The sequence below is a fragment of the Tachypleus tridentatus genome, chromosome 6 (genome assembly GCF_004210375.1).
Source record: "Tachypleus tridentatus isolate NWPU-2018 chromosome 6, ASM421037v1, whole genome shotgun sequence".
NCBI lineage: Eukaryota > Metazoa > Arthropoda > Merostomata > Xiphosura > Limulidae > Tachypleus > Tachypleus tridentatus.
Genome location: NC_134830.1, coordinates 130,406,498 through 130,478,586, shown reverse-complemented (window position 1 = coordinate 130,478,586; position 72,089 = coordinate 130,406,498). Strand labels below are relative to the sequence as shown.

General features: G+C 33.8%; 2 protein-coding genes and 2 long non-coding RNA genes across 4 annotated transcripts in view; 1 reads left to right on the top strand and 3 right to left on the bottom strand.

Annotated features, from left to right (window-relative positions):
* LOC143253662 (uncharacterized) overlaps positions 1-53 on the bottom strand; it is a 5,687-nt gene extending 5,634 nt beyond the window's left edge. Inside the window, exon 1 of the long non-coding RNA XR_013029760.1 lies at positions 1-53. This exon is cut by the window's left edge and continues 266 nt beyond it. This is a non-coding gene — a long non-coding RNA (uncharacterized LOC143253662).
* A 4,509-nt stretch (positions 54-4,562) lies between these two features.
* Positions 4,563-8,201, top strand: LOC143251455 (uncharacterized). Its single transcript, XR_013028569.1, has 3 exons — positions 4,563-4,702; positions 6,104-6,212; positions 7,980-8,201. It is a non-coding gene; the product is annotated as an uncharacterized LOC143251455 (long non-coding RNA).
* Positions 8,202-24,239: 16,038 nt separating this feature from the next.
* Positions 24,240-26,894, bottom strand: LOC143251730 (52 kDa repressor of the inhibitor of the protein kinase-like). The gene is made up of 3 exons (XM_076502972.1): positions 26,443-26,894; positions 25,471-26,212; positions 24,240-25,275 (listed from the first exon to the last, which is right to left on the bottom strand). The coding sequence occupies exons 1-3, from the start codon at positions 26,892-26,894 to the stop codon at positions 24,823-24,825; spliced, it is 1,647 nt and encodes a 548-aa protein (XP_076359087.1). The 3' UTR covers positions 24,240-24,822.
* A 7,205-nt stretch (positions 26,895-34,099) lies between these two features.
* LOC143253661 (AKT-interacting protein-like) lies at positions 34,100-65,294 on the bottom strand. Its single transcript, XM_076507865.1, has 8 exons — positions 65,225-65,294; positions 53,447-53,511; positions 49,783-49,883; positions 46,635-46,640; positions 45,743-45,825; positions 40,432-40,530; positions 36,543-36,708; positions 34,100-34,885 (listed from the first exon to the last, which is right to left on the bottom strand). Exons 1-8 carry the CDS (start codon positions 65,236-65,238, stop codon positions 34,793-34,795), a joined length of 627 nt encoding a protein of 208 aa, XP_076363980.1. The 5' UTR covers positions 65,239-65,294; the 3' UTR covers positions 34,100-34,792.
* Positions 65,295-72,089: the final 6,795 nt, after the last annotated feature.

The window sequence follows — 72,089 nt, the reverse complement described above, 5'->3', positions numbered from 1 at the left end:
GTTATGAGGACGTCACTCTACGAACCAAGAACACATTTCAAAGACGAAGAGAAGTATCTATGATCATATTTATTAAATTAAACATTTATAGAAATATAAAAGAACGTTTCAAAAACTGAAATGTCACAGTAACAAAAAATACATTAACGAAAGCTTACATTACTTATATTACTAGTTTGTTAAATGATTTATGTTTAAGTTTTGGATGTTATTCTTCTCGGTTTATTGGTAGTTTAACTGAGAAATGGACATGTTAAGATGCTGGGTACAAGAGTACCTTAACAGCAAATAAAGAGATAGACAAGCGTAAAGTCGGAACACGCAGTTGGTTTGGGTTCGAATCTCCGTCACACCAAACATGCTGGCCCTTTCAGAGATGTTGGAGATATGAATGTGGCATGCAATACCACTATTCGTTAGCAAGTTGGCACTGAGAGGTGATGACTAACTACCCTCCCTCCACTCTTATATTGTTGAAGAAGGGACGGCTATCGCAAGTAGCCCTTGTATAACTTTACTAAAAACTGAAAACAAAACAAACATATCACAATATACTTATCCAATGTAACAGTACTTTTTTATATAATTGTTTCATTATGCTGATGGTATGAGTAGCCTAGCCCTCAAAGAATGAGATGCTAAAGTCTTGGATAATTTTTTTTATATTCTGTATTGATGTTGAGGTCCACACACATGTAATAACTACAGAGTAAATGCTAGAAATGTAACAATATAACGTATGACCGGACAAACAGAATTAAGAAACGAAAATAATTACACGTTTTTTTAAAAACAGATTTGGATTTTTTGTAATAAGTATTCAAAAACTTGAATAACTCTGATTATTAATTAATTTTTCACAATTTTTTTTATTTTGTAGTGTAGATTTTTGTTTTGGAATTTCGCACAAAGATACTCGAGGGCTATCTGTGCTAGCCGTCCCTAATTTAGCAGTGTAAGACTAGAGGGAAGGTAGCTAGTCATCACCACCCACCGCCAACTCTTGGGCTACTCTTTTACCAACGAATAGTGGGATTGATCGTACATTATAACGTCCCCACAGCTGGGAGGGCGAGCATGTTTGGCGCGACTCGGGCGCGAACCCGCGACCCTCAGATTACGAAGCGCACGCCTTAACGCGCTAGGCCATGCCAGGACCGGTATAGATTTTTGAATTAAGTACAATTCTATACAGTGGGCTATCTGCGCTTTGACCTCGGCGAGAATACAGTTGAGAACAGCTCTTTTGGTAATGAAATCCAGCTATTACATTGTCTAAAGAGTACGTCTAAAACGTATTAACAATAAGTAGTATTAGTAAAATTAAAACACTGGTGTGATTAACAGCAATAAGAACTTTTTTCAGGTTAACGAAGTACATCAACTGTTATATACCAATAATAATGAGAGGCAAAATATTTCCCAAAACGCCATTTGTATGTCCAGCCTGATACTATATGTAGTTCATGTGATTTTTATCAAAGCAACAAAGTAAGCTGTTTTAGACTGATTGAGACAACAATACTTTTTTCAGGTCCGGCATGGCCAGACAGTTAAGACGTTCGACTCGTAATCGTAGGGTCACGGGATCAAATCCCCGTTCCTCCAAACATGCTCGCCCTTGGGGGGTGTTATAATGAGACGTTCAATCCCACTATTCTTTAGTAAAAGTATAGCTCAACAGTTGGCGGCGGGTGGTGATGACTAGCTGCCTCCCCTCTACTCTTACACTGCTAAATTAGGGACGGCTATTATAGATACCTCTCGTATAGCTTTGCATTAAATTAATAAAATCAACAAACAATACCTTTGCGGCTATTGTTAATCAAGCTTTTCACTTAACAATGTTATATCGGTTCATGACGTCACTCAAACAAGAATATTTTATGCGCATAGTAACAGCGATATTTCACTTAGAAACGGAAAAGAAAGTTAAATATAAGGCGTACAGTGAAAACAAGAATAAATATCTATGGCTATTTTAAGTGAATTAATGTACATTTACATTAGTTTACTGTTTGCTTCATGTTCTTCAGTAGACCACAAAATTATACATGGTTCTACTGTTACAATAATCTGTTCGAAAGATATTCATAATAAAGAAGGAAAATTAATAAATTGGTACACACCTCTGAATGAAATAGTGACAAGAAGGGAGAGAATACAAAGGAAAGATGGCGGCGAATTATTGTTGACTGATGTGCAATTTGAAGACGCGGGAGTTTACACATGTGAAAATGGTGAAAGCGATTACAAGCATAATGTCATAGGTAAACTAAAAGTTTTTTTTATGATTTTAGGTCTTATTTTCATTTATTAAATCATATTAATTTAACAGAAATAACATTTAAATCGAAGTCACCCTTCTCGATTTTGAATGTACTTCAGCCGTTACCTTTGAATTTGATATTTCACCACCATGCGTATTGATTGAAAATGAATTCCCTCCATATTTACTGTTCGGAAAGCATTTGAATTATAGTTTAACTGACAATATTGATTATTAATGTAACCACATGTTTGCGATATTTTTGTTTAAGCTCATTTGAATGCGTTGGTTAGAGTTATGCAAAATGTGATTATTCTGTTTTAGCAGCTAACAATGTTAAAAGTAAAGGTGATGCACTTTGTCAAATCAATCTCACGAATACAAAGTTTTCTTTAAACTTTCTAAACCTAGAATTGTAAGGTATCAGGGTGGTGATGACTAGCTGCCTTACCTCTTGTCTTACACTGCAAAATTAGGGACGGCTAGCGCATACAGCCCTCAAATAGCTTTGCGCAAAAGTCAAAAACAAATAACAGTACATAAGCCTAAGTCAGAAAAACAGGGAGAAAAGCACCCACATAAACGAGCACAATCATCAACCTTGCGTTATTGAATATAAATACGACTCTGGTCACAACATCCCCTTTCATTCATTTTACATTATATTTACATGAAGTAAAATCCCTATAAACAAGTAAGCTGGTTCTTTACTGCATCTGTTCGTAAATGATGTTTCAACTCATTTATTATTGACACGCTTAAACTTTTATATATCAAATGCAGTTCTCAAACCCCCACTCGTACATTATAAATAATAATTTGTGTTTTTCTCTATTTTCTTTTCGTACAAATCCTTCAAAACTTTCTTAAAAGTTAAATTTGCTTTGGCTCAGACTGGAGAATATTGTGTACATTTAACTACCACAAACACCAGAAGAATTAAATAATAATAAACTTAACATTTCGTTTCTAACATTTTTTCCTGAGCTATTTGGTAACGTAAATATCACTTAATAGAATATTCAATAACAAGTGAAAGATACATTTATGTTAAAGCGATTCATTGATGACTTGTTTATGGTAAATCCTGTTATTTTTGCTGGTATTATTAAGACAAGACTGAATTGGTAAGAATAACCATAATTCGTTATAATCCAAAGAAAGACTTCGAATCCCCATCACACAAACATGTTCGCCCATTCAGTCGTTGGGGCGTTGTAAAAGTGACAGATAACCCCAGTATTGTGTGCTAGGTCCCTAATTTTGCAGTGTAAGACTAGAGGGTTATCTAACGAATAGTGGGATTGACCGTAACATTATACAACCCCACGGCTGGGAGGGCGAGCATGTTTAGCGCGACGCAGGCGCGAACCCGCGACCCTCGGATTACGAGTCGCACGCCTTACGCGCTTGGCCATGCCAGGCACAAATTCTTATTAAAGTACATTATTGTAGTAGGTAAGAGTCTATCTGGTAACGGATCCTGGTACACCTGTTTGTTTGTTTTTGAATTTCGCGCAAAGCTACACGATGGCTAGCCGTCCCTAATTTAGCAGTGTAAGAATAGAGAGAAGGCAGCTAGTCATTACCACCGACTTTCAACTCTTGTTTGCAAGACACCTTCAAATCATATACTGACACATTTTACCAGCGTAATATTCCCAAAATAACCTGTATTTTCATAACTGACATTAGAATAAATAGTGATACCAGTTTTACATTAAACTTTGCCAAGTACAAATTTTGAAAGGAAAATTCCAAAGTAAATGAAACGTACCTCAAGGGATAACATAATTGTTAAGATACAAATTATGTGTGCTTTCATAAAATTCCAAGTTTCTGTGATTAGTTTAATGAGTTGATTCAGTTATTAATTATATAAAGAAATAAAAGTTTGCTGTTAAGAAACCGTTTTGAAGAACGAGTTTATTTTTCTCACGAATCTCGCGCTGTGTAAAACTTTCTATTCCTATCGGTGACAGTAAATGAGCTAAAAAGATTTAACTTTCTGTTGTTTTCTCCAGTTTATGTTCCAGCAGAAAACCTCACTTGCACTCGAGGATACCGAAGAGATGCTGACAGGTGTTGTAAGTATATATTACACACAATAACGTTAATAGTTTCCATAAAACACAAAAAGATGAAAAACTTTTAATATCATGTAGTTTTGATACAATAAATTTGTTTTTTGATAATAAACTCATTGAAAGGACTATAAAAAATTAACACTGAGTAAATAAATGCTTAACTATGTACTTTTAACGGTTTTAGATCCATGTCCTCCTGGTCACTATGACAATGGATTACAAACTTACTGCCTACCGTGCCCAGGAGGGACTTATATGACATCTTATGCTGCTGACGCCTGTATGCCTTGTCCTGGAGATAAAATTACTGATGACGAAGGAGCTGATAATAAAGATCTTTGTAGAAGTAATGGTTTTCTTTTATTGTTTCTCTAAAAGTTAAAAATGTTTATTTTTGTTAAAACACATTGTTATAATAAGACACTTCATAACTTCCATGGTTTTTAGTGTATTAAACAGCTTTGCTTTTTTCGGAAAAGCTTTTCCAGGAGGTGGCAACAATTGTTGTAACGACATGGTGTGTTAATATTTCTTTGTCAAAATCTTATATTTACATAAAAACATATATATGACAGAGTGGTATTGTTTTGGTAAAATAGTTAACAATTACATATATATATATATTGCTACACGAGGGCTATCTGCGCTAGCCATACATAATTTAGTAGTGTAAGATTAGAGGTAAGACACCTACCGCCAACTCTTGGGCTACTCTTTTACCAACGAATAGTAGGACTGACCGTCACATTATAACACCTATAAGGCTGAAAGGGCGAGCATGTTTGGAGTGACAGAGATTCGAATCCGCGATCCTCGGATTACGAGTCAAACGCCTTAACCTACCTGGTCATGCCGGGCCTTTAAACAGAGATTTTCCAAAGTTTGGTTTTAAGAGAAAGACTGCTAACACTATGAAGAAAACGTTTACTCAGAAATTATATGTTTACATAATTGTATTAAGTTATACGACTCAATGTTACTTGGCGCCACTATTTTCATATTAAGATACCATTGAAATTTCAAATATATTTTAAAATGTCTACTTGGTGATTCTAGTACATAATGAGGAGTTAATCAGTAAGTTGTTTAACATTATCTTATAATGAGAGTTATAATAATTTTATATAAATCTTTCTTTACTGGTAGGACGCTCGACTCCTAATCTATAGGTCACGGGATCGAACCCCGTCACACCAAACATGATCGCTCTTTCAGTGATAGCGTTATAAAGTGACTATCAATCCTTCTATTTCTTTGTAAAAAAGTGTCCCAAATGTTGGCCTTTGGTGGTCACAACTAGTTGCCTTCTCTCTGGTCTTACACTGCTAAATTAGGGATGGCATTACGACCCTCACATTACGAGTCGAATGCATTAACCTTCCTTGCCATTCCGGGCGCTGTTTAATATAAAAATACATTATAAATGCAAGAAATATCGTATTTGTATCTCTCAACGACTGATACGTGTAATAACGTTTTAAAACGTTATTCTCTGCTTGTCAATAAAAGTGTTAATACCCATACCAGCCATTCTGAGATATATTTTTATTTCCAGTGGATTTCTCATCGTGAAGATTATCGTATTTATTGAATTAAAATTTTAAATATGTTAAATTAAGATTATTGTTGGGTTTAAAGAATTATACACATTACTATTATTGTTAACTTACATTTGAAACTTTTTTCTCTGTTTTATGAAATCGGTAAAGTAAGTAAACTAATTTTAAATACGACTCTCTGTCTTAAGATCCAACTGAAGTGGTTCCGAAAGCTACGCTCCCCTCAGTTTTAAAATCTACAGTTACAAGATACGCTTGGTGGACAGCACTCATTTTGATATGTCTTATTGCTTTGTGGTAAGTTACATGTTATCTTCAATTTCTTTATAATTAAAGTATGTGGAACACAGGAAGTAATTATTTGAAGATATTGGTTTCTGTACTCACACTGCTGTTAGAAACATCTGTTTTCACGTGAGGTACTATATTCATGTATCTGTCTTCTCACGAGACACTATGTTGATAGATCTAATTTCAAGCAAGGTGTTTTAATTTGAGATCTCCACCTTTATATGACGTATTATTTTGGTTCATGTGAAGTACTACGTTCCATGGGTCGAAACATTACAACTGAATACACTTGTCTAAAGATTCCATACAATTATTTGTTGGTTAAGCATGAAACACATTTATAGTTATATCTGTAACCCATTATCCATAGCTTATTTAATAATAATATGTATTTTAATGGTCTTGAAACACGTGATTCTTACTTATTTACTTTTTGTAATGATCGTGCAGCGTTCTTTGTTGTTTCTACAACTGGAAAGAAAAACTCGGAAAGAACGGAATGTTTTAAAAAACCGTGTCGAACACAAACAGCTTGGTGATGAAAAGATATCCACTTATGAATTGGATATATTGGAGGCTATGCCACTGATCACTGAAAGTGGGAAGAAGGTCCCAACAAAGAATGTTAAGAAGACAAAACTAATATATTAAGAAAGCAAAAAGTGGCCAAACGAACAACCCTGGAGACGATATATGAAAACGACCTGGAAGAAAGGAATACTTTGGTTCGAAATTCAATTAAGTTCTTATTCATCTTACGTTATAATTAATATTTGATACAAGTGAATTTACATTTTTACAGTTAAAAACATTCCATTTTAATATAATGAACGCTACGTCAAACTACGTGTACAATATTAAACAGATGTTGCATGTTTAAAATCAATGTTGTTAATACCTTGGGTTATCCACAACTACTGAAAAAGATGCGTTCAGATAATCTTTAATGTTCAGAATCGTTTGAATACATGCGATTTGTTTTCCAAAATAAACCTACACGTGTTCGATACCATTGAGGTCTGATAAGTCTGATTACCTTTACTAATGTTCATAGCATTAATAACATCTGGAAAACATATAGATCAGAATGTCCTTTTGTAATTTTTCATTCACACACATACTACTACTACTGATAATGAATTATTGAATATTTTAAAGCACCATTAGGTGCGTGATTTACTCCAAAGTTGCAAAAAAAAAAAAGACAGTTTGAAAACTATTTCTTACTGTAACATAAAGTAAATAACCAGTCATTTGTAGTTCAGATAACATAACTTTTCATGCTTAAATTATATAACAATAAATTGAGTAGAACACTTGACATTTAATTATAACCGTACTTTCATCTTGTCTAGTTATATAACAATAAAATGAGTGGAACACTTGACATTTAATTATAATCGCACTTTTATCTTGTCTAGTTATATAATAATAAATTGAGTAGAACACCTAACATTTAATTATAACTGTACTTTCATCGTGTCTAGGTAATAATATAAACAATCTAGTTATCCTTTGTGAACGTGTAAAATATAAATGGAAAACAGTATTTAAGCTATTGTCTGCTGTATATCATTCTTTATTAACTACATGAAACAATGGTTGAGATAATTTTCCTAGTTTCCATAAAACATTTATGAGATAACTGAAACCAATTTCATAATTTATAGTTTTCATAGAAACATTTATTTGTTTTTATGCATGTTATAGTAAAATTATTACTCAAATTTTGAGTGTTGCGCTACTAAACATAACTATATTCTACATCTTCAGAGAGGAACACCAGGATCGAAACAAACAAAAGCTATTGAAGAATATATACAGCGACCTCTGTCTGATGGACATGTGAAAAATTATGATGAACTTATTATCGTTAAACCAAACAGTAAACAAGGACATCACAAGGAAAACGTTGTTATTCTTATTGAAAATTCTGACAACCAAGATACGTTTATCATTGGAAAAGCTCGGAAACCAACCCGATGTTTCTTCAAAACAGCGAAATAGGATTAATAAACGAATTTATAAAACCGCCATTGTAATGTTCTCTCTAGAGTAAAGAGAAATCAAGATGGATTTTATCTCCACAGTATACAGTTACACGAATGGGATTGATACTCACAAAATTGCACAAAATATTTAAATTCACTATCATTGATATTATTTGTTTATCAGAAACTTACACAGTAATTTAACTATTTACGTTTATGTACAAGAAAATTGAATATAAACTTTGAAAACTTAACGTTTTAACATATCGGAACATTCATAACTATTATTGAAATTTAAGAGACTGTGGCTTTAGTTCAACAATTCAGAAGCGTTGTTTTCATGTTTTTATGATTTTTTTTCATGCGGTATTTACTTATTACGACATATAATGTTAAAACTTGAATAAAATATTAAACCAAAAGTAATGAAATGTTTGTTTACTTATTTTTCGCCCATTCAAATGTAACAGCTATTATACATTAAATGTTTATTTCAGTAATAATTGTGTTTGTTTATATTGTTTGTAATATAGCTGTAAGTATATTAACTGTCACAATATACGTCCAGCAATTCACAGTTGTTACACATGGTTGTTTGTTTTTAATTAATTCGTCCTGACAGAAAATGAAGGACAAAAACTTAATACAACTCATCACACGATAAAACGAATATTTTGTTAGTTTAAGAAAGAAATGTTAAAACTAAACCGTCCTTTTAAATCCGATGCAGAATATCCCCAATCAGGAAAACTTCAGATTTTTTCTCTCTCATGAACTACATTTTTCAGGAAAACAATTTTCAACTCACAGCAGTACTGATACATAGTGCAGAATAATTCTAATATTTTAACTACCAAAGATTGCCATCGTGCTATTAAACAGAGAAGGATAGATTTAGAAAATCAGATGCTTCATTATAAAGTGGTTATTTCTAATAATTTTTATATTTGATTAAATATTGATTTCGCTATTTTAAGGGAATTGTTAGGAATATTGGACAAATCTAATAACTGTAAAAGAGGGAGCTCTATTTTTTTCATCAACTGCCTGATCAGAAAATGTCAGTTGATAAATAATTTTTTGTTTGAATTTCGCGCTCTGCTTTACGAGGGCTATTTCCGTTAGCCGTCCTTAATATAGCAGTTAAAGACCCACCGAAGATTGTAGGGTAATATTTTAAGAATAAATAGTGGGATTTACCATGACTTTATAACATCCTCTACCGACGAAAGGGCGAGTATGTGTGACGTTGATTCGACCATGCAACCCTCAGATTATGGGACGAACATCATTACCACATGGCCAATTAATGAATTATGAAATTTTTGAAAAATATCGTCCAATTTGATAATACAAAATATATTATTGTATTTACAACAAAAAATCATGTAATCCACTTTCTTAGAAACGTTTATCATTTATACTTAAATAATTAGGTTGCTCCCTTACCTTCAGTCAAAACATAATCATATTCAAATAATGACGTATTCCACTTACCTTGAACAAAATTATCTTCCTATTATGCTTCAAAATTGAATTGTATTTTGTATTTATGAGTTATACCGCTAACAAAATTAAATTCCATAAAGCTTCTTTATTTTGTATTTCACATGATTATTTTGCTTTTAGGTTTTATTTTGCACGTCTAGTTATATCAAAGACTAGTAACAAAGAATAATATTAATAAGTTTCAGATATTTAAAGTACTAATTTATTTTAATACTCGAGTCATCATTCAAAAGTATCATCTGTACTATTCAGTACATGATATACATATATCTAGGTATTTATATAAATTATACAATATACTGTAGAAAAAAATCATTTTTCAGAGTGAAAAAGCTAATCAAACAACAAGAACCTAGATATGAAGTTTTTCGTTTTTATTTTTTTACCTTGGATACTTTTTATCATTCATCATTCAAACTTTTTATCATCACTTTCGTAAAGTGCATTTTTTTAGTTGACTAATACAAAATCGGAATTCGATTATTTAATTTATCGTTTCTTTCTTCACTAAGAGAGCACGTCCTAGTGTTAACGTACCTGGAGGGTTCATTATTCGCGTCTCGCTGTCAAAAAATTTCTAACGCACTTTAGGAAAATAGATCCGCTACAAGAGGGACAGTAAAATTCCAATACAGTTGACAATTAATACCTTTTTTAGCTGTCTTTTCTCTAGTTCAGAATAAACAACTGCTGAGCTCATAAATTCCTTGCTTAGCTTCACGCTAAAATTATGAAACAAACAAAAATACCTTCACTACGTTTTTATGATCCTTCAAACACGCACATAAGATTATTTATTATACTTTTCGTGATGACACCTTTGTATTTTATATTTCATCAACCACTTCATTGTAACCTTGGCTTTACAAAAAAGAAACATTCGAGGTTATTAAATGAAGTGTTATTTATAAGAGAGCTTCTCTTTTCAGTAAGCACGGTTTTCGTAAACTAAATTATGACGGTGCTATAATTAAGGAGTGTCTTTGAGGTCTTATGAACATGATAATCCATGTTAAAAACTGTGTCTAACAATCGATACTGCACATTTAGCTCTAATCTTACTGTAATTAATATACTCATAAACGTAAATAACAATAAAGTATCTATTTTCCTTAAATTCTTCAGCACCTTTATTTTGTAGAATGTGTAACCAAAGTCTATCGTTTTTCTATCTTCCTAACGACAAGAAAATCCACTTGTAGAGAAAAATATATACACTGCTGCCAAAAATCTTAAGGCCAATCAACATAAAGAAAAAATATGCATTTTGCGTTGTTAGACTCAACCACTTATTTGAGAAGAGCTTCGAAAGATGAAAATAAGAAAAGTGAGAAATTTTGTTTTTAATATTTAATAAGTAAAATGTAAACACTATGAAATTAGCCTAAATACTAGCTGGTCAAATGTTTAAGACCATACCAAAAGAAGTCCTAAAAGAGGTCTCAGTAGTGAGTTGCACGACCGTCATTGCGAATAACTTCAAACATTCGCTTTGGCATGATCGATATAAGCGTTTGGCTGACTGGAATGTTATTTCAAGTGATGAAGATGGCTTCACGAAGAATATGCACTGTTTGGAATTGACGTCCATTTCTACTGACTTCCCTTGCCATCCACCCCCATAACATATTCAATTGGGTTCAGTTCGGGCGAACACGCTGGATCATCCTAAAGTACCACGTTATTCGCCATGAAAAGTCCTTTGTTCTGAGGTCATTGTGGATTTCAACGTTGTCCTGCTGAAATATCCAGTCATTTCCACACAAGCGAGGGCCTTCAGTCAATAAGGATGCTCTCTCCAACATGCCAATGTAGCCAGCTGCTGTTTGACATTCCTGTATAACCTAAAGCTCCATTGTTCTATGGAAGAAGAAAGCACCCCAGATCATGATGGAACCTCCTCCACTGTGTCGTGTAGAAAATGTCTCCTGTGGGATATTCTTATCGTGCCAGTAATGTTTGAAGCCATTTAGACCATCCAATTTATTTTTTTTCTCATCAGAGAATAAAACGTTTGTCCACTTTTCTACGTCCCATGTTTGGTGCTTCTCAGCAAAGTTTAACCGAGCTGGAAGGAAGCGTGGCCTTTGAAGACATTTACGGTTTTTAAAGCCTTTCTCTCGTAAATGCCGTCTTATTGTTTTTAAGCTGCATTTTGCGTCCGTAAGAGCCTTAATCTGGTTCAACGATCGGCTGTTGTCTTGCCGGACAACCCGTCGAATCCTCCTACTCAACGTTGGCGAAAATTTCTTTAGCCGACCACTTGAAATTCTCGTTCCGTATCCCTCAAAGTCTTTTAAGAAATTTGCAACAGCAGTTTCACTACGCTCAATCTCACCAGCGATGGCACGTTGAAAGAGACCTTGCTTTTGCAGCTCGACAATTCTGCCACTTTCAAACTTTGTAAACTTTTCAGCCTTTGCCATGTTTTTTCCCCAAAGTAACACAAGAGATGTCAGTGGAGATATTGACAACGCTAATGCTTGAACACAAATGACTAAATTTCGTTACGTGTTTTCAGATTAACGCTTCGTTTCAGTATGGTCTTAAACTTTGACCAGCTAGTATTTAAGGAAATTTCATAGTGTTCACATTTTCCCATTAAATGGTAAAAAAGTTGTATTTTTATTTTCCCTTTCATATTTTCAACTTTCGAAGCTCTACTCAAATAATGGTTGGGTCTAACAACGTAAAATGTATATTTTTCTTTACGTTTATTGGCCTAAAGATTTTGGCCAACAGTGTATTTGAAAAATAACAAAAAAGTCACCTTCACACGTTTTCGAACACTGCAAATCAAATAAAAATAACATAACCATAAAAACACTCAATTACTAAATAAAGAAACTAACATAAACAAACTCAAAATTAAAGAAGCCTCACTTATACAACAACTCAAGCCCAAAATAAACATCAAATATTTAAGCACGTCCTCTACATTCCTACAATCAATTACACAACCCTCTTCAAACATGTGGTCAGCTATCAGTCACCTCTTTCTTTCTTTGTGAACATGACGATGACCGAAGAAGGTCGAAACGTTGTTCGCTTCACTTCATAAAATTTTTTTCCTAACACATACAAGCAGTTTTTAAATATATACGTTTTTCTATCAGATCTCTAGAACATGGCGTGTATAAAATTCAACTTGTTATGTATTATTCTTTATCCTTGACGAGTCTCCTCTTTGTTCCGTTACTTACTTTAATACGTATTATATTTACGATATTTTGCAACAAGATTGAAACGAACAATATTCTTTTTTAAGGCAAATATATTTTAATAAAAAATTACAATTTATGAAAACTGTTATCACTAAGAGTTATTACAAATGATGGATTGTATACAACAGTTTTATAAACTTACAGACGTTAACACTGCCCCTCCTCGCTAGCTAGTTTGATAGGTTGCACATCCTTACAAGCTGAATTTTTCCGCCGAATATATTTAATATTTTCGAAGTAATAATTAAGTAAAAGTTGATTAACTGAATTTGAACAGTTTGTAATGTTAAAATTCTATAAATGTTGCTAGTCAAAGTGTGTAGTTTTCTGATTAGTTAGAGCTAATCACAGATGTTACATAACACTCTGACTGTAGGTGACTAACAATATTCTTCATGTATTACTGTCTCTCGGTTTTTATATGAATCAAGCGCGTCGTTCGAAGTTTCAAGAATGTTCTAGCGCGTTTTCGTAAAAGAAATATTGTTGTGTACTACTCTAAAAAACCTTCTACAAGTTTCGAAAAAGGCTGGACTAGAAAAAAAACAAATACCAATCAAATTAAAGTAATTTTACTTTTAAAATTTCGTCGTTCTCAATATTTCATGATTGGTCATGTTAAAATAGTTTCAAAATACAGTCGAAGTTTCTAATTTTGCTACCATTACGACCAATATAAATAAGATCACAGATGTATTTCAAGAATGACTCCACTGACACAATTTCATGAACATATAATTTTATGTTGTTTTTTCTCTTCTATTTAATACAAAGTCGATTTTCAGCTATAAGTGAAATGTGGGTGTACAGTTAGAATTCCATTACCACTTGACATTCCTTCAAGCCTTCTTTTGTTAATCATTTCATCTGTGATTCTTAAAAAACTATAGTAACAATTATTTGGTGCTTTTTAAAAACAAAACTGATTTTATCATCCATTACACAGATATTTGTTTGTTTAACGTGTTTTATCTGTTTTTACAGCAGTTTCTTAACCTCATATTTGTGATTAAGATACGTAAAAAAGGATTGGTAAACTTTTCCATAATGATAATCGCTTCCTGCAGGTGGACTGTTTGTGTGACGTCTAAAATTAACAACATTTACGAGTTTAAAAACACCTGTTAGCAACAAATATTTTAGATCTTCCATACTAAAAACAGTTGTATCCATCTTAATAGAAAAAAGTGTTTTCCTGCCTCGTTATAACCACGATAATCTAAGTCACCTAGGAGGTAAAATACAGAGTAATGGACTAATAAAATGGACAATTTTGTCAAAGAGTTGTCATTGATGGTGTCTGTTTGCAATATAACACATTCATACAGCTGAACAGGGCAGATATCTATTGGCATCTTATGGGTTTACCTTTACCATTTTCGAAAGAGCTGATATCCTACAAAGCTATGTGAAGCAAGAGATGTAAGACCTGTGGGTGTCTTAAATAATATTACTGTTTCCGAAGGTGTTCAGATTCGTATGCTAAAGTCATGTATATATTTATATGGCTCTTATAATTGTGGTAAACTTTATATCCACAGATAAAGTATTTATACATCTTTCTAAAACAGATACGATCTGGCAGACACCTAGAGATTTCTGGAAGAAAACAGTAGCGTGGGTTTTGTAATGCGCTTTGTTTTCTACTGGATTTTTTTTTTTAATTTCGCTCAAACTACTCGATTGCTATCTGCGCTAAACGTCCCTAATTTAGCAGTGTAAGACAAAAAGGAAAGCAGCTAGTCATCACTGCTCACCGCCAATTCTTGGGCTACTCTTTTACCAACGAATAGTGAGATTGACCATCACATTAATGCTTCCACGGCTGAAAGGTTGAACATGTTTGGTGTGACCGGGATTCGAACCTTAGATTACGAGTCGAACGCCTTAACCCACCTGGCCATGCCGCACCTTTTCTATTGTAAAACGAATAACTACTTTAAAAATATCGTGAAGCTTTCACGTTCCATTGTGTTTTCAGTTTTTTTACAGGGTTTTCTTTCATTTTCTTTAATAGTGTGATTAAATTTTCTCTTACATATCCTCTAATTAAATGTAAATCAGTTTTATCTTTACTAACTTTAATTGACCTGTACTCTTTATTTTTATAATTTTAATCACCAAAGTATAAGTTTCTATAATTATATCTCTTCTTTATGTAGTGTACTTTCGAATTTTGTCTCTATCATCTCACTGACAAGGACTCGAATACACTTTTATCCTTTCACCAAGAAGTACTAACAACTGTACAGTTTATCAAAGTACATGTATTGTCTGTATTGAGGGTAAAAATACTGGATATACTCACTTCTTTATTGATGAATTTACTGTTTCTTACTTCTCATCCGACTTATGTGTCTGATGGTAAAAATAATGATAATTTAAATAACAATGATTTTCAAAATCAAGTGTAGTTGTTTCTAAAGACCGTTAATTGTGTAGCGTCGCATATCTTACTGTACACGTTATTAACAACACACAGACAATTTAATTTGTTTCGTAAAAGATTTATAAAATTATTGCAAATGTCTCAAGACAGTGAAATATTTCCGACGACTTTACTAGGAAATGACAAAACTTTATAATAAACTTATATTTTTTAAAAAGCGGGTTCTTTATGAAACCCCTCGGGGGTATTCCGTGATGTCTTAATTAACTGCTACATTTCAGTCTACGTTTTTTATGAAATATCTAATTTATGCAGAAGATGGTGATGAGGAACCAAAGGACGATGAAGACCTTTAAAGAAGAATATTTTGTTTTCCGTAATTAAAATAATATTCAAAATTACTACATGTACTTCTGTAAGGTCCCCGAAAGTGTTCTTCATAAGTAAATGTAACCTAAATTAAGGGTATGAAATATCTTTATTTCTTGAAATCCATATGTCACTCTGGGTTGAAGTGTAGAGAGTGTATAGTACTTCTCGTACGTTTTAATGACGTCACGACAGTACAAATTGCAACGTGAAAGCTTCTCTTATGTGACGTCATTTTAATGTCTAATGATTACCTGCCAGACAACTCTACTGTACCGTGGTGCGAGTAGTTAAAATACATGCTTCGGTTTCTTTTCGGGGAAATAGCATACTTCAAATGAAATCAAGTTTCCGATTGCGGTTGAGTCGTGGAGAACCTAAAGATTTCACAGGTGGGAATTTCAAATTGGGAAAACGAAAACGTGATCGAACAAACCAGTTCTGTAATGTTTTTTAAGAATTGTCTTAAAATGTTAATTCAGTTCTTTATTTGAAACCATATCATCAGTTAACAGTCTATAACTGAAAACTTCAATTTGTCTAGCATTCTAAAAGTATGTTAAACGGCAATATAATTTCGGACCCCAGACCACAGTCTGGGTAAGAAACAAATCAACAATATTAAGAAGTTCACCACTACTGTCTTATTGGTTAGCTTACCACCTGTTAACATGAAAGTTTTTGGCTCGTTTTCAGTTGCCGCAAAAATCGTGCTTCGGACTTTAGAGCCGTTAAAATGTTGATGGTCACATCGAAATATTCAATCAGAATAGCCCAAGATTAATCGGCGAGTGTTATTCAATTCTAATATATGTGTTAAAAATTAGGATCGGCTAGTGAAAATGGTGCTTTGTAGCTTTGCTCGAATGTTCTAAACAAACTATAGGAAGTGAGACAAAATGTATTAATTTTATACATATCATAAGTTATTTTACGAGTATGAATTAAGCTCAACCTATTTGCATATTACTGCAGACTGTTGTAACTGTATGGAAAACATATTCTGATTCAATACGATATCTGAAGTTCACATTTTAAAAGTTACCGTTTCGAGAATACCATTCAGTATCAGTACTGCTGGTGGGGGGAATAACGTAGTATATAGTTTGATTCGGATTTTAGCATAAAAGGCAACTGTATTTTTTATCTGCACACTTTGTTTTTCATATTTTAACTGTCTCAAAGAAGGCACATGCCAGTAGTTACATACTAAGGCTGAGCTTTGTTTGTGTGGAATTTTCCCCCGTTTAGGTTGTGGTGACCTTCGATTTTGCCTTGCTATGGTTTTTTAACGTTGTAGTTATTAGTGTGTGTTTTCTTTGTTAAGTGGATTATTTTCATTTTTCTACAATCGATATCGCGAGAAACAGATGAAGATTCGGTTTGTTTTGTGTTACACAGTTGCTATGACAACTATAGACGAAACGTTAAAAATTCTGATGTCTGTCATGCCCCATCTTCTTCTCGCATGCTGAATACTGCAGTATATTTAGGATCTGAGAACGTAGAGAATCAAAGTAGTTTTATTTTCTAAATAAGTTATTCACACGCGTGCAGAATTAAACATTGAATAGCTCTGTATATATTATGCTCTATGTAAGATAATTTTGAATCTGTCAAGGATTGTTGCGTGTAAGTACAGTGGGATTCCTTGATCCAGAGACCAAAACACTCTCAACTTAAATACCCTTGGTTAATTTTTGTGTAGGCTTAGAATAAGTGTAAGAAATACAGATGTACAAGTTTCATGTGAAGTTGATCTCCCAATAATATCTATAAATAAGGAAAACATAATACAGATATCATGACAAAACTGTTTGGATTGTCTTTAAATTAACCGAGAACTTGGAAGAAGATATAATTTGTATTTTGTAAAAGACAGTATTACAAATCATGTACATTCATTTGTCAGTAAGACGATGGTGACTGTTAACTTTAATTAATTAATTTAATTAAGAACAGTCAACAGATGTTCATGAAAACACATAACTATGATTAAAGTGTTAACTGATACAAGTAGAAATACGCAATTCATCTTAGAGCAAGAATATGAAGTTTATTAATCATACCTACTAATTTATTTTATATTTACTGTTTTATTGTGTCAAACCTGAGATATTTTAGAAATAATGAAACCAATTTAGATGAAAAATTTATTGACTGTAAAGAATTTTGTAGAGTTTGTGTTGTTGTTGTTTTTATATTGTCTGGAGAAGTTTTCTGATCTATATATTATGTTTGTAATTAATCGCAAAGCTACAAAATTCGGTATTTGTTCTCAGCCCACCATGGATATAGAACCCCGCTCACTAAAGTTGTAAATCCCGAATACATACCGTTGTGTCACAGAGGGGTCTACTATACATACCGCTGTGTCACAGAGGGGTCTACTCTACATACCGCTGTGTCACAGAGGGGTCTACTCTACATACCGCTGTGTCACAGAGGGGTCTACTCTACATACCGCTGTGTCACAGAGGGGTCTACTCTACATACCGCTGTGTCACAGAGGGGTCTACTCTACATACCGCTGTGTCACAGAGGGGTCTACTCTACATACCGCTGTGTCACAGAGGGGTCTACTCTACATACCGCTGTGTCACAGAGGGGTCTACTCTACATACCGCTGTGTCACAGAGGGGTCTACTCTACATACCGCTGTGTCACAGAGGGGTCTACTCTACATACCGCTGTGTCACAGAGGGGTCTACTCTACATACCGCTGTGTCACAGAGGGGTCTACTCTACATACCGCTGTGTCACAGAGGGGTCTACTCTACATACCGCTGTGTCACAGAGGGGTCTACTCTACATACCGCTGTGTCACAGAGGGGTCTACTCTACATACCGCTGTGTCACAGAGGGGTCTACTCTACATACCGCTGTGTCACAGAGGGGTCTACTCTACATACCGCTGTGTCACAGAGGGGTCTACTCTACATACCGCTGTGTCACAGAGGGGTCTACTCTACATACCGCTGTGTCACAGAGGGGTCTACTCTACATACCGCTGTGTCACAGAGGGGTCTACTCTACATACCGCTGTGTCACAGAGGGGTCTACTCTACATACCGCTGTGTCACAGAGGGGTCTACTCTACATACAGAGGGGTCTACTCACAGAGGGGTCTACTCTACATACCGCTGTGTCACAGAGGGGTCTACTCTACATACCACTGTGTCACAGAGGGGTCTACTCTACATACCGCTGTGTCACAGAGGGGTCTACTCTACATAGGGGTCTACTCTACATACCTGTGTCACAGAGGGGTCTACTCTACATACCGCTGTGTCACAGAGGGGTCTACTCTACATACCACTGTGTCACAGAGGGGTCTACTCTACATCTGTGTAGGGGTCTACTCTACATACCACTGTGTCACAGAGGGGTCTACTCTACATACCACTGTGAGGGGTCTACTCTACATACCGCTGTGTCACAGAGGGGTCTACTCGAGCTACCCAATTTGTACCACTTATTTATTTAATCTTCAACTTAAGTTAAATTTTAAAATATTCAAAACCACAAGTGCAGTGTCATGTTGTCAACTGCACATTAGTTCTTTAAGTCATGTGTTTTTTTGAATTTTAATTTTAAAACAATATTTTAAATTATTAAACATGTAAATTTATAAATTACTAAGTAATATATCCGTGGCAATAGATATTTATAACAACTCACATTTTCCCTTAGTCTGCAATATTAAAAGTAAATACTAAATTGAAATACTGTTTTGATCTTCTGCAATAGCGGTGACGAAAGCAGTTTTAATTGTGAAAACTACCTTCGAATAATAAAACCAGTTATATTCTTGTTATGTAGTCTAGTAAGGTGTATCCTTAGGAAAACCTAGCTGAAACCCTCTTACATACTATATAGCTATAGTTATTACATAACAAAATACTTATGTTATATAATTGAGATATACCTTATTAAACTAACTGTGTCTAGGTGATTAATTTAATTAATAAAGTGTGTTGTTAAAGCTAGTAAATAGAAGTTAAAGATACTAGCTGGTTTACTTCTGTATAGTTTATAAAGATTTGTATAGGTTGAATTAACTAGTTTGATTCTTGTTTTATAGTTTAAAAGGTGAATAATGATCTTTAAAGTAAGTAACTTTGGGACTAAATAAAATAACTTAATTTCCTTAAGTGGAATAAGTCAGATTTTATACTTTATTGTTAATGTCTAATATGAAAATGTATTATAAAAGCAAGAAATATCGTACTTACTTAATTAAAAATTTTAAGATATTAAATCAAGATATCGTTAGGCTTAAAGAATTACACATTTTTCTGTTATTAATAACTTATATTTTCAGTTTTTTTCACGTAATCGATACAGTACGTAAATCGGTTTTAAATACGACTCTCTCTTAAGATTCAACTGGTTTTTAAGCACCATTCCTCTGGGCTTCAACACCTGCAGCCGTGAGGTATCCTTGGTGGACGGTAGAGCTAGCTCTTATTTCGATGTTTTATTGCTCTGTGGAAAGATACATGTCATGTTCCCGTTCTTGATATTTAAAGTATGTGGAACACAAGAATTAATCATTTTATCATACAATTGTGGGAGGGTATCTGACTTCAATACCCGACTATCTTTTAATTGAATAGTAGGGTTAGGTGTTCAATTGTAGCGCTCTCACATTTCAAAATGTTAAGGTTTTCAGTTATAGCTAGCACTACTTACCGAAATTCTATATAATGATTAAACATGTTTTTCCTCATAGTTGCCATTATTTACTAAATTTTTGTGTGATGATTTTTCAAGTATTTCTCATAAGTAAATAAAATGATACAAAATACATTGTTTTAGATTTAATATATAATAAACTAAAAGAAAAAACACTTTTTTGTTTCTCATTTTGTTGAACGGCAGTGTTATTTATATTACTTACCTAAATGTTTCAGTAAAGTTTGGTTTGTGTGTCCAAACTGCTGTTAGAAATATCTTCCTTCAATTGAGATACTATATTCATGTATCTTCTTTCATACGAGATATTATGTTGATACATCTGATTTCAGGCTAAGTATTAATTTAAGACCTCCGACTTTATATGAGGTACTATGTTGATACATCCGCCTTCATGTGAGATACAATATTTGATGGTGTGAAATAATGAAATGTTATGACTGAATACACTTGACTAAGGAATAGAGGCAATTATTTATTGCTTAAGCATGAGAGTACTGTTAAAATTATATCACTAGGTAGACTCCGTTTAAATAAATAAAGGAAAAACAGACAGAACTTACCAATCTGTCGACGATAAGTGAAAACAACCGAGAAGTAAAGAAGACAAGAAAGGCGGGAAACATTAGCAAGATTGCTTCTGCTTATGGTGAAAATATATGTAAAAAAATGTGTTGCGATAATTGCGAGTGATGACAAACCTCAAGGGACATTAAACTCTGATTCATGGATAAGAGTTTGTGAACGTATAAACCTGTTCTTCTTTACAGTATGAAGTATTTTTCAGGATAATTATGTATCCATTAATATCAATATTGTGCTCTTAATATTAAACTTTCATTTGTTATAAGTTTATTTATGAGAACATATATATTACAAGTACTGTTTCATTACTTTATTATGTCATCGAATATTAAAATCAGACATCATTGACTGAAGACTTAGTGATTGGACTTTGAACCTTTCGAAAGGGACAACAATCCGTATAGGTGATTACAAAAATTATGTCAGAGGTAAACTCAAAGCTGTTTTTCAACCATATTTTCATTTATTAAACGATACTAATTTAACAAAATAACATCTAAATCGAAATCGCCCATCTTGATTTTAAATTTCTTTCAGACATAACCTTTTCGTTTGATATTTCACTCACCATGCGTATTGTTTAAAAAAATAATTGCCTGTGTATATGTAAGATTACACAATGTAACAAAATGTTTACCTTTCCTTGTTCCTGGGCACAAAATGTTATTTCCTAATTGCTTATGCCTAAGGTAAAAGGAAAAGGCCTATTCTTCTCTTTAAACTTTGCTTTAGTGGCATTGGGCTACCCGCTAGCACAGCGGTATGTCTTCGGATTTACAGCGCTAAAATTAGGGGTTTAATTCCACTCGGTGGGCTCAGCAGATAGCCCGATGTGGCTTTGCTATAAGAAAACACATAAACACACGTGACCTGGGAGCGTATAACAAAAACATAATGGGAGAATATATTTGGGGGCTAATACGTGAAAGGGATGTACATTACAGTAAATTTTTTTGCATAACTTTAGTATAAATACATGTAAATTTTGATTTATGTGTTGTTTTATTCAGACCTTATGTAAGTGAAAATGTGCAAATTTGCCCGTTTCAACATGTGTATTGACTACAAAATTATTTATATTACCCATGTATACGTAAGATTATGATGACAATAGTATCACTTTTAACTTAATTATTTCACAATAAAAAGTTTACATCAACGTTTTATGTTTTAGTAAACAACCAAGCCGGATGTTCATACAAATAAAAAAGAAAATTTATTCTGTCATTAATTATCGTTTGTTAAACATTTCAAATATAGTTTAACTACCACAAAAAATTCGATAACCAATATTTTATCAATCTTACTGTATGTTTGTGATATTTATTTGTATTCATTGGTTAGAACTATGGAATTCCTGATTTTTCCCTTACAGAACTTGGTAGTTAACGAAGTTAAAAGTAAATAAGATACTCTCTGACAAATCAGCCTTAGAAATCTAAAGATTTGGTTAAAAATTTGTAAATGTAAAGACATCTTACTGATACTCTACATTTTCAATTGGTTTAAAGTTTCTATACAGTAGTTTCAAACTGTTAATACCACTGCCGTTCGATTCTTTTTTTTTTTTTCTAGCTTAGCTCTCTCCCCGCTAGTACAGTGGTAAGTCTACGGATTTGCAACGCTAAAATCAGAGGTTCGAATCCCTCCAGGGAGCTCAGCAGAGAGCCCGACGTGGCTTTGATAAAAGAAAACACACAAACATAAACAACTTAGCTCTACATTTATTTTTACGTATACAAATTAGATATTTTCGTTCTTACCATAAACGGATGTTTCTTTAATAGTATAAAGTTTTGATGGGGAGTACAGAGGTTAGTGAAGCCTAATAATTATGTTTAACATCACATTTGCTCGCAAATATTTCTGCCTCATTTTTCTCAATTTGCTCATTACTGATTTGAAGTCACTGGTGTGCGAAAATCGCGGTTTAGAGTTTTCTTTAATGTTAGAACCCGTTAGTTGGTCTCATCTATAGCGATCAAAAATATTCTTTTCTTTACGCGTTGTAAAATATGTACAGGATGACTATAAAATGTTTAAGTTGGCGAAGCAATGATATTACACGATGATTTAATGTTTAAACTGGAATAAATGCGACTAAATAATTTCTTTGGTTAAAAGAAACTTTAATTAAAATTTAATTTATTAAAACTGTTGTTTTCTTTTAAATTCATTCTCTTATTGTTCAATATTTTCAAATGACTTGTAAATACGCTGTTTTTTCACATTCTTTATGAATAGGTTTAAATCCAAGTCGAATAAGTATGTGTTTAGTTTAAGTATAGTGCATATTTACAAAGAAAAATAGAAACAGAAACTCACAACTTAAAAACATGTAGTATAATCTATTGTACCATTTAATCATTCAAAAAAACGTTACGATTATAGTCTTATAATCGAACTGATAAGCAACCAGTTTTGTACTGACAACAGATAAAATCAGTTAACACTTAACATTAAATAACTATGTTCATGGAGTTATTGTTTTAATGAAATAGTCTCCCATGGGACAGCGGTAAGTCTTTGGATTTACAACGCTCAGATCAGGAGTTCGATTGTCCTCGGTGGACACAGTAAATAGCCCGATGTGGTTTTGCTGTAAGAAAAACTCTGTGTGCTTGATCATTCGAAAAGCTTTTTTATTCTCTACAGTTAATTAGAAAGTTAAGTTCTTGTTTTCTACTCTAAATAAGTTATCAAATTTATCAGACAAAAGTGAAAGAAGATTACCTCATACTTACAGTTTGTGGTCCCTACATATAGTTGTCAGATTTCCATGTATTACACGTGGATTGATATTAATACAGCTACAATAAGTACAGTTCTATGTAATTTGTCTAAACATTTTCAAGGTATCTCTAATTGTAGCTGTACTAATATCAGTCCACGTGTAATAAATGAAAATCTGATAACTATGTGTAGGGACCACAGACTGTAAGTGTGAGGTAATTTTTTCGCTTTTGTTTAATAGATTTGATAGCTTACTTAGAGTAGAAAGCAAGAACTTAACTTTCTATTTGCGGTCACATACAGCGCTTGTACTAACTTAGCTAACTACGATCTACTGTTTTCCACTGTAAACAGAGGCCGCGGAACGTTTTTGTGAGTGGGAGGGCTGACAGGCGGAGTCCAGGGGCAAAGCCCCTGGCGGGGGTTCAGGGAGCGGAGTCCCCTGAAGCTCCTCGATTTTAATCATATTGATAACCCATTCTGAGGCCCTGTTAGCAGTTCTTCTTCTAGTGGGGACTATAAAAAAATAATCGGTTTTCTCTTTCTGTGCCTTCCGGTATGACTTAAATTACTGTGTTTAACTTTGCTACTTTGAATTCTGCAACATCAACTATCATTAGCAGGTCCTTACAAGGAAATTTTCTAAATAGAGACTTAACAAATCTCATTGAGATATTCAGATGCTAGATGCTAACCTAAATTTAATGAAGTAAAATGTGTTTCGATGCGATGATGCAAGGTTTGTTATCAAGGAACTAGGGACGTTTCAGATTGTGTCTGAGTATGAATATGCATTTAGGTTGCTTACAAACGTAGGACTGAAAAAAAAATCGAAATAGAGCTAGCTTTAGTATCTCAGTAAAATTATATACATGGATGACACGTTACTTCGTCAATGCATAGCTATATTAATGATCTTTTAAAATGGAAATATAAATGAATAATGCCACAGTTGCTCTACTGGCCTATTCACCTTTATATATCAAATTTCATATGAAAACTGATATCATAATTTTACTGACCTCATTATCATATCGCAAAAGTATAAACTGATGTACCTCGATGGATAGAAATACAAATCACTTTTACCAAGGAAGAGTAAAATTACCGTATGTGATCTAATGATGGGAACAACTTCCTCCAGCAAAGTCGTGTTCCGTGAATACACCGAGCTTCACCTTCCTTCTGTCATTCTTTTGTACAAAGTCATTGGCAATAGAAACGAGGTCTAATGATGCTGTGCGTTCCTTGTGGATGTGGAGAACTGCCAAACTATTAAAATGAGATTGGTTCATTGTTGATCGTAGCCATGTCTTGAGTCTTCTGGCCGTCGAGAAGCTCCTTTCTCCTACAGCATTAGTTGATGGGTTAACAAGCAGGAGTTTGACTAGAATTATCACTTCCCAGATTAGGCATCTTTGAGGTTCTTTCAGCTGCTTCACGGCCAGATAAATGTCGTTGAAGCATTCAAAGTGACGATCTTCAGAGTCACCGCGTAACAGTCCATTGAGGAGAGGTAGTTGTGCCTTGAGAGAAAGGATGTCCAGATCATCACCGTATTTGTCCGCCAACTACTTCAGCTCATCAGGAGTATCCTCTTCTCGAAGAGATTTAAAGAGGAGATCTTCCATATGTCGATACGTCTGGAAGACTGGCTGATCAAAACGACGGTTGATTGCGTTAATGGCAAGGTCAAGAACCTCAAAGTACTGCCTTCTGTAGAATTCCTTGGGAGACGACGGGAACGATGGCTCACCGGTTCCTACCTCAAAACGCTTAGGCTCTCTCTTCTGTCTTGGCATTTGAGGTTCGGAAATGTTGAGCTTCATTGCCTTTCGGTGCACTTCTTCATATATCTTGTCAAAATTACTATCATTCCTCATTTTATCAAGAACACCTGCTACCAGTTTTGCATTTTGTTGCCCTTGTGCTGCAGACATGCAGGTCTTCGGCAATGTTTTTAACAAATTGTCCGTCAAAGAGTACACGGCGACACCAAGATGAAGAGCGAAGAAGTACTCAAATTTCTCCATTTGGGATCTGACACCTATTATTCGTGCCCTCATTTCAGAGTCTAGACGATCTTCCAGACAAACGTCCCACTCCAAGAGAAGCGCTTCGTAGTTGGCAATGATGCGGTCGAAGCTTTGGCCGCGAACTGTCCAGCGAATTGGGCAAATCACCTTCAGACCCGCTGTTTCTAGGTTGATGTTAGCTTTTATTTTTTCGAGCAGACTTTGACGCTTTGGTGAAAATTTTATAAGCTTGCAGATTTCGTATGTGATATCTAGGGTATCAGCTAACAACTTAGACCCTTTTGTTGCGTCACATACTGCCACATTTAAGGCATGCCCATGGCAATGTGTATAGTGTGCCTTAGGAGCATCTTTGAGGATTTGTTCAGCAACACCTCTTCGTGATACAGCTCTTCGTAGCACTGGCACCGACAGTTGGCCAGGGTCAAGTTCATCCGAATTATCGCGTCCTTGATGGTCAATACGATGGTATCTGCCTTTATGGTGGGGATTTCATAAAATCCGATGAAGTCCTCGTGGGGTTCCAGATTGTCGTCAATCCATCGAATACATATTGTAAGCTGTTCCTTGTTTGCAACGTCAGTGCATTCATCGGCAAGGATGGAGAAATAACGACGGTTTCTGATACAAGACGCCACATCTCGCAACACCTGCAATGCCATTACCTCTAATATTTCGTTCTGAACATCATGTGTAACATACCTGTTGGTTTCTTTCTTAAGCCACTCTATCATTTTAGAATTATCATTTACTCTGAGGTGATAAAGTTGTATGAAGTTCGATTCTTCATCGCTGTGTCCTTGCAAAGCCAGTCCCTGTCTAGCCAAGAACTGTAAGTTCTCGATGATCTTGGACATGTTGCTCCTAGATTCTTTCTTCTCTTCTCCCAGTGTCATGTCCAACATTTCGCCAATGTCAGAACATGTTTTGGGAAGAACTATTACATTTTCTACTGCCATTTTATGGCACTGCGACATTGGTGATCTCGAAGCTTTTCCCTTGCCTTCTTCCAGTTTGAAAAGCCATCTCTGAGGAAAGCCGATTCCTTGTACTTTGCATTGAATTTCTGCTCTTTTCCTGCCAGTAAGCAGGTGTGACAAAAAACCGTATCTGAAAACTCTATGTAGTGTAACCAAGGAAATTCTTCGTACCATGACGGTTGAAATGATCGTTTGAATTGCTTGCATTCCCTTTTGGGGTACTGGAAATTTCGTGGTTGATTGGTTTTGACGGGATTATCAATTCCGCCTGTAAACTGTCATCCATATTTGCTTTGCTACCTACAAAAGAATGGATGCCTTCTGAAGCTGTCGATAGACCAACAGTTTCTACTGACAACCCGCCTGCTGTATAGTTTGTTCACATTTCCCTTGTTAACAGGCAGTTTGGGACCACAGAACTTTTCCATCGATGACTGTATTTTTCTTTTTCTGGGAAGGGGCTTTGGTCTGACCTATTGAAATATGAAAAGAAATGACTGTAGGACGTTTCCCTATTGAAATCGCCCTATTTTTACATTTGGGTCATTTTTGGCAGAAAGGGTACCCATTATTAGGGATTTTTAAGAAGAGCAATTGACCCATTTTAAGGGTTTTTTATGGGGTACGTTCTACATTCACATCCATTGTGGAATCCTCCATGATGCGCAGGAAGTCATTACCCCATATAACGTACCCATCCAGGTCCAAATGAAGCTACCAAGTTAGCTGATAACATACCCATCCCGCGCCGGTCCGTACGAAGCGATCTAGTTAGCTGCGTGCACCCGACCGGCCAGCGAGGATCGGGGCCGTGCGAACACTCGTGATTTTAAATGTTGCACTTGAAATTTAAAAATCACGCGTGTGCGCAACGTGTACACATCGAACATGAGCGACAATAAGGGTGAGAATCGGTGCGAGAACTGTAAGAATATCATTTTGAGCGATAAACCTACCCAAATTTAGGTCAAAATGGATTGGGGGGATATTCAAGGATTTTCATGCACAAATCATACCCCATGTTTATGGTTTTCTTGGAAAAAAAAGTAACCTATTAGAGCGACATACACCCATTAGGCGAGTACCTCCCCGCCCGCGCAGTTAGAACGCACACATGAATGTGACCACGTGGCGGATACGGCAGCTGCACACTGCTAAATCCAAAATATCTCACGATCATGTGATGGGTGGATACAACCAATGAATCTATTACCAGTGGCAAAATTAACCATGTTTAACTGAGCAGACACAAAATGTTCAAGTTTTCCACATTTAAGGTCTAGGTTTCAGGTTATCAAAAATTTTACAGGACTGTGGACATAGGCTGATTATTAAACATGGAACTTGATTAAGGCCAGACGAAACACATGGAATTTCAGTAACATGTTTCAAATCAAATGACTTTGTGTTGTGTTTTCACTTCATCAAACTAAGCTGTGCGTAAAGCTGTATGCCTGTACATAGATTTGTGAATGCAGTTCATATTCTTGGAATTCACAATGTTCTCGTTTCTTTAATTATCAAAGCCTCGGGATTTTCTGGAAATCTTAACTGTAAAATTGTAATTACATTGGGGGAGGGGGGGTGGAACGGGATATTGACAATTTAGACCAGTCTCACGTACAGGTCATGTTTCCATTTATGTTTTGAGTATCAAATTCAGAGCTGCCACTCTAAACTTTTATTAATAATTTTTAATTAATAATTATAAATAATTACCCATACCCACATGGTTATTGATCTTTATTAAGTGGGATTACCTTGAACATCATTCTCATTGGATTTGCTCAAATTTAACAAAAGTTAACAATTTAGAAAACCCCACACCCCTGCGAGTGTCCAAACTTGATTAAAACCATCCCGCGTGTCAGAGTTGTGCACAATAGGCCAATTAAATGCTTATTTGTAAATATATATCCTACAACTTACAAGGCTACAATACATAACATAACTGCCCAAGAACAAACTGACAATTCTTAATCTAAGTTTATTTTGTACCTCACTCTCCTGATCCTCACTGGTAAAAGCATGATCCATATTGAGCTTAAATTCTGTATCAAGGCATCTGTGGGAAATTTTGGAGTCGTAATAAGACGCCTGGTAGGTTTTAGAATTAGTCTGAGCCAACTTCGTGTGTAGTTTATCATGCATACATGTACGTTATGTGTATGCATACTGTGTTACGTTTTGTTTCGGTTCTTAAAATGCATATATTCGTGTGTGTTGTGATAGTTAGCTCGCCACCACGCATGCAAGGTCCACGAATAAAAAAAAAAATATCGTCACATTCTATTTGAAGTCACGCAACAATACGCGCGCACAGCCCCATGCAACACATACATGATTGATATAGTGTGTGTCTACATCTCTGTAAGATAACGGTCATAATATGCAATCAAATACAGGGCACGGTATGTAGTACAGATCCGTACGCGCGCCGTAGGCCTCGCTCGTTTATTTTATTTACATTTATGAGATAACTGAAACCAATTTCATAATTTATAGTTTTCATAGAAACATTTATTTGTTTTTATGCAGTTATAGTAAAATTATTACTCAAATTTTGAGTGTTGCGCTACTAAACATAACAATATTCTACATCTTCAGAGAGGAACACCAGGATCGAAACAAACAAAAGCTATTGAAGAATATATACAGCGACCTCTGTCTGATAGACATGTGAAAAATTATGATGAACTTATTGTCATTAAACCAAACAGTAAACAAAGACATCACAAGGAAAACGTTGTCATTCTTATTGAAAATTCTGACAACCAAGATACGTTTATCATTGGAAAAGCTCGGAAACCAACCTGATTTTTCTTCAAAACAGCGAAATAGGATTAATAAACGAATTTATAAAACCGACTTTGTTAATATGTTCTCTATGGAGTTAAGAGAAATCAAGATGGATTTTATCTCCACATTGTACAGTTACACGAATGGGATTGATACTCACAAAATTGCACAAAATATTTAAATTCACTATTATTGATATTATTGGGTTAGCAGGAACTTACATAGTAATATAAATATTTACGTTTATGTACAAGCAAATTCAATATAAACTTTGAAAACTTAACGTTTTAACATATTATCGGAACATTCATAACTATTATTGAAATTTAAGAGACTGTGGCTTTAGTTCAACAATTCACAAGCTTTTTTTCATGTTTTTATGATTTCCTTTCATGCAGTATTTACTTATTACGACATATAATGTTAAACCTTGTGTGAAATATTAAACCAAAAGTAATGAAATGTTTGTTTACATATTTTCGCCCATTTAAATGTAACAGCTATTATACATTAAATGTTTATTTCAGTAATAATTGTGTGTTTGTTTATATTGTTTGTAATATAGCTGTAAGTGTATTAACTGTCACAATATACGTCCAACAATTCACAGTTGTTACACTAAGATTTACATGGTTGTTTGTTTTTAATTAATTCGTCCTGACAGAAAATGAAGGACAAGAACTTAATACAATTCATCACACGATAAAACGAATATTTTGTTAGTTTAAGAAAGAAGTGTTAAAACTAAACCGTCCTTTTAAATCCGATGCAGAATATCCACAATCCCGAAAACTTTAGATTTTTTCTCTCATGAACTACATTTTTCAGGAAAACAATTTTCAACTCATAGCAGTACTGATACATAGTGCAGAATAATTCAAATATTATAACTACCAAAGATTGCCATCGTGCAATAAAACAGGAAGGATAGATTCAGAAAATCAGATGCTTCATTATAAAGTTATTTCTAATAATTTTTATATTTGACTAAATATTAATTTCACTATTTTTAAGAGAATTGTTAGAAATATTGGACAAATCTAATAACTGTAAAAGAGGGAGCTCTATTTTTTTCATCAACTGCCTGATCAGAAAATGTCAGTTGATAAATAATTTTTTGTTTGAATTTCGCGCTATGCTTTACGAGGACTATTTCCGTTAGCCGTCCTTAATATAGCAGTTAAAGACCCACCGACGATTGTAGGGTACTATTTTAAGAATAAATAGTGGGATTTACCATTACTTTATAACATCCTCTACCGACGAAAGGGCGAGTATGTGTGACGTTGATTCGACCATGCAACCCTCAGATTATGGGACGAACGTCATAACCACATGGCCAATTAATGAATTATGAAAATTTTGAAAAATATCGTCCAATTTGATAATACAAAATATATTATTGTATTTACAACAAAAAAATCATGTAATCCACTTTCTTAGAAACGTTTATCATTTAAACTTAAATAATTATGTTGCTCCCTTACCTTCAGTCAAAACATAATCATATTCAAATAATGACGTATTCCACTTACCTTGAACAAAATTATCTTCCTATTATGCTTCAAAATTTGAATTGTATTTTATATTTTGTATTTATGAGTTATACCGTTAACAAAATTAAATTCCATAAAGCTTCTTTATTTTGTATTTCACATGATTATTTTGCTTTAAGGTTTTATTTTGCACGTCTAGTTATATCAAAGACTATTAACAAAGAATAATATTAATAAGTTTCAGATATTTAAAGTACTAATTTATTTTAATACTCGAGTCATCATTCAAAAGTATCATCTATACTATTCAGTACATGATATACATATATCTAGGTATTTATGTAAATTATACAATATATTGTAGAAAAAATCATTTTTCAGAGTGAAAAACTAATCAAACAACAAGAACTTAGAAATGAAGTTTTCCATTTTTTTAGATACTTTTTATCATTTCTCCACAAATGTATAATTCAAAGTAGACAAAAAATCAAGGCTAACAGAATGTTCTCGCGCTTTCGTGAAGTGCATTTTTTTAGTTCACTAATACAAAACCGGAGTTCGATTATTTAATTTATCGTTTCTTTAACATAAAGAAAAAATATACATTTTGCGTTAGACTCAACCACTTATTTGAGTAGAGCTTCGAAAGACGGAAATAAGAAAAGGAAAAAAAAACATGTTTAGCATTTAATAGGGAAAATGTGAATACTATGAAATTAGCCTAAATACTAGCTGGTCAAATGTTTAAGACCATACCAAAAAGAAGTCCTAAAAGAGGTCTCAGTAGTGAGTTGCACGGCCGTCATTGCGAATAACTTCAAACATTCGCTTTGGCATGATCGATATAAGCGTTTGGCTGACTGGAATGCTATTCCAAGTGGTGAAGATGGCTTCACGAAGAACATGCACTGTTTGGAATTGACGTCCATTTCTACTGACTTCCCTTGCCATCCACCCCCATAACATATTCAATTGGGTTCAGTTCGGGCGAACACGCTGGATCATCCTAAAGTACCACGTTATTCGCCATGAAAAAGTCCTTTGTTCTAAGGTCATTGTGGATTTCAACGTTGTCCTGCTGAAATATCCAGTCATTTCCACACAAGCGAGGGCCTTCAGTCAATAAGGATGCTCTCTCCAACATGCCAATGTAGCCAGTTGCTGTTTGACGCCCCTGTATAACCTGAAGATCCATTGTTCCATGGAAGGAGAAAGCGCCCCAGATCATGATGGAACTTCCTTCATTGTGTCGTGTAGAAAATGTCTACAGTGGGATATCCTTATGGTACCAGTAACTTTGGAAGCCATCTGGACCATCAGGGTTAAATTTTTTCTCATCAGAGAACGAAACCTTTGTCCACTTTTCTACGTCCCATGTTTGATACTTCTCAGCAAAATTTCACCGAGCTGTTTTGTGGTGTGGAAGGAAGAGGTGGCCTTTGAAGACGTTTACGGTTTTTAAAACCTTTCTCTCGTCATTGCTGTCTTATTGTTTTTGAGCTGCATTATGCGTCCGTAAGGGCGTGAATCTGGTTCAAGGATTGGGTGGTGTCTTGCCAGATAACCCGTCGAATCCTCCTGCTCAACGTTGGCAAAATTTTCTTTGGCCGACCACTTGAAATTCTCGTTCCGTATCCCTCAAGGTCGTTTAGGAAATTTTCAACAGCAGTTTTACCACGCTCAATCTCACCAGTGATGGCACGTTGAGAGACTTTACTTTTACAGCTCAACAATTCTGCCACTTTCAAACTATGTTAACTTTTTAGCCTTTGCCATGTTTTTTCCCCAATGTAACACAGGAGATGTCCGTTTGTTTTGAATTTTGTGCAAAGCTACTCGAGGGCTATCTGCGCTCGCTGTCCCTAATTTAGCAATGCAAGACTAGAGAGAAGGCAGAAGTGTGCAAATTTGCCCATTTTTACATAGATAATAGATTGATTTTCTAAATTTCATTATCCATGTCACAAAAGCAAAGTTTGAAGGGAATAACGGCTATTTTCTGTACTTTTACAACATAAGCAATTAAGAAGTCACACAAACTCTCTAGAAACAAAGTTGTGTTACACAGTGTTATCGAAGTAAAAATGTATACTCGTTTTATTTTGCTCTGATATACAACTAAAATCATGAAAATTATGAGTAAGTTGAAGTAATGAAAATTAAAGAAAGAACACAATATTAATTTTCCTAAAACAGGTCTGTTTCAGTAACATATATCTGAATATATTTATATTGCATATAACATCTGTACGAATAGGAATATTAATTCACTTCTTATCCTTATGATTAGAAGACTTTATATGAAGACTATATTATAAAACACGTGTGAACCAGAAAACATTTGTCAAACTTCTTTAAGGCTTTTGTTGTTCTCTATTCCACTTCCATTTTCTAGCCAATAAAAACATAATATTAACTTTTTAGTAACCATTTCACTCTTTAAAACAAGAGCTTTTCAAAATATTACATAAACACAAGTTACACATCGGTTATTATTCCAAGGTACAGAAAACATTAAACTAAAACAATAACTGCTTTAATTTAAATAAATACTTTTCACATTAAGATGAAGAATTTCCTTTTCATTTCTAGATAAGTTTATAACACGGAGTTTCATGGTCCCTTTGTGGTTTATCTTAATTTTATTTTTTAAATCAACACAGGTCTTGGTGAGTGTATCTTAAACTATATCTCATACATTTTACATAGTCACTGACTAGTGAGAAGCTACCAGTAGTTACTCATGTATCCTTTTGAATCATTTATTCATGCTGAAACCAGTAGTATTTTGAGTACAGTTTTGTGTCTTTATTTCAATCTTATGTTGACTATAGTTGTAGTTGAGACTTGGTTTATAGCTTTTGTTATATGAAGTTTTTTTGTTTTTTTTGTATGTGAGAACCTTGTAAGTAACATTAGGAAAACTAAACACAAAAGCTCATAAAATTGTTACATTTCTTAAAATGTTTTTACAATAATTTCGTGGTGTAAACAAAAATATTTATTATCTTACAAATATTTACATGCATTGCAATTTCAGTATTACTGAGCGTTAAGTTTTGATTACATTGAAAAATCAGCACCTTAAAATTACACAGTATTTTATTTCACTGTTATAGAATATAAATCAGTTACACAGCAAGTAAATGTTTGAGTACAGTAGACTATAACAAAATTTACTCAAATTTCACAAAATACACTACCAACACTGCAAATATGTCTTATGTATTTTTTTTCAAAATGTAGGAATTTATTTTCTAGGCTAAAATAACTGATAATTTGCAACAGTACATAAGTTTAAGTTTTGTGATGTTGATCATAGATTTTAGATAACAAAAGTAATTAGTGTTCAGGCAATATACACAGGGGCTAACAAAACTAGCAGAAAGCTGACTTGCCCCTATGCTTTATTTCATACACTGTTATTGACAACTACATGAGAATGAAAAACAAACAAACATGGAATTCACGTTTATTTTTATAAATTACAGGTTTTATTGTTTAAAAAAATCAATCTGAACAGTATAACCAATTTAATTTTTATTTGTTATCCATTACAATGAAACACATACATACATATATTTCAAACTGAACTTTATAATCACTACCTTCAGAATCTGAATGTGTTGTGAAGGGTAAACATAGCACTGGAGAAACAAACTATATATTACAAATTAGATAAAATAATGTCAATGTTTATTTATGTGGTAAAGGATATTTCAATCAAATATCATAAAATGCTATTATTCAAAAGGAACGTTAATCACATCTGGGTATTTAAGATGCTGTTTTTGAGAATATCTTTAAAGTTCCTTTTTGTATCCAGGATAAGCCTGAAGGTGTGGAGACTTTAGTATCGTTATCTTCTTTCTAAAACAGAAAAATCTTATCTTAGTATTTCGGTATAACTCTTAGATAAGATAGGTAACTTGTGTATAGATATACATGCCAAAGTATGCATGTCACAATAAGTTATACAGGTTGTGTTCAAAATTGTTAATTAAACTACTTTAATATCAATGCATGTTACCACACTATATGTGCTTGGTCACTTTGACTGACCTTGTAACCAATAAAGTATACATAACTTTTAATTTAGTAATTGTATCTTCATGATATGTTGTAAGCTTTTATATATAAAGTACTTTGAATAGAAAAGAAATCAGACACACACACACACACACACACTAAATATATCATAGGTGAACAAGGCTAAATTACAAAAACATTTTATAGATACTGACAAGTCAGAATGTAAACCTCCAGTCTTCTTGCTTTTGTTACATAGAAAATGTCCAACCTACATGATACATCCCCTCTCACATTATTATTTAAGAAAATGTCAATAATTCTTTTTGAAATTGTTGTTGGATTATTTCTAACCAACAGAAAAAGAAGAATTCCCTTTACAAGGAACTTTATGTTGGTTATTTCACAATTAGATAATTCAGATAAATGTCTAACTAATTTACAGTTTCATTAGAAAGATAAAATTACAGTAATTATAAGACCTCCTACTACAGTGAATGATAACTATTTATATTGTAAAAAAACATTATATTTGAAATAAGTACAAATTTTTGTAGATAAACATTGTCTCACTCAAAACAAAATGGTTTAGAGTGCTTCACCTGTTGGCAGCCCAACTAAAGATACAAGTACTAACTTTCTTGTTTTCATATATATATAATTTTGTCTTATTCCTTAAGGCTGGTTGGAGAGTTGCATTCAGATTGACCCAGAAATATTTGGAAATTCATAAATAACTCTTCAGTAAAAATATCTCATTATAAATGGTGTGCAAAATACTTGTAACGTTTAATTAATACTTTCAAAATTGTGAAGGTATACCTAGTTTATTCAGAGTTATATATTTTGATGGTTTCATGGTGACCACAATGTGTCAAAATGACCAAAACTGAATTTAGATCTAGCCCAAATCTTTTAATCCATTTATTTTGCAAACCAGACTTGTAAAATTTGATAATTTATTCATTTAGAAAAAAAAATAACTTATTGTACTTCCTAAGATGTAGAGTACAAATTAGTGTTTATAAACTGTGATAAAACATGAGTTATTTGTAAAGTATATAAGCTAGTAAACACCACTCAAACTACATTTCAAAACTCTTTCTAAACTATTTTCTAACTGTTTCTATTTTCACATAATAATGCACTTATGGCTGAAAAGGCAAGAATGTTTGGTGGGACAGGGAGTCAAACCTGTGATCCTCAGATTTTAAGTCACATGCCCCAATCACCTGGCCATGCTGGGCCTCATTTGTAGGAGAATATTAGAAGAAAAATAATTATTTACTTGATTTATACATTTTAAAATTTATAAATATATAAATATGAACTTTGAGGTACATAAGAATTTTTTGTTGTTTTTGTTTTTCCACATATTTTTGCATTTTCATTTATAGCAACAATAATTAAATCATACATCAAAACTCTTATCCTGGTATGAGTAAGTTGAGCAATAACTGGGAGGAATAAGTTCAGTAAAATACAAAAAGTAACATACATTTCCAGATAATAATTTCTTCCTAACATTCTCATGTATAGTTGGTTCCCACGGACTGAAGCGGAGAGCATGTGGATCTTGAGTTGAGGTATCATACAGCTTTTCATGACAAAAGTTAATACTCTCAGCCACTTTGACCTTGAACAATTCTAGGTCTCTCTCATATCTACAGTTAAAAATATTTTCTTATGATTATTGATAAGTCTTAAACTAATTTTGTTACATAAAATTCAAAGAAGTACCCAACAGTACTGCAAAATAACAAGTTAAAAAATAATGAAAAAAAATCAATACTACTTACAAAGGGTATTAAAATAATTACTATTTGTATAAATCAAAATCTGGAAGAAGCTTACAATTTGAGGAATACGTAACCCATCTTCCATTTAGCAATTGTTAGTTGCTGCTTATCTTCAACTCCAGTTATCACAAAGTTATTAAAATATTACATTTTGTCAAACTAGTTTTATTTTATATGAATAGACAACTACCTAGTAGTGAAACTCACATATTCTTAACTATTAATTTATAAATTAAATACATATTTAAATTACACCTGTGTAAGATCATTACTATTAAGATAAAAGCTAACTTTAAACTTAAAACTTTGGAAATTCATAGTGAAGTAATTATTCATAAAAAACAATTAAATTCGTTCGGCTTCAAATAGTTTTTGATAAAAATTACTTTTTTCTTTGTAAGAAGAAGTAATAATAAACAAACTGTACTATTATGCTTATTGAATTTTGAAACCTATTCCTTAACAAACTTTGCATTAATTAGAATTAACCTGTAAGTAAAGGAAAGATTTCAATGCTGAAAAATGAAACTGATTTAAACATGTTTGAAGTCATATCATAGTAAATAAATATAACCTATAGAAAATGTATATTCATTAATAAACAACAATTGTGGTGTGGAATATAGATATCAGATCTTTAAAATGTAAAGAAACTGTGGCAATCTACATTCAAGTTCCAAAACATCTCAAGTAAAAATAAGCTGCAGGAGCAGCACATTGACAGGTGTACAGTTTGAATGTATGCTTTAACTACCCTTACTATAAATGATTGTTTAGTATGAGAAAATGTGATTAAGGCTCCAAATACAAATTACATAAAACTGTTAGAACATATCAGTTATACAGAAAGTAAATGTTTGAGTACAGTAGACCATAACAAGTGTAACTCACAAAATTCATGAAATACACTGCCAACAGTATAAATATGTCTCAAATATTTTTTTCGAGAGATAGAAATTATATTTTCTAGGCTAAAATAACCAATAATTTGCAACAGTATACAAGTTTAAGTTTCTTGATGTTGACCATAGATCTTAGACAACCAAAACAAATAATGTCCAGACGATAAACACAGGAGCTAACACAACTGAAAAAAACCTGACTTATCCCTATGCTTTATTTCATGTTGTTTATCCTTAGCAAGTACTAAAGTTGGACAATATACAAGAGGGTAAAAATGAAAGGCTTTTCTAATAAACAAAATATCTTCTTTAAGGTATCATTAGATAAAAGTGACAACATGATTTCCTTTATTATTTGTTTTGGTCCAACTGTTGTTATAATAAGTTGTTAATAGACAAATTATAGTAACAACTCGCTTGTTTGTCTCCAAAATATGTGCATCACTCAAGGAGTATGAAAACACTTTTATATAAAAGACAAAATTTTATATTACTTTTGGGGGATGATATTTAACTCTATGAGACATCATGAGGTCAGTTTATTTGACCAACCTTGTAGCCATTATAAAATAATTCTAAATTTCTCCAATTTTCTCTCTGAAATGACTGCAAATTATAACACAAAATGAGAAATGTTTATCCTAACTAAGCAGCTTAAATATTATATATACACATACACATGCTGGTATAGTTTGTTTACTGTGTTGTCAATTAGTGCCTTTCTATCATATTGGGAGCTGGAATGCTAACTTCAAGAGGCAAGTTTTCAACTTATCCCAAATGGTAGTACCTTATTTTCTTTTTCTTGCATTACTTTAATTCATTTTCTTCTTTACTTGGGAGAGCAGTCACCTTTCCACATTTTGTCTGCAGGTAGTAAACGGTGATAAAGATGTGGGGCATTGTGGGCTTGAGCACCCATATCTCGTTCTAATAATTTCTATAACTATTGCTACTCTTATTTCTTATGCAAGACTGGAGAATAGAGGTTAAGACTAATATACAGTGTATCCCCACCAAAATGTGGGTCCTACTTCTACAGTCACCTCTAAAAACTAGGGTACATCTTATAATCCCACATTATTGCTTGTACTCTGGGATCTTTTCAATTAGTGCAGCATTTTTGTTTATTTTGTTTCAGCTTGTTTTCTAAGTTATAACAAACTAATACACACAAAATTAAATTATTCTATTGCCCTTCAAACCTGTCTGACTAATACTTATGGCATATAAATTGCAACTCACATGGGGAATGTGTATCCCACTTCACAGTACTGAATTACATAACACAGAACTATTCAAGGGCATACCTTATAAACAATTATTATTATTACTATTTATTTTAATTTATCAATACTTACATTTTAGTAACTTTTATAATAATAAATGAAAAATATACAGGAAAAAAACAAAAACAAGGTCTGATAGAGGAAAAGCTAAAACAAAGTAGAATGCCAGTCTTAGAACAAAGCTTACTAGAAGTATTAGATATGTGTTGTTGAAATAGAGAATGTTCATACCATAGAAACAATTGTGATGTGGCTAGATTTAAGTGGTTTTAATCACATAACATTATTCAAAATACATGGCTCAAGGTTTAACTCTCTGTATACAGACTGTCCCTTTTGACAGTCTTATAAACACCATGTAACTATGAAACTGTAAGTATTATAAGTGAATGTATCATGTTACCTTCATGAAATTTGATAAATTTGTTATTAAACATTACCAGTCTTTTATTTGCACAAAGAGTCAAAATTTACAAAACTTTTACTGAGATATTCTATGTAATAGGTGATTTTCATGGTAAAAATAAAATTACTATTAATATTAATAATATTTCTTTCACATAATATCTAGAACTTCCCAAATGAACAAACAGGTTTCATTCAAACTCTCTTTCTCTTATTTTCTTTATTTTAATATTAACTGTATCATAATAAACCATATTAAAAGTTAAAATTTAAGTATATAATAAAAAAAAATTATATTTATTTTAAAACAGAATTACTTAGTTGATTCTGGTCTATAACAATTATTAATCTTAAGAGCTGTAGGCTTCTTAACTTTTTATAACTTCTCTCATTTTATTTTAGTGTTATTTCTCTTTACACCATGAAACTTTCAAAGTTTTATATTCAGAAATTAATACAATGCAAACCAGCAAGGATGAACATTCAATTGGTAAACAAAAGCAACTTTATGTTACAATAAATTTATCAGTTTATAATTAAACTTGTCATAAAACATTAGTTAGGTCTATTACATTTTTAAACACTGCATTCGTTACCTAGTCCCTCAGGAATTTAAGAAGTAAGACTAAATAACTAATCATTTGCATTTCATACAAGATTAAGTTCTCTAGAATTTTTTATAACAGGAATTTTACCTTATAATAACTAAACTATTACAAATTTCAGTCCTTTTTCAGATATTTATTAGGGTACATATGAAAAGTTCACACACTTATCATAAGTTATGGCATAAGTTAGAAAAGGTCACTTGGGTATTGTATTCCAAAGTTGAATTAGTTATAATGACTAATACCCACTTGAAGTCAAAATAAGCAAAATTAACTGATAAATGTTTATTACAACGTGTACGATACAGTTATTAGCCTACAACTTTTTGGTGAAAGTGCAGAATTCTTTGAACAAGATTTTCTGTTAAAAGGACATTTACTTACAAAACTGATGCTTCTGGATTCAGTGGATTTTGATTTTCTATTTTATAGAAAATTCGACGAGCGTACAAAATTACTTGCCAAATATGATTGACATTTCTTCTATAAAATAGAAAGATTAAAGTATTAGTTGTTTTTTTTAACAAATAATTACGTTTATAAATTCACCAGTAATATGTATCAGTTTTCAATAAATATGTTCCACAAATCTATCTACCTTTTAACAGTTAAAAAATTACACTTTTCTTCAAAACAGTATCAATTAATAAGCTTAATATACCAAATCTGAATTTCTTGTTTTGAAATTAGAGGAGCCTATGAAAACAAAATTCCTTACATGGAATAAAACCTATAAAACATATGATGACCCTCTAATGTTTTAATCATTTCATAAATTCTTCATGAAAACTCTAAACTCAGAATTCAGTAATTTTGTTTTCAACAGTTCAACAAAATGTCATCTTTTAGAAAACTTCATTATTCAAACGTTATCTTTCTTGATATATGTGTGAAATTCACACACACACATTAAATATATACACAAACATACATACAAATACAACTTTAACTAAGCTGCAGAATCTTTGAAAAATATTACATCAAAAGGGAAGAAAAATCATATGTCCATACCTTAGGTGAAATATACTTTTATTTTAATGTGGACACTGGTGGTGTGAGATTGCCTGGGCAGAAAAGAAGGACTTCTGCTATTATGGATTGTTCTACAATTTAGAAAATAAATGTATCCTTTGAGGGAACACCAGCCACCTGGCAGGATCATGTATGAAGATAGGAGAAACAAACTTACTCATTTCTACTGGTGGATTGACTGAAGTACAGGAACTAGTAGAAGTCAATTTCTCATAGAAAACAAAATAACTAGATAGTCAGGAGAAGAAGGGATGTCTGTATAGAAAGTCATCTACATGTCCATCTGAAGAATCCTATGCTATGGCCAACAACATTGGGAAAGAAGAAAATGAGAAAAATGATGAATAAAAAAAGAAATAACCTGTGAGCACTCTCCATCAAGAGGAGAATATACTAGCCAGAACAGTTGAATGACTCATCCATTAAGAGTAGGAGAGAGGTCCCTGGAAAATGAGATGTATCAAGATAGGAACAGAAGATGACAAGGATCCAAAAAGGCAGAAGTGACACCTCACATCCTGAACAGGCCAAAGGAGGTGACTTGGGTCTGAATAATCATATAGGTGAGAAAAAAAAAAGGAATAGAAATAGGAGAGAAGGAAAGGTTATTATTTATTACAAGTGGCAGAAGATTGAAGAAGGAAATACTAGTCCAAGTACAGAAGTGAATAAATAGGATGCGAGAGCCATCAATAGCACAAGTATCTAAACAATAGTGACCACAAATAAGAAGGATGAACTAAGATACAAAAGTGAAACAGAAAGTAAAATCCAATGGCATGAATGGGGCATGCAAAACCACATTATGGATACAGTCCAGTATGGAAGTTTGTTTGTTCGTTTTCTAAATTTTGCACAAAACTACACTACGGCTATCTGCACTAGCTGTCCCTACTTTAGCAGTGTAAGACTGGAGGGAAAGCAGCTAGTCATCACCACCCATAGCTAACTCTTGGGCTACTCTTTTACTAACGAATAGTGGGATTCACTGTTGCATTATAATGCCACAATGGCTGAAAGGGCAAGCATGTTTGGTGTGACTGGGATTCAAACTCAGGACCCTCAGATTATGAGTTGAATGCCTTAACCCATCTGACCATGCCAGGCTCGTATAGAAGTTAAGCAAGGAGGACGGTGAAGAGGGAAAGAGCAGAACCAAGTAAAAAGTAGAAGGAAATGTAAAATGCACCAGAAAGTGCTGCCCAATAATCAGCAATGGTAGAGACTGACAAACCATGGTTGAACATCCAATTAATAAAAGGCAGAAAGATGGGGCATAATAAAACAGTCAGGAGGAGAGGTATGGTGGATGGATCAATAACAAAATATCACCACAGTCATACTGAGATGGACAAAATTGGAATAAAATAGGAATTTGACAAGAAAAGGTTACATGATAGGAAAATCTGTCTTGATGAAAAATACAAATTTCATACATGATAAAGGGATACTCTTTCATGAAAAAGGGATGCATGATACTGAAGCAAAAGTGAGTGGATATTTGGTATACGAAGGAGGTGTTGATACCAAGTGATGAAGCAGAGAAAACCAAGATTAAGTTGGTTATAGTAGGATTTTAGAAGGACTTTCCTGTATTGAGTTAAAGACCCAAGGGTTTAGTGGAAGAGAATTATAGGCAAAAGGTATATTTTCCAATAGAAGACACTAATCCTGGCTAAGAACTTTGACAGCCAGAGCCACAGGATGGGGAACAGAAGAATAAAACAGATGAAGACTGGAGTAAAGAGGACTGGCAAAGGTGTCATGAGGGGCATACCCAAGCAAGAACAAACTCAAAAAGACCATGGGAGAGAAGAGATCACACCATGGGTAGAAACATAACCTGGTTGAGACAGGCTGTCTCTCACAAGATACACAGCTCCAGGCACATAACAAGGAACAAAAGTTAACCCTACAGGAATAAGCCCAGAAGGATACAGTCCAATGCCCAAAAGCAAAGGAACTGGAATATATATTCCCTTAATAGTAAGTGTAAAGATAACTGTTGATGCATCAGAGTGGACTGTTGACTGTATGATCAGCCAGAAAAGGAAAGATATGGAAATGTTCCAAATAACAGTGAGTTGAGGTGATCAGTCATGCTGCATCCAGATGCCAGAGATCATGTCATACAGAGATGCACCTCAATCCAAGAAGAAAGCATTGGTAAAGAGATAGATGTGGTTTAGAAGTTGGTAAGAAAGGGCCATAAGTATGGAAATGGTCCATTCAAAATGACAATTCCTTGTGAAAGTGAGAGGGGAAGTTCACAAAAAAGAACAATGGAACCTGAGAAAAAAAATTCCTTAGATATGTACGATCCATTGGAGGAGATTAACGTGCAAATCTCTATGAAATTAGGGTTTCAAGGAAGTCAAAATCCCAAAAAGCAAAAGAACCCCTCATGCAAAATGGCAATGAGAAGTGCAAGTCCTAGTGTCCAGATACCCCAAAACCCACAAGCAAAAAGAATGAAGTGGAAAAAAATACCAACAATACCATATATTGAGTGGGCATGAAAAAGGACTTGGATATCCTGACAAGTCACTCAATCCAAGTGGTTTCCTGGAAAGAAACTGAAGTGTGAGAAGAGGATATTACCCAAAAGTGGGCCAACAAAAGTCAATCATCTAGAAAAAAAAAAAAAGACAGTCTTAGGCCAAATGAATACAAAAATCGTTAATGCTGTGCCATGGAGAACAGCAAGGAATTGAAAGATGCAAATCTGATAGACAGAAAATAGAAAACATAGGGAGGATGGATTAACAGCAATGTGTGCAATGGTATCTGATATGATAACCAAAGAAACTACAGACCAGGTAAAAAGACCATACAGAGTCATAGAAAAAAAAGTGGGAAAAGGAGCAAAGAAAGATGGGGAAAGAGAGGCTATTGAAAATGAGTTCAGCTAGAGGTAAGATAAAACAATTGGGTGTCTAGAGTGTCATACATGACAATAAAATCACACTGTCAAGATAAGCAATGCACCAGTTGTTAGGTAATGGAAGGAGAAAAAAAAGGCTCTAGAACCTGGAATGAGAAGGTTTTTGATAAATTGATTATACATGGAATAGGAATCAAAGAACAAAATTAAGAAAAAAAACATGAGAAAGTAATAAGGAAATAAGTAATATAACTTCAAACCTGGTCTCCAGTGAGAAATGAACACCATCAACAAAGGCTACCTGAAGAAAGAAATCCAGACAAAGAGAAAGGTACTGTAAAATGGAATGCAACTTAACAAGTCCTAACAAAGGGAAACAAAGTAAGGAGGGATAGAACAGAAGTGGAATAGGTTAAAAAGGCAAAGAGAAAAAAAATAAATTTCTGCACAAAACTTCTCTAAAGCATGGTGAAATGCCTCAGACAATATATGGAGGAAAGACAGGGTGGTGAGAAAAAGATGAAAATGCAAAATGGGGAACCACAGAATCAAATATAAAGCAAGTGGCCTGATCACAAAGCAGACCAAATAGATAACAAAAGACAGAGAATCTAGAAAGGATGAACATCTGCAAGTCAAGACATAAAAGTGTCACAAATATAAGCAGGATGAAACATCTGGGTGTGATAGGAAAAAAAAAATTAATAAGAAGGAAGGAGGAAAAACAAAATAAACTTCAGAAACTGGGTTCACAAAGTGAAAAAGAATATTACAGGATACAGTTAAAAAATTAGGAAATGAACACACGTGAGAATGAAAACCAGAAGAGACTGGACATTCTCCAAATGGTAAGGCACTACTCAAAGCAAATCAGATTGCATTTGAAGTACAATAAGCCATACCTGACTGAGAGAAAGAACATCAGGTGAAGGAACAGGGTAAATAAACCAGTAAACCTGTGGTAATCCATAGCATGTTGAACAAAGGTTGCAACATTCTCAAAAGTAAACAAGCCTCCAGAAGCCAGAGTATAAAATAAGGGCTGAGTGTAACATAATCAATAAGTATCAGTTACATTCAGGTGAGAATTCAAGACAATAATCAACACTTTTGTTACAAAACTATAGAAAACAAAAACCAAAGTTTCATTAACCAATGTAAATCTCATCAAATTGAACACAAATTTGAAACTTCAATGCCAATGAAAAGAATGAAGTTATCACAAATGCAAGTGCACAGAGGGAGTTACTACAAATGGAGATCACGTTACCCTGCTACTGGTAGAGAGCTACCACTGCATGATTATGTCATCATGCACCAGCACAGTTCATGTTAAATATGAGAATTTAAGTACAAATTAGCACAAGGCTAGTAGCATGCAAATCTCACAAGCAAACATGCAAAGGAAATGGCATTCTTGTGCAAGTAGGTGAATTATTATTTTGGAATTATATAAATATGTTCTGTACTTATTATACAACAATTTAAACTATTCAATTACTGTTTTATTATTAAAAACCACTGAATATCAATTTTATTACAAATGTGTTCATACTAAATGTTAAGGATGGTATATTACTGATATTAAAATATCAAAGAAGTTACAAATGTACAGCATTATTTGGTGAAGGAAGACAATATATTTGAAATGTGAAATCATTACTTTTATCAAATATATTAATTCCCTAAACAACCAGATCTAAATAATGTAGTTCAGTGTCTGATATGGAAATACTTTCAATTTGTAAAACAATAATAATGTCTGTATCTTAAACTGACCTCCATTTCTGGAATCCTCTCTTTACATCTAGTTCTCCAGTTTCAATATTTATTAAAGGATGAAAAACTGATGGTTCAAAAAACTATTAGCTGTAAGAAAATAAGATGAAATTTTAATACAAAATATATTTAAATTTCAATTTATAAGTACATATTAGATTGGAAAGGAAATAACGTTTTTTTTCAAAAAGTTGTGATAGAGTTTTGAGGAAAACAACTTGCAAATGTTTGCCTTTTTCTCAATGACAATGTCTTAATAAGCCTTACTTCTTACTTTAAGTTAATTGACAAACATTTAGAAAAAATTTTAACCTATAAAAACCTAAGGAACAGTTTTAAAAGAGGTGCATGTATGCTACATGAACTAAAAAAGGTTTGAAAGCTTCAGAGACTACAAGAAACACATGTACAGTTTATAGACTGTTCAGGCAGAATATTCATAACGAAACTTTGTAAAATGGATGACAACTGCCTGTTGTGAAGACAAGTGTAAAGGATGACATTTTGAAAGTCTTCTTCCTTTTTTCTTCAGGTCATTGTGTATGTAGATGTGGTTGTTGGTCTTTTATAGTGCCCTGGTGGGTTGTGGAGAGTGTGTTATGATTGGTTGCATTATCAATGTTTCTGATTGAAGGAGAGACTTCCTGTAGATTCAACCAATGGCAGCCACAGGTTACTCACCTCTAATCTGGAATCTCTGTTTAGTGAAGGTTTAATAGTGTTAAAATAAAATGATTCTATGATTTTTCTCGTCTTACAGAATTTGTCTGTGTTGATGATTCTTGTTTTCTCCCAGTCTATTCTGTGTCCAGTTGATGTGGTGTGCTCTGCAATGGCTGAAATGTGTTTTCATGAGTGTTGTACTATCTTTATGTTCTTTTATACTTCTCACGAGTTTCTCAATTTATGTATCATTGCAGGAACACGAAATTTCATAGATGACATTTTTGAGATTCTCTTTGGTAGGTTGCTGTTTGTTTTTTATCAGAATGGACCTAAAGGTACTGTAGGATTTCCACTGGACTTCTATATTGAATATCTTGGATATGCATTTAAGTTTTCACTAAAATGTTGCTGGTATGGTAGGTAAATCGTGGTAGTGGTTTTGACTTTTTGATCTTGTCTTTCTGTCGTGGTCGTCTTCAAAGAGTTTTTGATGGAGGAGGAAGTGTAACCATTCTTTTTAACTCTCTATGATCTTTTGGCATTCTACTCTCTTATTTAGGCATTGAATTATACCACGTTTTATCGAGGTTGGATGACAGGACTGGATGTGTAAGTATCTGTCCGTGTGGGTGGGTTTTCTGTACACAGTTGTGGTTACTTGTCTTGTTTGTTTGTTGATGAGTATGTCAAGAAATGATATACTGTTTTCCATTAATATTATTAAACCTTCACTTAACAGAGATTCTGGATTAGAGGTGAGTTACCTGTGGCTGTCATTGGTTGAATCTACAGGAAATCTCTCATCCAGTCAGAAACAGTGATAATCCAACAAATCATAACACACTCTCCACAATCCACCAGAAAACTTTATAAAGACCAACAACACCTACACACACACACACTGACCTGAAGACGAAAGGCCGAAGACTTTCAAAGCGTCATCCTCTACACTTGTGTCTCCACAACAGGCAGTTGTTGTCCATTCTACAAAGTTTCATCAAGAAAGAGATGTACAATTTATGGAGAAAATGTGTTGAATATCAGGAATTGTCAAACAATGGTTCACAAAGCTTCAAATCATGAGAATTTGATCTCGCCAATTCCATACATTCTAGACGGCCAAGATCAATCAATAAAGATACCCTGTAAGTCATAGTTGAAGCAACTTCTAAACTGACCATGCAAGAAACGGCTCAACAGCTCCATTCAACAATCATTACCCCCCTACACAAGCTTGGGAAAGTTTTGAAACTTGGATAATGGGTTCCATATTATTTGATGAATAATCAAAGTGCTCAGAGGGTCACCATTTGTTCATCTTTGAGAACAAGAGATGATAGTGAACCATTTATAGAAAGAATTATTAGTGGTAAGGAAAGCAGATTTTTTATGAGCACAATCAACATTAGAGACAATGGTTGAACTTCTGTCAGACACCTATTCTAACACTGAAAAGTGGTTTACACCCAAAAAAGGTTTTGCTTTGTATTTGGTGAAATCTGGGAGGTGTAATCTATTATGAAGTTTTGGATCCAAATGAAACAATCATGGCTGAAAGATAGTGTCGTCAGTCGGAGAGCTTACACCGAGCACTGATAAGAAAAGAGCTGCATTATTCAATCAAAAAGGTGTAATGACTTTCCACGAAAATGATACATCATACACTGAAAAAATGATGCAAAAAAACTTCAGGCCTTGAAATGGGAAGTTGTGCCTCATCCATTCTATTTGCCAAATCTTACTCCATCTGATTACCATCTTTTCAAATCCTTACAGTATTACCTAGGTGGAAAAAGGTATGCAAATAAGGAGGAACTTAAATCTGACTTAAGATTATGTTTTTGAATCCAAACCAAAATAAGTTTATTCACAAGGAATCCATAACTTACTCAAAAGATGGAGTTATGTCATAAAAAGTGAGGGCAAACATTATCATGATTAAATTTGTAATTGAAGACTAATTTGTGTTCAGTTTATTAAAGTATTCAAAAAAACTACAATACTTCCTTTCCAGTCTGATATTTACAGAATAAATAATGTTCATTATTTATATTTTTCTCTAAAATCACAAAGAAAATATAATTTTAAAGCTGTGAGAGTTATGTCTTACACACAACCTTTTGTTACAAATGTTCAGTGATTTCAAATTAGGCTTAACAGTTAAACTTTTTCCATGCTCACTAATGCAGTGTTGTAATTTTGTTGCTAATGCCTACAGAAGTCATTAATTAACTTGTAAGAGGTTTTAAAGAAACTACTGTAGCTCAAAATGTAAAGTTGAAATTGAAGTATTAGCAAGATGGAGCTACAGGCTTTGATAACACTGAGATCAAAAGATTTAATAATATATGTAGTTCAAAAGATGTGATGTAACAGTTTGCATAATATTCAAAAATATATCATATGTACAAGGTAGTTAAGAGAGTAGATAGTTTCTCAAGAAAGAATGTGAACCAGCCAGCATTTTAGCTTTATCAGTATTTTTTACAAGTTGATTAATGTTAATTAACATCACTTGCAACATTAGCTTATACAAAACTTTTGGCAACACAAGTGCTTAAGTTTGTTGTAGTTTTAAATAAGGAAATAATGTAAGGAAGGTATAAAAGAATTATGTAATAACAAGATATTTTCATTGAAACCAAAGATGTTAACCTCTAAATACATTCTAATTTATTTATCATTCATCATTCTCATAATTCCACTTCACCTCTCTTCTTTGCAAGTTATGACAATGCTCCTTTTAGAGAATAAATTATGCAATTAATATAAAAGGAAACAATGCTAGTAGGTAAAACAATACAAAGATTAAATGCAGTAGAAAAAGCTAGAATAAACCATTTTTCTTAGAATTTTTAAAATTCATAAAAGTATAAATTTTGTGCTAATTTTAATGATTAAAGTTGATGCTAAAATTCAATTAAGTTGTATAATTACTTTACATATTAAGACCAAGTATTTAAAAACATTATATTTTAATAATTAATAAATTTATACTTTAAAAAGTACTTTTTGGTTGGGATCTAAAACCCAATGCAATTATCAAAGTTCTCATATGTAGGGTATTAGACAATTGTTTTTTTTAAATGTCCTTAGTTCATTTTTCTTAATAATGTCATATCATGTACAATAATTTTGAGAACCTTTATTAAGGATATATCAGCCTTGGAATGAATGTACAAACTATTACTCTAACTTCTGATTGATAAGGTTCTAGTATACAATGAGCAATAACACAAAAAAAATGATGCACAAAATTATGATCTTTCTGAAATCATTGAAATAAATTTCACAAGAATGTCTTAAAAACATTTTTGTATACCTTTATAATGCTAATAATTTTAAAAAATAAACAATTAAGGTTGATCACCTACTGGGCAATCCCCATCAGGATAATTGTCTGGCATGTACAAGGTGAAACGAAATACACCTCCTTGGTAAAGCCCTTGGCGGATGAACAGCACTCCAAACCATTCTATTAACACGTAAATAAGGCTTAAAATATATACACATACAATGAAAATAAACGGAGAACAAAACAATCTGGAAAATACATTTAACAAAAGAGTATCAATCTAATACATAACTCACTATACACATTTAGAAGTTTTGAGGTCAATTTTTTACAGTGCCTTAATTTTGCTTCACTGATTTGTTATCTTTATCTTTTTTGTAAACATTACTTGTTATTTGGACTTGTTTACTACAGGTTTGGAAAAACCTTTTGATAATGTGCTATGAAACGAGATTAACTTAGAAAATCTCATCAGTATGGATTGGGAAGAATAATTAATTAAATGGAAGAAAGCATATGGTTAGCACTAAAGTTCCATCAAACTGGATCCTTGTTACTAGTGGAAAGCCTCAGTGCCCAGCATTTGGGCCTCTGTTTTTAACTGTTTGTATTAATGGTATTAATAGAGTTACTACTGGTACATTAATAAAGTTTGCTGCTTACATTAAATTCTTTGGTATTTCTAGCCATATTAAGAATGTTGAGGTAGGTACAGTACCACAGAATGACAAAGTTCTATACTTGCTTTCTCTTGGAGAATAAAAGATAGGGAGAGAGATAAAGGGAATCTGGATAGTGTTTAACCTTTTCATAATGACACTTTTTAAACTCCTATATGCATATCACTAGGCTACATTCAAAATTTAAGCCACTTTACAATCATATTGTAAAGAAATTATTATCAAGTGTGTTAGTGTTTGATGTTTTATATAATTTTAGTTTTGTTTCTTTATTTCAAAAGAAATATTGAAAGCAGAAATGAAATCTCTTACTTTTGTATTATGCGACAAACTATAAGCAATGCTAAATTTGGCAAAGTATAGTTTGAAGCATAAATAGGTGGTCATGTGTCTGCAAGTCTAGACAGTAATTTAGTTTATGTACTCATTTGAAAAGTATGTTTCAAAGATAAAATACAGACTATATTTTGTCTACCTCTCACAGGTGCAACTCCCACCTTACACAGTTAACCTTTAGAAGTTAAACATACTTTTAACATGTACATGTTTACAACTGTTAGAAACAATTAATCTTAACCAATAATTCAACAACAGTTATTTGAAATTAGCATCAAACTGTTTATACTAGTATTGGTTACTTTGTTCACAGCAGCACTTCATTTGTTTCTTACATAAATGTTATAGAGAGACACTTAAGTTGTATGTACATTTTTATATTTTAGTTAATTATGTATTCTGTTTTAAAATTCACATTTGAAAGGTTTAATAACTGCTACAAAATAACCAAACTTTGCCCTTGCTCTACATGTCTTACAGTACAAAATAGTGTATTAAATTATTTTTGTCAAAAATAAAGGTATCTCTGCTGTTCATACCATTCTACTGCCTGCTGGTTCCTGTTGACATGTGATGTATATAATCAACAGTAAGGAACAGGAAAGGAAAATGAAACATTTAAATTGAACTATAATTGAAAACAAATGTGAAATTATGTACATGATCCAAGGAAGATATTTTAAGATGAATTATTTAACAGAGTTAAAATGAGATAACACATTTCTATTTCTTAATTTTAAGCATTTGATTGAACTATAAATGAATTATAATTTAAAACTTAAAATGTTCTTAAATCAAAAAAGTATTTCCAATAGTACTTAACCTCTACTTACATTTACAACTATTACTCAACTGCCAGGATTTCTTCCTTTGTCAATCTAAGAATTGGTCTGATTTTTCTCGCTTGCTCCAGTCTTTTATACACCACTCAATTGCTCTTGCCAATATTTGTATCATGACACTCTCCACCTGTGTCTCTATCCTGATGCTGTTAGAAACACCTTATTCTAAAAATGTTATCACATTTTTATGGCTGATACCATCCCAATCTCTAACACTGGCTCTCAATGGAGAGGAAGAGAGGGAGGAGTGTGTGAGAGGGGTAAGTATTAGTAGAAATACATTCCTAATATAACAAAATGTTAATTTCAAAAAATACTCACCCCCTCTTACACTTATAGTTAAAATCCCACATTGATAAGGTGAAGGGACTGATGAAAGCATTATCTGTATAGATCATAACTGAGTCAATGGATAATTCACACCCTAGTGCACTACATCCAGAACAGGTATGTTCTTCATATACGGGTGGAAATTTTACCTAATTTATCAACACTACAAGCCAGACCCAAGAAGGTAGCCAAGATTTCACTACTCTGAATTGGAATTAAAAAGCCATGTTCCTTACATCTCTCACTGTTGGTTAGGATAAGCAGCCTGTAAACTACATATATAGATATGCTCCCTCCCTTTACCATCTCATAGAGATATACTATGATATCATCAACAGTGGACTACAGAAAAAAAATTCATCATCTTTGTTGACACATCAAAATCTATGATGAAGCCACTAAAACAAAACAGTAGACAGAAGGCACGTGGAAGATTTAAATATGTTAAGTGGAGATTTGAAGAATCTTTCCCGAACTTTCTCATCATATTGAGGACATTCCTTTTCACTAAGTGTGTGAGCAATACAACATATAAATAGCTTTTCCAAACTGAAATTAAGACCTACTTGAGATCCACAATAAGCCAATTAATGCTCAATAACCTAGCCATCTTCTCCATCAAACATGAACTAGCTGATTCAATGAACTCCAAAGCTGCGATAGAGAAGTCTGGCTCATTAAAGGCTAGGAAGATGTGATCCATCTCATCAGAACAACAACTGGATGCTTGGCAGGACAAGTGTGACTGTTTAGCTGCAAATATCTTATACTAGATTTGTAATAAAGTTATTTCATTAAGCTTGGTGTTTAATTTAGCACACAAGTCCTCAGGAATGGCACTCTGAATTCTTGCCCAGACTGATATTTTCCCTCACTTCCACTGGGTAGGAATATCTTTAGTGAAAACAGTTTTATTTTTCTGATACAGCAACTGGCCTTTGGAATGGATTGTTTTCAGATGTAATAGATGAAGTAAATTTAATGGAGTTTAAGAAAAGGCTTGGCAAGTATTTTAAAAACTTGTAGTTTCACCTAAAATTACTTTAATGGATGGGATAGCCTGAAAGAACTGACAGGTCCCTTGCTGTCCTTAAATTTTATGTTAATGTAACAAATTAAATGTTCTTTGTTTTCAATACAATAATGTAGAATTCTATTCATTTTCATGGTAATAAATACATGTACAATTTTATAATTAAAATGTAAGATAAGCCCAAAAGATACTTTCATTATTAGTTTTCTTTTTGTGAACAGCTAAGTATACAAACTAACATTGTTTAACTGCAGCTATGCTACAAATACTCATTGATTCTCACAAAACTAACCATGGGTAAAGCAATGATGCATCTTATAAAGCTTTTCTATTTCTGTAACAGCTTTGAACTAGTATTTTATTTTTGTAGTAACTTCTGAAATAAATAGTGATAATTTTATCACAATAAACTCAAACAAATCTGCTCCAACACCACAATTTCCTATGTTAAAAAATGATAAAACAATACTCTACATTTGTATTAAAGTAAAAGTGATGTTTAAAATACAGAGGTTAACTTACTCAGTGGTGAACCAGCTGATGGAACAACATATACCCCAGGTAACCTTTGTCTCTGAAGCATCACACTGTGAGAAAAGGGAAAAGTTACATTAATATTATTGCATTACCACTTGAATAATATTTTTAATATAATTTAGTTGAATTATTTTGAAGTGCACATAATCTCTTGAAATTGGCATTTACACTTTGATATTTCAACTACTATATGTCTTTCAGGTGTGCATACATATATAGCCACTGTACCTGTTTATTAAATGAATGAATTAAAAACTCGTATCTACCAAAAGATTGAAAATTGTGCCTTATTTTTCTTTCTTAACATAATAACACTAAAAGTGCAATAAAAATATATAAAGGTACTATTACTGAAAAGAAAGACACCATTTATAAAAATTGTATCAGTGGTGACATAGTCATTCTAATGCTGAAGGATACTCAACATTGATAGTTTTTCCAAATTTAGAAAAAGGGACTAACCCTCTCCCATGACCTTCCTTAAGTCATCCTTTACCACTGTGCTAAGTTTGGCACTGATTGATCAAAAATGTGGAAATCAAAAGGAATAGATACACATGCATATTGACATTTACTGATATATGTTATATAGCAACTAGGCTATCTGTGCCAAACAACCAGTAAAAAGTTAAAATTAAACAGAGAAGTTTAAAATCACTGTTCGTCATCTGAAGTTAACCTTTCCAGTCCTGGTTGAGTTATTTGATATTATGGTTATTTTCAAAAAGTAAAGTAATACAAGTGTTAGAAGACTTAAAGCAAAATTTCAATTATTATAACTCACCAGCCAGGATGACTAATGGGTAGTTCAAACAGCAGTGTTAGTGGCCTGAAGTTGGCCTTTGCAGTCCTGGTTTCAAGTTATTTGATGCTCCAGCCATTTTCTAATTTCAAACTGATCTAGATGTACTTTGATACTTAAAAGGGAATCACATTAAAAAAGGTCTAATGTATCAATTAAAACTTAAATAGCATTAAAAATATTAATTGCCTTTAAAAACTAAAACATTTCTAAGGTTGACAGTGTACCATCTCCAATAACACTGTCTGACATTACGGATAAACCTTGGGATAGAACATATTTAAAATGGTGCCATTGTTACAACTCTCAATGATGGCAAGACAGTAAAATGTAGCTTATTGTGACTTGAGGGTTACACAGACTAACACATTGGTGTATCAGTCCAAGATAAAATAAAATTATGAGTTAAAAAACTGTGACCAATACATAGTCTAGTCAGAAAAACTTCCTCTTTCTGATCCTTATGGAGACAAGACAGCCAAAGTCCAGAAGAGGGTTTTATTTGGAAAAGCTTGTTTTTTCACATTGCTCACCCCAAGTCGAGTACCAACTGGCATGGAGTTGAGCCTTGAATACAGGACCATAGTCCATGTATAGAAAAGGCACAGCAGTGATAGTGCCAGAGCAGACAGATTTAGCTGCAGTGTCTGCAAGCTCATTCCCACAAATACCAATGTGGTCTGATATCTAGACAAACTGGATCAAATCAGTTTTGAATATTGGCAAGAACAGGGTATAAACTAACGTGAAATGGCCAGTAGAGAACTAAGTAAATGAGTATAAATAATGCAATTTGAGTATTACTTATCTTCTATGTGATCCAGGGCAAGAGAAATGGCATACAGTTCAGCAGTGAACACAGAAGCTGTAGAGGGGATTCTGTGCACAACCACTGAACCACAACAAACTACGGTAGAGCCCACAGAGTCACCTGATTTTGAACCATTTGTATAAATAGGAATGGAAGGATGGTTGGAAAGATGTTCAGCAAATAACAGACAGTATTTCCAATATGGAGTATTTGCATTTCTCAGATGACTTGCAAATAGGTCACATTTGTGGACTGTAATAAGACATGGTGGGATGGGCTGACCCCTGGATACAGTAATACTATCCAAGGACAAACCCAATTCATCCAACTGCTCTTGGATATGAAGGCCAAAAGGAGCAATGGCAGATTGTCTGTTCTGAAAAAGCATGGCCCACCAAGGAAAAAAACACAACCCCAGGTGGGATGCTTTGGTAAGAAATAAAGTTTCAAAGCACACAATAAAGACAGTTGCAAATGGCAGAGGTGCAAAGGACGTTCACGAGACTTTGTGTATAAGCTCTGAACTGGGAAAGTGCAGAAAGCCCTGGCACAAAGCCAAAGTCCCTGATGATGAACGGGGTCCACATTTTTAAGGCCTAGGTTCCGGCAGAGGCATAGACCAGTGATCCATAGTCTAGTTTCATTCGAATGAGAAAACGATATACCTTTAGCATAGAACATCAATCCACTCCCAAAATGGTGGAAGAAATGACATGGACGATGTTCAGTGCTCTTGTACAGTTGACCTGTAGTTGCTTGATGTGTGGTATAAAGGTCAGCTTATGGGCAAAGATAAATTCCAAGAACTTTGATTCAGGGACCACAGGTAGCACAACTTCACCGATACAGAGTTTAGGATCAGGGTGAATACCCCGTTGATGACAAAAGTGCATGCAAATGATTGTAGAGACAGAAAAGGTAAAACCGTTTGCTGTGGTCTACTTCAATATATGACTGAAGGCAGTCTGTAGCTGCTGCTCAAGATATCACATGTTCAATGACTCACATGGGATGTAAAAGTTGTTGACATAGGGCCAGTTTACAACAGTAAGAGGGAGTTGTTCTGTGATGGCATTAATCTTTATAATGAAAAGTGTGACACTCAAAACACAGCCTTGAAGGACTCCAAGTTCCTGTAGAAAAGAACAGGAAAGTGCTAAACCCACACAAACTTGGAATTGTCTGCCCATTAAAATTTTTAAATAAATATGGGCAAATTGTCACGTAACCCATATAAATGGAGGTCTTGCAAAATGCCAAACCTCCATGTTGTATTACAAGTCTTCTCAAGGTCAAAGAATATTGATACAAGATGTTGTCGTTTGAGAAAGGTTTCTCTGGTTGAGGGTTGAAGCGAATCAGGTGGTCCATGGTGGAGCATTGTCATCAAAACCCACGCTGGGTGGGCGAGAAGAGGTTGTTTACTTTGAGGAAACAAACAAGATGAGAATTAACCATCCTCTCTAAGATTTTGTATAGACAGCTTGTTAAAGCAACTGGATGGTAATTTGAAGGATTCTTGGGATCCTTCTCAGGTTTAGAGTAAGGTAGGAAAATAACTTGGTGCCAGGCATCAGGAAAAACATTCTCCTGCCATATCTAGTTAAAAACAATAAGAAGAATAGCAAGAGATGCAGGAGATAGATGGCACAGCATTTAACAGTGTATATCATCAGGTCAGACCAACAAAGGGCCAGTTTGAGTTCCACAAGTGTAAAGGTAAAGGGATGATTACAGTCATAGAGACAATCAGCCTGAAAGGAAAGAGGTAATCACTCTGCCCGAGTTTAGTACCTCAATGAGTTAGTACAAGCCACATAACACTTGAAGGTTCTACAGGACATACCAACAAATCAGGATTGGAGATGTCATAAAGGTGAGAAATGGCTGGCAAATGGATTGGTAAGAAGGCTTCTCCTTTCCTGATTGCATGAATCTTGGAAAGAAAAGACCTATCAGGGTAAAGCAGGACAAATGGGCAATGATAAATAGTCCAATGCACATGAATTGCAAACAATACTGACCAACAACAAAAACAGTATTTAAGAGAACAGTAAAGCAAAGAACAAGGAACTAAGGCCTCAAAAGGAGGATGAGACATGAAAAACAACTGTAAATTCCCAATTTGGTAACTTGAAAAGTTTGCTTTAGCCAAAGAATACAAAAAGATTCTAGCAGGCCTTATAGAACTGGGGATTCAAAATCCTTCCAATATTTAGAATGCCTAAAAGTAGTGGATAAAGATGCCTTATATAAAGCCTTTGTAAACAAAGCAAGACCCTTCTCAAACACCCATGTCATAAAACAGGATATGGTAGATACTTTGGAATGATGAGGGTTTAAATACCTCTCAATACACAACTGACAATAAAGATTTCATATTTGTTGATAAATAATCATGGCTGGCCTACAGAGAGATTTAATTAAATACAAAGGAACAGGAACACAATTTCCAAGTTTGAAGATGGAGTTTCCATATATCTGGGTGGAGAATGTCTGATCAAGGTTGTCTCAGCAGAGACTGAGAATATGAAAGAAATAAAGGTGGACATTCCTGCAGGTAGTGAAGAAGCAGAAACTATACTTGAGTTGGCCAATATGGTGTAACCAAGAGAACTCAACAGGGAATAGAACAAACCATAGTTAGAACCTGGGTAAACAGCCAAACTGGTAGAAGAGGCACACAGATATAAATCTGTCCACTGCTAAATGAACACATCTACTGCAATGCTTGAGAATAAGGTATTGGAGATCAAAACAACTGCAGTGTAGGATTCCAATGAGTCACAAAAGCATTGATCATTGGAGATCCAAAATGTGAGAAAATCCACTTATAAACCTTATGATGCAGCATCAGTTATGCTGGAAAATTCAGTTGGATTAAGACAAGTGATCTGAAATTAAATTTAACCCCTTTGGAACATGTCCTTCCTCAAAGAGAAATCTGAGATACCACCATGGAATTGTCAGAATGTATCATATCAATTTTTCCCTTCAAGGAAAACATGCTTTGAACCATTGCCCAGTGTACTGCATAAAGTTTAAGAACATTGATATGAAGAATAGACTTGTCTTCCATCCAAGTACCCTGGAGCTCCTAACCTTGAAGATAAGCACACCATACCTGAAAAGATGTCTGAACAAATGGATCTTGGGATGAGGTGGTGGAATAAAAGTGTTGTTCCAATCCAATCACTATTTCACAAATGACAATGTTGCTCCTATGTAAGGAGACAGCTCACCCAAAGGATCAGGATGCATGATCTACTGATTCCACAGTGATCAGTAAAGGGACATCATATGCATTCATCCCAAAGGAAAGAGAAGCTCAATGGATGCCCACATCCCCCCAAAAAAAGATAACCAATTGAAGTGAAAGCCTGACAGCTCTTTCCATGGCTTGAAGCCTTATGTGTGGTGGTTGAACACATCTTAAGAGAGTATTGAAAAATACACAGATGAATGAGATATTGTACTGGTAACAAAATATATTTCTTCAGTATGATAATGAAGCCCAATTTTGTGGCTTCTGAAAGGAGAATCTGAGAGTGTTGTTCTACTAATTGATAAGAAGGAGCATGTTTTCCATATAATGATGTATGCACAGATCCATGTAATTCAGGTGATGAGAAAAACTGCAAACAACTTTACAGAAGACACAAGATGCTGATACAAAACCAAAAGGTAAAGGTCTGAACTGCAACACTCCCCAAAACCTCACAAAAATTGATTGATTGATTTAGTGTTTTATGGCACAAAGCAGCTAGGCTATCTGCACCAAACGTCCAGTAAAAAGGCAAAAATAAATTAAATGTAATAAAATACATAAAAGGAAATGAAGCAATAAAAAAAAATTGAAAAACAGAAAAAGCATAAAACCAATGTTGACACCTAGTCAACAATGTTAAGAGAGAGAGCAGAGTAAAAGAAGTTGTAAAGGACTTTCTCTAGCAAAATGTTAATGATCATAACCCACCAGGAAGACTAACAGGTAAGTTCAACCACCCTTGGTCGCCTGAAGTTGGCCTTTCCAGTCCTGGTTGTGTGTCATAGCAGCCATGATCAAAATGTAAAATAATAGAAGTATTAAAAGACATATAGAAAAATCATAATAATGAGTTGCCAAATGTCCAATAAAAAGGTAAAAGTAAAGTAAATGTAGTAAACTTTATAAAAGTAAACAAAGGTAAAAACAGCAATTAAACATAAAATGGCATAAAACCAATGTTGAAATCCAGTCTACAAAGTTGTAAAGGGCTTCCTGAAGCAGAATGGTAATGATCATAACCCGCCAGGAAGACTAACAGGTAAGTATAAGAACCACCGTCAGTCACCTGAAGTTGGCCTTTCCAGTCCTGGTTTCGGGTTATGTGTCATAGCAGCCATGATCAAAATGTAAAATAATAGAAGTTTTAAAAGACATATAGCAAAATCATAATAATGAGTAGCCAAATGTCCAGTAAAAAGGTAAAAGTAAAGTAAATGTAGTAAAATTTGTAAAAGTAAACGAAGGTAAAAACAAAAAGCAATTAAAAACAGATACTTGCATAAAACCAATGTTGACATCCAGTCTACAAAGTTGTAAAGGACTTCCTGTACCAGAATGGTAATGATCATAACCTGCCAGGAAGACTAACAGGTAAGTATAAGAACCACTGTCAATCACCTCAAGTTTGGCTTTCCAGTCCTGGTTCTGGGTTATGTGTCATTATGGCCAGTACTAAAAGGTAAAGTAATAAAAGTGTAAAATGACATGCAGCAAAAGTGTAATTACAACTCACCAGGTTGACTAACGGGTAGTTCAAACAGCAGCGTTAGTCACCTGAAGTTGGCCTTTCCAGTCCTGGTGTCGAGGTATATAATGTTCTGACCATTTTACAATGTCAAATTGAACTAGAGAGAATGAAACTGTAAAAAGGGAACCACAATTAAAAAGGTGTAATGAATAAATATCCAACACTTAAATGAGATTAAAAAGATTAATGGCCATTAAAAAACTAAAAACTTTATCAAGGTGGACAGTGTCACCATCACCAATAACACTGCCCAATGTTACAGATAAACCCTGGGAAAAAACATGTTTAAAATAGTGCCGTCGTTGAGAATCGTAACGATGGCAAGAAAGTAAAATGTGGCTTATAGTGATTTGAGTGTTACACAAACAACACATTGGTGCATCAGATCCAGATAAAAGAAAACGATGAGTTAAAAAACTGTGACCAATGCGTAGTCTAGTTAGAACAACTTCCTCCTTCCGAACTTTACGGAAGCCAGATGGCCAAAGCCCAATATAGGGTTTTATTTGAAAAAGTTTGTTGTCGCATTGCTCACTCCAAGTGGACTGCCAGCTGGCACGGAGCCGAGCCTTGAATACAAGACCATAGTCCATGTACGGAATAGGCACAGTGGTGATAGTGCCTGAGCAGATAGATTTAGCTGCCGTGTCTGCAAGCTCGTTCCCGCGAATACCAACATGGCCTGGTATCCAGAAAAACTGGATAGAAGTAGCAGTTAATGAGAAATGGGCCAGTTGGTTTTGAATATCAGCGAGAACAGGGTGTGAGCCAACGTGTAGCGATTCCAGGGCCAGTATAGAACTAAGCGAGTCAGTATAAATAGTGCAGTTGGAGTACTGCTCAGCTTCTATATGATCCAGGGCAAGAGAAATGGCATACAGTTCAGCAGTGAACACAGAAGCTGTAGAGGGGATTCTGCGCTCAACCACCAAACCACAGCAAACCATAGCAGAGCCCACTGAATCACCTGATTTGGAACCATTTGTATAAATGGGAACGGAATGATTGTTTGAAAGATGTCCATTAAATAAAAGACGGTACTTCCAATCTGGAGTATCTGCCTTTTTCAGATTACTGAAAGAAAGGTCACATTTGGGGGCTGTAATAAGCCATGGTGGGATGGGCTGACCTGTGGAATCTGCAATGTTATTCAAGGACAAACCCAATTCATCCAATTGTGCCTGGATGTGAAGGCCAAACGGAGCAAAGGCACATCGTCTGTTCTGAAAAAGTACGGCCCACTGAAAAAGGAAAACACATCCCCAGGTGGGATGCTTTGTTAAGAAATGAAGTTTCGAAGAATATAGTAAAGATAGTTGCAAACGGCAAAATTGCAGAGAAGGTTCATGAGATTCAACGTATAAGCTTTGAACTGGAGAGGTGCGGAAAGCCCCAGTGCAGAGTCGAAGTCCTTGGTGATGAATGGGGTCCAGCATCTTTAAGGCCGAGGGTCTAGCAGAGCCATAGACCATTGATCCATAGTCGAGTTTTGATCGAATAAGAGCACGATATACCTTTAACATTGAACATCGATCTGCTCCCCAATTGGTAGAAGAGAGGACACAGAGGATGTTCAGTGCTCTTGTGCATTTGACCCGAAACTGCTTTAAGTGTGGTATAAAGATCAGCTTACGGTCAAAGATAAGCCCCAAGAACTTAGTCTTAGGGACCACTGGCAATGAAATTTCACCAATATGAAGTTCAGGATCAGAGTGAATACCCCGTTGGCGGCAAAAGTGCATGCAAACGGTTTTAGAGAGAGAGAAATTAAAGCTGTTCACCACAGTTCACTTCAGTACACGATTGCGGGCAGTTTGTAGTTACCGCTCAATGTATCTCATGGTCGACGACTGACATGAGATGCGACAGTCGTCGACATACAGCCCATTCGCAACAGTGAGAGGGAGTTGTTCAGTGATGGCATTTATCTTTATACTGAAAAGTGTGACACTCAAAACACAGCCTGAGGGACTTCAAGTTCCTGTACAAAAGAATGGGAAAGTGTCGAACCCACACGAACTTGAAATCTCCTGTCCAGTAAAAAATTTTAATAAACATGGGTAAATGGCCACGTAACCCATATGTATGGAGGTCTCGCAAAATGCCATACCTCCATGTTGTGTTATAAGCCTTCTCAATGTCAAAGAATATTGATACAAGATGTTGGCATTTAAGAAAGGCTTCTCTTATTGATGTTTCAAGACAAATTAGGTGGTCTGTGGTAGGAGCGAAATACGACACAGTTCACAAGAAATAACATCTTTGAAAAAACTACAAATTATGTTAGAATTTAAACGCATGAAATCAATACAGATTCTTGTAGTGCAAAAAAATTATAAACTGGTTTCAATAGTTTTAACATCTTAGTGATGTTTTTTGGTTACCGCCACACGTGATAATGACTACGCAAATAATATACGATAGATTAGTTGTTGTTCATTCTGTACGTCGTATCTCAATCTATCAGGTCCTAACTGATCCTTAGCTGTTGTTCATCCTGTACTACGTATCTCAATCTACCAGGTTCTAACTGATCCTTAGCTGTTGTTCATCATGTACTACGTATCTAAATCTACCAGGTTCTAACTAATCCTTTGTTGTTGTTCATCCTGTACTATATATCTAAATTTACCAGGTTCTAACTAATCCTTTGTTGTTGTTCATCCTGTAATACATACCTAAATCTACTAAACTCTAACTAATTCGTTGTTGTCGTTAATCCTATACTACACATCTCAATCTACCAGGCTCTAACTAAACCTTTGTTGTTGTTTATCCTGTACTATATATCTAAATCTACCAGGTTCTAACTATTCCTTAGTTGTTGCTCATCCTGTACTATATATCTAAATTTACCAGGTTCTAACTACTATAAACTCTAACTAATCATTGTTGTTGTTAACTAAACTCTAACTAATTCGTTGTTGTTGTTCATCCTATACTATATATCTACATCTACCAGGTTCTAACTGATCCATAGTTGTTGTTCATCCTTACTTCATATCTCAGTCTACCAGGTTCTAACTAATCCTTAGTTGATGGTAATACTGTACTACATATCTCAGTCTACCAGGTTCTAAGTAATCCTTAGTTGATGGTAATACTGTACTACATATCTCAGTCTACCAGGTTCTAAATGATCCTAACTTTTCATTCATGGTAGCAACACCTTCTTTTGTTTTCATACTCCACGTAATGCATAACAAAATGTCAGGGTTTGTCGGACTGAGCGATTTTATTTTGGTAGTTATCTTCCTACGTGTGTAGTTTACACACTATCTAATAAATAAAAACATGTGAATTTATAGATGGCACGTGACTGATCATTTTTTTATGAATTAAGTCTTTGGTTACTAAGAAAAAACATACATGTCCATCCATGTGAATAAATATGTAATGAAACGAAGAGTTTCTAAGTACTTATGTTGGACAGGTAAAACGATGAACAGGTAGTTATGAAAACCAGTACTGATTGTGAAGTTAACAGGATTTTAGCAGATATATCATGAACGTAATTTATGCAGGAAGAGGCATCAGATGGGGGGTGGGGGTAGGTAACGTCGCGCTTCCTGTATTTCAAATGAAGCTCATTTGGTATTTACATTTTTATGTATAGATAAAAACAAACATGCAAATCTATCCAATAAAAATTATCCATTAACAGAAAAGTTCGGTCTAGTAGAAGAAACCGCATAATATAAATTATGAATTACTTCCCTCCCTCCCACCACTTAGCAGTAAAATTCGATGCTAAAATTGGACTATATTTTTATAAAAGCCAAGACTGACACCTCTAATGATAGTTAAGGGTCTCTACGTGTTATTAGTGTGCCCTGAGAATTATCAGAAGGATTTCCAAGTTTTTTGTTTGATTATTTGTTTGTAGTTAAACACAAAACTGCACAATGGACTATCTGTGCTCTGCCCACCACGAGTATCGTAACCCGGTTTCAAGAGTTATAAGTCCCGCAAACATACCACTATGCAACCTGGAGATGGGCTTCTAAGTATCGGCAGAAATGTCCATATACACTGAAAACAGAATATAACCACTTAACCAAGTAAATAGAACAAGGAAGCAAGTTCTCTGGATTTTACATCGAATTAGATCAGATGTATTCCAGATGTTGTAACATTTACAAACCCTTATTGGCTGCTGTAACACAGCTAAACAATACGTGTAATTAATGTTAACACGTAAGGCAGTAAAGTAAAGGTTGATCCGGGGCACCACACATGGTCAGCATATTGGAACAAGCTGTATACATATATGTAAATGCTGCCATTTTGAGTAAAGAAGATAACCATCAACTGTTCAACAAGAAACTGACTGTGTGATTAAACCATGTCTTATTGGGTTAGTTATTAACTTTCAAAATTTAAATGGGACGATGATTCAATGTGATATGTTACAAAGAACGTTATCGTGTTTATATAAAAATCAAGTCCACATGTGAGGTTTGAAAGAAAAGTTTTGAAGTACTTTTGTTGTAAGGTTATGTCTTAGTATGTAATTAATAAGTAAATACTTATGTACTTGTGTAGGGTTAAGTATCAGTTTATGGTTAAGTTAAGAAGTGGTAATAAAAAGTACTTGTAAAAGTATTTGGTATTTTCAATCCTGATGACAGCTTATACAATACATGGGTGAAAGAACTAGGACAGATCCCCAGAACTTTAGTCATAGCTATCACTGGCTTCTAAATGATTACTAGATGAAGGGCAGCCAGACAGTAGTAACCGCTGTTCATTCAGTTACTCTTAACCGAATATTGGGATTGTATGTTTCTATCAAAACGTATCACAATTGAAGTTTTCAGAGTTCAGTAATATATCGTAACATGAACCTTGGATCTTCCAATGCACAAGCTAATCTCTAGGTCGTAACCGGCTCGACCTCAAGCAGGACTAAGTATGACTGTACGAGTCACATGTGAATATTCAGATATTTAGAGCTAAAAGATGAATAGTGGTTTAAAAGTATCTATAATTTTGATCTGAACCTTATATTAAAAATTTTATCAAGCGGGATAATTTATCATTTTATAAAAAAAATCAGAGAATTCATTTTCGTGTGGCAGTTTCGGTGTGACCATAGTTTAATTAGATATGCAACTTATAATAGAAAACAAAAGATGAAATATCATATGCATATATATGAACAAAATAAGTACTGATAATATGAAATATTTTAGGTTTAACATTACATAATACACATGCTGTTTCGGTAGACATAGCTTTGGCATTAAAAAACAAAGTCACTTGGATATTTTGAAACGTATTTTTAAACAAAGTTACTACAGAATATTTTAATAGTAACCTTATAAAATTAGGTTATTATAATTATTTTATACCTTCTGTGTTCCATGATTCAACTTTATTGTCTCTTTCTAGATACGAACAGAAAGGTCTAAGTCCGACTACTTCCATAAAATTTCGGCTTTCTGAAAAGATATGTTGTAAACATCTTAAATGATTCTCACCTGAATTATATAATTTAGTGTAGGTATACTCACAAAAGCACCGACTACAGAAGGTACAGATATAAACACATAATAGCTTGTTCTGAGGAATTATTTCTGCACACGTTAAGAACTATGAAATAAATTTATTTAATTTCTGTAGTACATATCTATCTATATAAAGTATTAATACTAGCAATAAATGACCTTATAATACCAAAATATTGTTCATATTTAATTAAACAATCAACGTTTCGCTTTACAACTTCTTCAGGAGCGTTTACCAAAACACAAACCAATATTGGCAAAAAATAATAATTTATTGTATTGACGAACAAAGTTAACTTATTTTTTAACAATGAATACAGCAGTCGCTATTGTTATGTACAAACTCACAATGTTTATGTAAAAACATCATTGGAGCAATAATCAGTCATCAGCACTGTAAAACAACTTTTAATTAAAATTGTTTTGATAAAAAATGTCAGTAAAAATGGACTATTTTAATAATGTACAGTTTACAAAAATTTGATTATAAACTAAGCAATATTATGACTTAATATACATATATATATATATTATTTAAGTGCAAGTTAGCTTTTAAACAAGTTGAAGGACATGTGATAAACCATGCAGGCTGTTGATACTTAAAACTTTATTTATTATTTACTTTATCTTGTTTTAACTTACTGAGAACGAAACTCTTTACACTAACAACTGCTATTATGTGAACTTCGTTTCTAAGCTGGCAAAGCACAATTATAATTAATTACACTTGTTATAAGACATTAGTATTAGGTCTATTATATTTTGTAACACTACATTTTTTATTCAGTCTTTAGGAGATTTAAAGAAGAAAAAGAGTACATAACAGTATTTTAACATGTTAAATCTAAGTAACATTTCTGGGTGTGTGTTCACATAGCAAAGCCACATTGAGCTATCTGTTGTGTCCATCAAGGAGAACCGAAACCCTAATTTTAGTTTTGTAAATCAGAAAACTTACTGCTGTCCCAACGAGGGAAAGTAACATTTCTGACCTAGATGGATTAAAAAACACTAACTATTGAACAACGTTGAAGGTAATATTTCTGACAGAGATGATTATTACAAGTCTGTCAAATAGTTAATACCTTTCTAAATGTGCATCATTTAATATGGAAATGATAACTCATCGAATTCTCACCGAAATATCATGTCGTTTTACATATTATGTATATAAAATCTGTAGTATAAATAATTTTTCTCTATTCACTGTTCCACCTTCTAAGTTAACAAAAGTGTCATAGAACTACCCTGATTTATTTGTCCGAGCATCGGTGTCAAATATTTGTAATCGAACAGCTGCTTTGACCCCATTCCTGCACAGTTGACCAGAACATCAAACTGCCCAGCTTGCTGTAATTAAAAGTAATTAATTTCGTCAACTAGTAAAACCTTATTCATCCATAAATGTACAGAGTTAAAAATAGCTTAGGATGATAACACAGTTAATCCTAGGATTAAAAAACAACTCACCGAATTATCATGGTGACATTTAGAAGCTGAATATTACAGAGTTAAAAATAGCTCAGGATGATAATACAGTTAATCCTAGGATTAAAAAACAACTCACCAAATTATCATGGTGACATTTAGAAGCTGAATATTGAGTAACATATCGTTGGTTGGTTGGTTTAATCCAACATTTGTCGCTTGCAAGGTGTCTTAATTATCAGCTGTTTAATCTCTATTCAGAGTAAGTTTCGCAACATCCGAGGCAGAATGGACAAGAAGGACTTTCGCCTGATTTTCCTTTACAACTTGGACGAAAAGCTACCAAAACTACACAGGATCATCAATCAGACATTCAGCCATGGATCTGTTACTGAATGTACAATTCGGCATTGGTTCCAAAGGCTTCGATACGGAGATAAAAGTCTTGAAGACCACGAAGGTTGTGGAAGGAAGCCATCCTTAGATAAAAACACATTAAGGGAAGCAGTTGAGACAGACCCTTGCACAACAGTACGTGAGCTTGCAGAAAAGCTAGACACAAGCAAAGCACAAACTAACTGAAAGCCAACAAAATCGGCGTTATAAGACCTGTCAAGGACTACGTTCCAAAAATTGAACGAATTGGTAATCGAGGTTCTGCCTCATCCACCTTATTCCCCAGACCTTTACCTCACAGCATTTAATTATTTCAAGTACTTTGACAATTTTTGAACAATAAATGCTTTCAAAACCAAACAGCTGCATAAGAAGCTTTCAGGTAGTTCATTGGCCATAGAGACTCTGAACTGTACAGCAGGGACATAAACAACATCGTTACACGTTGACAAAAGTGTATTGAAGCAAATCGCTGTTACTTTGATTAAAACATGTTTTACAACAATGGTTTATACTTTTTCAAATTTCGCAATTTAAAAACGACATTTATTTCCGTACAACCTGAAATAATAAGTTTGTTCGTAGGATATAAAAGAAACTGATAAATATAACAAGGTTATCACCAGGATGAAAAATACTAACAGTTATAATACAGTTATTCCTAGGCTGTAAAATAATTAATAGTTATAATAAGGGTTTTCGTAAAATAAAAGATAAATAATGGCGACAATCATGATGTGCTAAAAACACGTAGATCCAAGAAGTCTTGATAAAACTGTAATAGAAACCCTTATTACCCAAGCGCTTTTGAGAGGTGGACCTTTCTTCTTCAGGGGCAATCTGGGAATGCCCAGTATAATTGAACGAGTAATATATAAAGATTTAGTTTAGTAACATCATAGAAACATATTGGATTGCCAAGCTAAACACTGTTCAACGTTTCTGAATTAATCTAGATCCAGGAATCAGTGATCTCCGGCTATTAGTTTCATCTCTGTAGGAAAAATAACTTTATTCTGCACTTACTTTTTAATGAAATAATTCTTGTTTTTAAATTGATTTATATAAACATATCTTTATTAATCACTCTCCAGGTGTTATCTATACTTGATTTATGTAACTACATCTTTATTAATCACTCTCCAGGTGTTATCTATACTTGATTTATATAAACATATCTTTATTAATCCTCTCCAGGTGATATCTATACTTGATTTATGTAACTATCTTTATTAATCACTCTCCAGGTGTTATCTATACTTGATTTATATAAACATATCTTTATTAATCCTCTCCAGGTGTTATTTATACTTGATTTATGTAATACATCTTTATTAATCACTCTCCAGGTGTTATCTATACTTGATTTATATAAACATATCTTTATTAATCACTCTCCAGGTGTTATCTATACTTGATTTATGTAAATATATCTTCATTAATCACTCTCCAGGTGTTATCTATACTTGATTTATATAAACATATCTTTCTTAATCCTCTCCAGGTGTTATCTATACTTGATTTATGTAATACATCTTTATTAATCACTCTCCAGGTGTTATCTATATTTGATTTATATAACACATCTTTATTAATCACTCTTCAGGTGTTATCTATACTTGATTTATATAACACATCTTTATTAATCACTCTTCAGGTGTTATCTATACTTGATTTACATAAACATATCTTTCTTAATCACTCTCCAGGTGTTATGTATACTTGATTTATATAAACATATCTTTCTTAATCACTCTCCAGGTATTATGTATACTTGATTTATATAACACATCTTTATTAATTTAATCACTCTCCAGGTGTTATCTATACTTTTTTTTACTTAAACACCTAAACACACTTTATAACAACACACACATAATTTATCCATTCCAAAGTTAAAATACCACCAACACCTTTTCATATACAGATTCGCCATCGGCCACATAGCACGGGAAGTGGGACGCTTACAACACTACACAGTGAAATAAACAATTCCCGGAAAGTCCGATGACCTGTATGACGTTACTAAACTAAATCTTTATATATAACTCGTTCAATTATACTGGGCATTCCCAGATTACCCGAGAAGAAATAAGGTCCACCTCTCGTAAACGCTCGGGTTATACAGGTTTCTATTTCAGTTTTACTGGCTATAATAAGTTATCCCCATGATAAAAAATAACTAATGGTTATAACACAGATATTCCTGAGCTAAAAAGTAATAGTTAAAATACAGTAATTCCTTATATACAAAATAATTATTATCTATTGTACAGTTATTGTTAGGATAAAAATAATTAATAGTTCTAATTTTGAAGAATACTTTAAAGTATAATATGTAAAAAAATGGAACAGTTTCTAATAGTAACATTCATCTAATTACTGTGATTAATTATTCTGTTTTTATAGGTTTTGTGTTAAGATTTTTTTCTAAATATTTTTCTAGTTCTTGCTATAGTGATAAGTAGGTGGTAATAATTTTAAATATTCTGAAGTGGATACGGAGAGTGTTTATAATCTAGTTTTGTAGGTGTCTGCAACTTTCTAAAATACAATATATTTCCATTTTCTATTATGAATTATAAGTCGAATAGCGATGATTGGCATTACACGTAAGTCACTTTAATTGATGTCTTCTAAAAAACATCTTAAGTTTTTGCTTGAATTGGTAAGTATAACTGCACTCAACTGCGTGTTTGTTGATCCCAGTGTTGTACTGTTTTGTTGTACTATTTTCTTTCTGTTGAGTGCCTCGTAAGGCGTGCGACTGTACTCCGAGGGTCGCGGGTTCGTGCCCGCGTCGCGCTAAACATGCTCGCCCTCCCAGCCGTGGGGTGTATAATGTGACGGTCAATCCCACTATTCGTTGGTAAAGATTAGCCCAAGAGTTGGCGGTGGGTGGTGATGACTAGCTGCCTTCCCTCTAGTCTTAACTGCTAAATTAGGGACGCTAGCACAGATAGCCCTCGAGTAGCTTTGTGCGAAATTCCAAAACAAACAAACAAACTGAAGCCGTCTGGTGGTGGGACCAATGTAATCAAGTTTGCAACTTACACGAGCATAACGAACAGAAATACACTAAAATAACAATATAAAATGAAATTAAAAAAACTTTAAAGAAATTATCCACAGGTACAGCTTAACGTAATCTTTAAAACCACAAAGCAAACTAAGATTCATATTTTCTCTTAAAGTTTTCCTCCAGAGAGAACTATTACTAATTTACATCAATAGATGGCATTAAAGCATGAATATGTTATATTACAATCAGTCGGATGATTCAGTTTAAAGGCGGAGCCTATGTACAGTACTATCTCTATTGCATTGATAAGATCTCACGTGACACGCATGTAACTAACTCTTCCTATTAGAACTCGCTTGCTATTTCGAGTTCTACTCAACAATTGGTCAAGCTAATATTTAGGAATGCATACAAGCCAATTATAGTATCCTATAACAAGTAAACTAATTTTCTGGAATGGAAACAAGCCTATCATAAATATAAAACAAGTAACAATAAAAATAATTGCCACTAATAAACAACACAGTCAGATTGTTGATCCTCATGTTTATTAGTGATCTACAGAGAACTGTCCAGTAATATGTTCTTGTATTCTTGGTTTCATAACGTTATGATCTGTATTATCTGAAGTATGAGTTTCGGTTTTATGTATTTTGTAGTTTGTGTTGTTCTTTACAATAGATATACTTTATCTGCAAAATAAATATTATATCGTCAAGCTAAAGTTATGTTATTGAATTACAAATTATCTTAGCTGAGTACATAAAAGAGAAACTAACACCTCATATTATTTTCTGATATTTAGTTCAGCGATATATGAGCTTACATAACTTCATCAACACACAAGATACTGTACAGTCAGTCACTTTGAATATAATAAACTTGTATTTTTAGATGGACCTTGTAATATAAATTCAAAACGCTTCAAATGAAGAAAGTTAGTGTAAAATTCTTTGCTCATAAAAGGTATGTTGCCCGGTTATCAACAGAGTTTGTTACCATGTAAAAAACGAAGCGTATGTTTAATTCCTTCTTAGTTGTATTCATACACGCTTTCTCGCTTTAGAGTTATTGTGCAATAAACATTTTTATTATTGCATATATATTTACGTATGTAAAAATGTCAACTTTGTATGCATAGTGAGAACACGGTGATTGGTGACATCAGTTTCATTTTACATATTCAAGAAATACTATGACCTTTAGGAAAGGCCACATTCTACACAGAATTAGGTAAACTAACCTGCCATAATATACTTATAGATCACTGCAAACTAACACTATTATACATAAACGTGAAAAAGTTCAATTTTCAAGAGAAATATAAATCTGGACTTGACAAACAACACATAATTAGGCATGTAATAAGTTGTTTAATAAACGATAACTTTAACTATAGCAGTCATGTGTCCCTACCCTAACAACCTAAGAAACGCTCCAGGAGACACGAAACAATTACATGCATGTCTTATTTAGAACATTTAGTTGGTAAATAAGGTTTCTCGGTCCGGCATGGCTAGGCGGGTAAGGCGTTCGGCTCGTAATCTGGAGGTCGCGGGTTCGAATACCCGTCTCGCCAAACATGCTCGCCCTTTTAGCCGTGGGGGCGTTATAATGTGACGGTCAATCCCACTATTCGTTTGTAAAAGAGTAGCCCAAGAGTTGGCGGTGGGTGGTGATGACTAGCTGCCTTCCCTCTAGTCTTACACTCCTAAATTAGGGACGGCTAGCGCAGATAGCCCTCGAGTAGCTTTGCGCGAAATTAAAAAACAAACAAACCAAACATGCTCGCCCTTTAAACCATGGAGGCGTTATAATATGACAGTTAATCCCACTATCTGTTGGTAATAGAGTAGCCCACTA

Excerpts from the sequence above, each read along its gene's own strand:
- LOC143251730 (XM_076502972.1), bottom strand. The coding sequence starts at position 26,894 with ATGGTACGAAGAATTTCCTTGGTTACACTACATAGAGTTTTCAGATAC. Across the intron at positions 26,213-26,442 it reads CTTAAGAAAGAAACCAACAG|ATACCATCGTATTGACCATC; the intron begins GTATGTTACACA and ends CCATAAAGGCAG. Across the intron at positions 25,276-25,470 it reads GAGAGCCTAAGCGTTTTGAG|TTGGCGGACAAATACGGTGA; the intron begins GTAGGAACCGGT and ends GAGCTGAAGTAG.
- LOC143253661 (XM_076507865.1), bottom strand. Across the intron at positions 49,884-53,446 it reads ATCAGCTGGTTCACCACTGA|AATGGTTTGGAGTGCTGTTC; the intron begins GTAAGTTAACCT and ends ACGTGTTAATAG. Across the intron at positions 34,886-36,542 it reads AGAAATTATTATCTGGAAAT|AAAGAAGATAACGATACTAA; the intron begins GTATGTTACTTT and ends TTTCTGTTTTAG.